Source organism: Gymnoscopelus microlampas, assembly GCF_963454915.1.
Source record: "Gymnoscopelus microlampas genome assembly, chromosome: 3".
Taxonomy (NCBI): Eukaryota; Metazoa; Chordata; class Actinopteri; order Myctophiformes; family Myctophidae; genus Gymnoscopelus; species Gymnoscopelus microlampas.
In genome coordinates this window covers 16979438-17046638 of record NC_139940.1, presented here as the reverse complement: position 1 = coordinate 17046638, position 67201 = coordinate 16979438, and the positions used below count along the sequence as shown (strand labels likewise).

Genomic DNA, 67201 nt, shown 5'->3' with positions numbered 1-67201 from the left:
GTAAGGAAATGGGGAGAGCAGAGCGAAAAGATGGAGATAAATGGAGATAAAGTGTGTGTTTGCGAGAGAGAGACAGAGGGAGAAAGAGAGAGGGAGAAAGAGCGAGGGAGAGAGAGAGAGACAGAGAGAGAGAGATGAGGGGGAGTAAGTGGGTGACCTTGGGGCAGAGGAGTAGAGGAAAGAGTCAAGACTGACGATGTGTTTAACTGGCCCACTGGTTACACACACACACGCACACGCACACGCAAAATATCAATATGTCATGGTTGGCGTTGACCTGTACCAGGGGCAGTGCAGTTTTGCTCAGGGTGCCCCATCGTTCTTTCAGCTGGTTCACTAACACAAAGGACACTCTTCTTTTTGAATAAAACACGTAACTTACCAATTTATCTAACTGTTCACTTTATTTCTTTACTTTGAGTCCTCTATTCATAGCTGTAACAATAGTTCTGAGAATGGAATGTTTATCCATTCAATTTACTCATTTACTTTAAGCCTAATTTGTTTTAAGACTGGGCTAGTCTACGGAAACAAATTCATCTATTTAACACACAACCTGAGGGAGAAGAGGCTGGCAAGAGAGAGAGTCACACACACGCACGCACACGCACACACGCACACACACACACACACACACACACACACACACACACACACACACACACACACACACACACACACACACACACACACACACACACACACACACACACACACACACACTTGGTAGAACCTTCTTAATGCCACAACCGTTTAGCCTAGGGTGAATTGAAGCAGGTGTGGATCCAGTGCCTTGCCCGGGGGCAGTGCAACAGTAGCTACTGATAGAGAGCTGATGGTTCTCGTTACAGACCACAAATAGGCTAGTTGCTTTTTAGGAGCATACCCATTAACCGCTTAACCACTTCTACTGTCCTTATTCTGGGTCAAACATTCTGCAAAAATAGGCCAGATTGTAGATCGGTTATATTTTCTGCAAATATATTTTGTCTAGAGGGGAAAAACGAGGGGGCCTAGTATAAATCCCTGGGGGACTCTGGTCAACAAACTATATACAGTAGGGTTTAACCACAAAAGGTTTTGATGTTGCATTTTGCAGTGCGTTTGATCGTGTAGATCTACTTTTTTTAATTCACTTTTCTATTTCTTTCCAATGTATTTATTCTTTCACCTAACAACATGACCAAAATTAGGCTGCCAGGGTTATGTCAATGGATAATGTTTTTAGTGCCACAGCACAATTTGGTGCAGGACATTAGAATACATGGCACATGGCAAATTATTGATCATTAGTACAGTAAATGTCATATGTCTTAATGTTTATTTATTCAGGGGAAGGTTTTGCTGAGCATACATGATCAGCATTCATGCTTCAGGGAACTGCCAAGAACAAGAAGCAGCAGCTCCACTGGATCAATTAGGGTTTAAGTGCCTTGCTCAAGGACACCTTCTCCTATAGGTCGTTGGTGGAGGGGAGAGCATTATTCATTCACTTTGCCTTCTGAAGTTATTTTGTTGACATTCTGGCAATTAGATATTTCTCAACAAGTGTGAAGGGGTTTAATGTATTACATTTATTTTTTAATAGGCTAATATTTAGGATAGACCACTGGTTCTCAACGTGGGGACCCTCAGACATCCTTGAAGGGGTTCCAGGGGTCCCCAGCTAAATGAATGATAGTTAACAAAATACAGGTCTGTCGCTCTCATAGTTAAATTAAAATCCAATTTAATATAAAGCTCTATATTTGTTTTGATCAAATGAGGGATTTCGTATGATGCCCCCCCCCCCCCTCTTTCATATCTGAGCTCACACCATAGCATTGCCCCACATCACCCCCACAACACACCTGTTGATAAACCAGCTTCATGGGAGTCCAAGGCAGCCTATAGGCAGGTCAAATGGGTTATATCATACAGTAGATGTTCTCCTATTGTCCAAGCTCTATTTGCAGCCATTAGCCCAATATAAGGAAAAACAGCAATATTCTCTGATGCAAAGCAGAGGGCTGGGTTTAATTCGTGGCTGGCCATAATACCGTCTGTATGGCAGGGTGATCTGTAACCTAAATATATGGAATCCTCAGCAAATTGTTGGATGTATTTCATCAGGTAGGCCTTGTTGGCCTCCGATTCGGTTTCAGAGTGAACGAAGGCAGTAAGGCACACATGTTGCAACTATAATATAGGCTATACAACTACGGTGTTGCACAAAGTGGCCCTAACTGCGGCGGCACAGGTTTATTTTAACACTCACACACACAGCAGTGATAAGATATACCTGAACCAGTGACTGGTGTGAAAACCGGAGCACTTGCAAATATGTGATCTTGTGTAAACTGACCAATGTTGACAGGAGAGACTATAGTGAGTGCATCTCTCGAATCTGACCAATGTTGGCAGGAATGACTTGATGTCATCCCGAGATCAAGTCATTCCTGCCAACATTGGTCAGATTCCCGGGGACATGAGGACTGCTCCAAACCAAGAGCTGCGCGCTTCAGAAGACGTACTGACTGACGCACACCTGTAACGGCTCTAGCTTATACTTACCGTTAATACGAACAATAGCCTATTCTTTGCAGCTATGCATTTTAACAAAAAAAACACATTTAAAGGAAAGAATTGCAATAGGTTGAGTCATGAGGATTATGGCTAGATGAAAACTATACCACATTATGGGGTTCGATGAACGCTATATATGCCAAATGTATTGGAAAGGAGAAAGATGCATATGACACGCATACAGATGATGCTTCAACGCAAGGCAGCTTATAGGAGGGATGGATGTATTATTATTAGCTGGATGGATGATGCTACTACATATAAAAACAACAACGATCCCAAATCCCCGAAGCAACTTAATAGCGGGGGCTTGGTAATAATATCCATCTCAGTCTACTGTATACCAGACACCTGCGTGCGATCACGCAGTCCAACCTGTATGTATTCCCGTAAACTGTCTCTCTACTACGGCGATGTTTACTGCAAGTGTAGGAATACATCGCTGCCCATAATAAAGAAAACAAAGCCTTTACCTCTTTCGTATTGACGATGCCTTTGACGTATTTCCCCAGAACAGGAGCCACACAGAGGACGCTGAACAACACGGCCAGAGAGAGGAGTCTCTCACACAGCCTGACCTCCATGTTTCTCTCCTCCGCGGATCGTCTGTTCTCCTCCTGTCCGGGCTGAGGCTCCTCTACCACAGCGCAGCGTCCAGGGATCCAACAGGATCCTCCACACGGCGAGGAGATGCAAGCAGCAGAGAGGAGACGCGCGTACCCGATCCCTCACATGCATGCATGTGGCCCCAATAGTTTAGCCTGGGCTGTCAAGCGCGCGCATTGGATACCAGGGTTGCCATGTCCGCCTGTTATAAGCCACTTTGGGCTTATTTTTCTGTTAAGTTGCTTGTAAATATTGACAGTTGCGGGTTGCAGTTTTTGTTTCTAAAGCGCGCTGGTTGCTTATTTTGGGCTTGTTTCCTAATGTTGTTTAAACCAGGGGTCTTCAACATGGGGTCCGGGACCCCTAGGGGATCCTCAGAGTTACTACAGGGGGTCCGCCAAATCTTTGAGTGATATTTATTTTTTTCCGCATTAACCACTTGAACCCTAGCTAGCATCCATTTTCTGAGGAGAACTTTAGCCAAAAATAGCAGATCTACAAGCTCACAAAGCGGGAGGCGTTGTGAACTTGTAGATCTGCTATTTTTGGCAAAGAGAGGGGAAAAAAGAGCAGACCAAGTAAAAAAAAAAAAGGTTAATCTGAAACACAATTTGATACAATATAGTGGGGTCCCTGCTTCGTCTCTCTCTCAGCTAGGGGGTCCTTGGCCTGAAAAGGTTGAAGACCCCTGGTTTAAACCAGTGGTTCTCAAACATTTTCATGCCAAGGACGGACCCCCGGGCCAAATTAATATTCATCTACCAAACTGCTAATAAAGTATTCAATCAATCAATTAATCAATCATCCCTATCTGAAAATATTTGATGACAGGGACCCACACATAGGCCTACAAGATTTGTGGTGTTAAAATGTTTGCAAAATTCCATAATTTTGTCACATTTTCTTCAAGATTTATTTGGAAAATAGCAGATCTTCAAGCTCGTGATGCGTTGAGAGCTTGTAGAGCCGCTTGACTCATGTACCCGGCTTCAGTCGCTTCTTTTGGGCTAGTTTTCATAGACCCGTTTGCTTGTTTCTTACAAAACCTGGCAACGCTGTTGGATACGCGCAACCACCATACATCTCCTCCTCCTCTTCGGTCGGAGCGCGAGGAAGAAGGAGGCACATTGCGCGTTCTTGCTTTGAGATTGCGACATGTCCAGATCAAATAAATATGGCATCAACGCCCGTTTGCATAGAAAGTTCTGATGCATGCAGTGATTCTCAGGCTTTATTATTTCATGGAACTCCAATTTCATATGCACGCCACTGACCACCTTTGATACGATTTGTATCTCTGAGACCCCCCAATGTAGACCTATTTAGCTCAGAGAGTGTAATGGAACCAATGAGCTCATTTGGTTCCATTCATAGTCATACATTCAGAAATTCCTAATATCAATCATTTTGCTGGTGACATCCTGGACCCCCCTCGAGGACCCCCGAGGGTCCCTAGACCCCATGTTGAAAGCCAGTGTTCTAACGAAGAAGTACAAGTGTCAGTGGATGTGATGAGTTATTGTAGACCAGCTCATCAGCATACATATAGCCCTACGCTGTAAAATCCTATAAGTTTAGGCCTTAATGGAACCAAATGTATTGTATTTGGTTCCATTTGTATAGAGAAATTACCACTGAGGATTTTTACTGTTTATAAGAAAAAAAGACTGCTGAAACTGACATACCAATATTTGCCTGCAAGGAAAGAAATACATAACTGAAGGGCTATTTTTAACCTTGAAGAATTTCAGATTTGAGTGACAGCTAATGCGCTTATCCAAAAGGTTAACATCTTTATTGAACTTTTGTGAAATTCTGACAGAACAAAGGTCCAGATTTGATTAAAAGTCTTGGTATTTACGCGGTTAGTCACTGGAAAGAAAAAAACAAACAAACATGAAAAGCTATCAGAGGGTTGAGTAATGTCTGAATGCTAGATGAAATTTTCATCCTTCAGTATGTTAAAGGACAACTTTGTTTTTTTACAACAAGGGTTATTTTATTAGTTTGTAATGATAATAATTAAAAGATGAGTGGTAAAAAAAAATAATGTATTGCTTTGTATCGTTATAGTGATTTTTAACTGGGGGGCGGAGGCATTCTGTCCATTGGTAAATAGTCATGAACGCATGTACTGTACGCACATCCCCAAGTAGGCCAAGGAAGAAATGCCACCCTACATTTTTCAAATCAGCCTCATGGTGGCGCTGTAACAGGCAGATTCACGTTTTGGCCTATACAGTTCAAGAGTCCAAAACGCCAAAACGTGAATCTGCCAGTTCCAGCGCCACCATGAGGCTGATTTGAAAAATGTAGGGTGGCATTTCTTCCTTGGCCTAGTGGGGATGTGCCTACAAAGTTTCACGGAAATCGGAGGCTGCGTGACTATTTACCAATGGACAGAATGTCCCCGTCCCCAGTTAAAAATCACTAAAATCACTATAACGATAGAAAGCAATACATGGGGCGGATCTGATCACGGGCAGGGCTGCAACTATCGATTATTTTCTTAGCTATTATTGTCTAGATTACTTTTTCGATTAATGGAGGCGCACTTTAAAAAATGTATTTTGTTTTATCAATGAAAAATATGTAATATTATATTATAATATATAATAATAAAACAACACTGATGATGCGTCCCAGTTGCATCCATGTGATGTATTTCTTTATTAGTTATTCTATTTATAGTGGCTCATAGGAATTTATAGACTACGTGACAACCAGGAATAGTTTGGTGACCACAGGAGAGACTGTTGACAGCCGGAATGTAGACGGCATCCCGGGAGCAGTATGGGCTAGCGCCCCATGCTGTGTCTTCCGTGAGGAAGAAGGCCAACAAACCCGCGGTGAGCCCTTTAGGAGGGCCATTCCATTCCAGCGTACCGCAAGTGGAGCTAATACCATTAGACGGCCCAATCTAGTGGTATCGGCCCAAGGAACCATCACGCCAGAAGGAAATGTTTGGATCGGGGCGGTGCATCTGATCTGGCGCAGCGCTCAGGTCCTGGACCTGGTGAGACGAAGGAGGAGCCCGGCCAGGAGACAACCCACAGAGCCTAGTCCCTCCACGTGCCAGAGCCACCCCGAGTCCCGGCAGAGTATTTCCGGAGAAGCGGACTGAGTGGCCCTGTCTTTCCCTATAGGATTGACCGTGGATGCTACTGGGACGTAAGTCGGGGCTTGATCAACCCTGGCTGGGTCACCTGGGCGAGGGTGTATGTTGCGAGACCCGAAACACCCTATGACCCCAGGCTACAACACTGATGATGCGTCCCAGTTGCATCCATGTGATGTATTTCTTTATTAGTTATTCTATTTATAGTGGCTCATAGGAATTTATAGACTACGTGACAACCAGGAATAGTTTGGTGACCACAGGAGAGACTGTTGACAGCCGGAATGTAGACGGCATCCCGGGAGCAGTATGGGCTAGCGCCCCATGCTGTGTCTTCCGTGAGGAAGAAGCCCAACAAACCCGCGGTGAGCCCTTTAGGAGGGCCATTCCATTCCAGCGTACCGCAAGCGGAGCTAATACCATTAGACGGCCCAATCTAGTGGTATCGGCCCAAGGAACCATCACGCCAGAAGGAAATGTTTGGATCGGGGCGGTGCATCTGATCTGGCGCAGCGCTCAGGTCCTGGACCTGGTGAGACGAAGGAGGAGCCCGGCCAGGAGACAACCCACAGAGCCTAGTCCCTCCACGTGCCAGAGCCACCCCGAGTCCCGGCAGAGTATTTCCGGAGAAGCGGACTGAGTGGCCCTGTCTTTCCCTATAGGACTGACCGTGGGTGCTACTGGGACGTAAGTCGGGGCTTGATCAACCCTGGCTGGGTCACCTGGGCGAGGGTGTATGTTGCGAGACCCGAAACACCCTATGACCCCAGGCTACAACACTGATGATGCGTCCCAGTTGCATCCATGTGATGTATTTCTTTATTAATAATAGATTTTCTTAGTCATACAACGCTGTCAAAAATACGTCACAAAAATAGCTGATCTACAAGCTCACATGTAGATGTATTTTTGCTATGATAAGAAAAATATAATTTATCGCTTATTTTGATCTAAATCGAGTATCGATTATTATTTTAAATCCAGTCGTTCCAACACTACCACGAATCACAGGCACAAAAAAACCCGACTAGATCTTTTCTTTATATATATTTATATTTAAAATACACAGGGAAATTACACAGACTATTCATTGCATATATGAAGCCTGATTTATACTTCATCGTATGACAGTGTCGTTTGAGGAAAAGAGTCCATCTACAAACTAAGTCAAAACTAAGTCAAAACACGTCGTGGATCTGCACTTGTAGACTGGCTATTTTCGGTGCGCGACACCATCATACGACTGAGCATAAATTAGGCATGACAGCATTCAGTCAAACCTACAAAGAAAAGTTGCAGGGATCAGAATCATAATCAGATTTGAAAGTAAAAATCTGTACAGGAATTATGTGTCATATATATTTATATATATTTTCAATATACATTCATTCTTTATTTTTATTCACAGGTTTGCACTTGTGGTGTTTTGAATTTATAAAAACAGAGAAGCTCAAGTAAATGTCAATTATCTTTGTCTGCAGACCTACGTAGACCTTCTAAACAGCTTATTGATTTCAGAGCAGCATTTTGCAGTGCATTAAAGACTGTGTATGGAGTAGGCTACTCACTACGATGAGAATTAATGTCTGGTTTTATAAAACCTGACAGTCAACAAATGACAGTAAACAGTGATGTTTGTTTTTCCCCCTCAGAGAACTGTTGAGAGATGCTGCTGGTCATGGTCAGTTGCATCAAGGTTCAGAATATATGCAGCTTTCAACAATCCATAAAAAGCTAAAACATTAACATACAAGAAAACTCAGGGTTCGATTTGTATTAAAAAAATAGGGTGGCACATTTTCTTGACCACAAGACAAATAGTGGAAAATAGCCAATCTACAAGCTCATAACGCATCGCTAGGCATTGTGAGCTGTAGACTATAAATGCCCAAATTAGGGATGCCAGGGTTAATGTGGTTACCATGCATTTTAATAAATTGTATACGTTTAATAATATCACAATTTAACAGTCTACATTTCGAAAAGGGAAATGCATGCATTTAATTCAGTCTGCAAAAAAAAGGGATAAAACACATCCCCAACAGCGATAAAAATGAATGACCAGAGGGGGGATATCAAAAGCAGAGGCATGGTTTTCCACCCCTTCGCTCACAGCAAATTGAATCCTGAGAAAACTCATTCGTTTGAATACATTATGAACACAAATGCGAATCTAATCTTGGGGTAATTCAAACCGATTGAACAACTCTTATTACAGCTGAATCTGAAAAAGCAATGTCATCATAAAGATTCCGATATGAAAACCAAAACAGAACAAAAACTAAGATTCGATGCAGATGTCATCTGCATACCTGTGTATCTTTACATAATCCATTGAAGCAAGTAGCTGATATTTGTTTTCATATTGCACTTGTTTATGAGATCAGCCTGCGGCAGGACAAACTCTCTAATGACAAAAACTTATCCAAGAGGAAAAAACAAACGGTAATGCTGCACAACCTGCTAATTGAACATGAGAGGAAAAAAAAGAAAATAATTACACTTAAACCCCCTACACCTCGTTTGTACTCCCAAGGACGATTTGTGAAAAATGGTTTTGCGATTATAAAATTGGTCTGCGGATCATCGGCGCATATATATTCCATTAACAGGGGCTGATTAAAACGATGAATAAACATTACGGGAGATTCTTGATGCAGCGGTGGACCAGTGCACAAGTAGGATGGGGGAAGGGGCTACGACTCGATGCAACATTTGCACACGTTCTTTACAGATTAATGACAAAAGATGCAGAGCACATGGTCGGTCTAAATCACCAGATGGGCTCTCTGGACCGTCACCTACACGTACCTTAACCTCTTGCACCAAAGCACATGGAGGACAAGGGGATTATGGGGTTGGTTAAACTGGAAGCGTACGCATCCGACACAATTAAACTTTTAATGGCAGTTAAACTCTAGAGGTTATGAGGGGGCTGAGGTGGAAGTGTAGAGGTGTCTGTGCAGTAGGACCCAAGTCAATGTATCCCAATGAGATAGCAGGAGACTCAACTGCATTAAGCACCTATGAACAATAGGTGGCTGCATCAATGACCTATGATTACATCAACAATAGGTGGCTGACAACAGTGAATAGCCTCCGGCGTGAAAAGCGTACAGACGTGCCTTTATCTGAACACACGCAGGTTAGATCATGTTTCTCACCTCTATGTGGTTTTCAAATGCTCACAGACACCACCAACTCAATGACCAGTCAGTGCCACATTTCAGGGTCATCACGGACACACGTACACAGTAAAATCCCAGAGTTAATTTAACTCTGAAGAGTGTACCAATGGAAACAACAGTCAATTTGCTTCCATATGTACTCTCTTCGGAATTAGGTTAACACTCAGGATTTTGATGTGATCTACCCTCATGCAGACTCCACTTCAACAATACGTACAGGCACCAAATGAGCAACGATTGACACTCGCAAGTGCAAACACAAGGCTAATGACACGTGGACTACAGAAAAGAAAAATGCAAAGCAAAATGCAAAGAAAGAGTGAGCATGAGCCGAAAACATGTACCACCAAAGTACAAGTTTCAACACAGCATCTCTTTGGGGTGACCGTAGCTGAGAGGGTAGGGGGGCCATCTGGGAATGTGAAGGACGCTGGTTCGTCCCTCGGTTCGCCCAGCCTACGTGTCGAGGTGTCCCTGAGCAAGACACAAAACCCATAACAGCTCACCTGAGCAGCCTTCTGCTGGGTGAAGCAGTCCATGCACTTCAACATTACTTCCCTTTCATTGTCCCGTTTCTCACTATCAATCCAACTAAAAATAGTGCCATTAAGCATTCCAAATTGACATAAACAGAGCAGTGTATAATCCCGTAGCCTGACTTTTCTGCATGAAAATCCCACTCTTGTGGAGGACTCAAGAGCTTCAGCTAAACCCTATTCATCACACAGCATTCCTCTCTACAGACCTGGCAACCCCGTCACTAGACAAGGGCAGGACAGAGCCAGAAACAGTTGGCATCTATATTTAGTCTGGACTTTGATAAAAGGACTAACCCTCCAAAAAGGACATCACCCCCACTACATTTCAGAGTGGTCCAATCACGACACGCCTAGGTGGAAAGTCATCTATGTTGGATGGCATCGGGGTAGAAGAGTGCTTAATTCTAAACAGTTAGCCGCCATGGAATGTAATCACTGAATACAAATTCAGTGGTTGTGAATTTGTTCTTCAATTTTGCAAGGAAAAAAAACAACCTCTGAGGTTTTTAAAGGGTATCATTTTTGTGTACAAATGAGCTGTCAATTGCACTATCACCATGAAGCGCTAGTTGCAATGCCACTCACACTACTGCATCTTTAAATTAATGACTCGGTAACCATTAGCCAACAGCAACATATCTCTGCCGAGTCCCTGTGGACAGTGACACAGACAGCCTGAGTGAGTGCTCCGGGGTTTGGGTGGTAGGTACTTATTGATACGTCTGGTGACATCTAAATTCAGTGTAGACTAGAGGCTAAAACTGAGTGGAAACGATTCAGAAATTGAAAAAAACATTCACAGAACCAATGCGAAGACTCTTCATATTGGGATGGTATCAGGATTAGTTTTCAACGCAGTAGGCACAGGTTTGTTAGCGTTGCTTTTCTCTGTTGTTCTAGCCTATATATTGAATTTAAATGTCCCCAAACGTATCAGTAGGCAGAGATTTCTGATAGTCTGGCTACGCGAGACTAGGCGGTAAAAAGAAGATCCTTAGAATAAAGAGTCATCAGGCTGGAGGTCTAGTGTCTGTGAAGCAAAGCTTTTGACGCACTGCATTCTGGGTAAGGAGGTTGTATAGTGGAATGGGATTTTTGGGGCGAGGGTGGTTGCCTGGTTGCCTCCCCATTGCTGTTACTTGGGAATCGGTCATATAGCTTTATCATCCAGAATTGGAGGCCAGTCGTATGGCTTTATCATCCAGAATTGGCGGCCAGGTGAATAGTTTTCTTTTAAACCCAATGTATAGCATATTTGAAGGTATTATTATGTTTGTATGGATGTCTGTAGTACAAAGGAGGTGGGTAAAATGCTATTCTGCTGTGATAAAATCAGTTGTTTTTTTACGGCCTGTGCAGAATTTAACACAGAAGGCATTTCTGAACTGCCGCTAATAGAGTCCCAAGCTACAGTGATGGGGAGGTAGGTAACAGGCGGGGTTAGGGGGCTGCCAGAGAAGCATCAGTGCAGTGAAGTTAGAAACGCATAGTAATATCTATGGGGCTGTGGCTGTGCATCTCTATGTCCCTCTCTCTTTGTGTCCTCTGCAGTATAACAAGTAATTTGTTTCCTGTCCTTAATAGAACAACACTTTTCCACTTCCAACGGCAGTCTCAACAGCTGTTTTGTTTTTGTTCTGAAAAAAGTACATTTGAGTTGCATTTAATTTTCTCCCCCCAAATGCAAAGTTGTATTCATAAACAATGCATCACTGGCAAAGTCTTTTTCGATAGTGATCAATAAAATGAAATCTTGCATTAGTGATTTCAATAGTACAAAAAGCATGAGGCAGCATCTGAACAGGGCACGGAGTCCCTGGGTATTATTCAAGGCTATCTACTATATGCACAATGGAGTAGCATAATGCTTCATTGAATAGACCAGCAATGTGCTTCTATAGTCACAGCAACTACAGAAGCAGTTAAACTAAGAAGTACACATTCAGAAATGAGCAGCATAAGATTAAACATATACATAAAAAACATATTGCAACCATCTGTTTCAGCCTAAGAACAATTGCATAAAAAAAGATTAAAGTAATGATTATCATAAAATACAGCATTAGAAAACAGCACTGTAAATGACATACAAGGAATACTATGGCATAACATAATACGACTAACATTTGTTACTGTGGAATCGTGAGGAATGCAGCAAATCCATTAATCCAGTTTGAAGTCTTTAAGTCTGCTGTGTTTTTTAGCACTGTGTGATTGTATTTGGGATCGAGACAACAGAGTTGCTATTCACAAAGTGAGCTGTGTTGCCTGCCAAACAGACACAATGTGGAGTTATTAAACATGATTTAGAGTGGTTCCCTAAAGGACAAGTGGCTATTTAGATTGGGATAGCTCTGTAGAGAAGCATATAGTGTGCCCAACGCTATCTGATTAGGGACCCAAATGGCTGCTTTGGCTGAGATAAATCACGCATTCAGGCCTCGTCTCAAGAGCTTTCCGTACTGCTTTATGTCTGACTCTCGCCCCCGACGGCATGGCTGCCCAAAGGCAAAGCTGTTAACTGTGCGTGCTCTCTGTGCATGTGTGTCTCTCTGTGCATGTGTATGTATGTATGTATGTATGTATGTATGTATGTATGTATGTATGTATGTATGTATGTATGTATGTACTGTATGTATGTATGTATGTATGCATGCATGCATGTATGTGGGTGTCAAGCACAGGGATTTGATTATAAGAGCTGCTAAATTACCATTCTGTTTTGAAACATGACTGCATTTGGTGTGTTTCGGTTTGTTTTCACTGACAGCCTGTGGTTTTGTGACTGGTGCATCGGGGAGGAGGAGGGTGAGATAATTCTTTAGCCGAGGAAAGAAGTCGTGTTTCAGTGCTCCTCCACTATTTTGTTCTGTCACTCAGAAATGGCCGGGCAATTTCCCAGCTCCCTCAGTGCTGTCTTTTATTTTCAAACTCTCCTCAGTGTCATTCTCTTTTAGGCTTTTGTATTTATTTTTGCATCGCCTCAATCTGGCTGCCTGACCTTCCTCTCACTCTTTCCCTCTCTTCCCTCCTCAGATGAAGAGTGGCAGTCATCTTTATCTAACACAACCCTCTTCCCCCCGTCTAAGCCCTGATAACACCGACGTCGGTGTTATTCTGGGCTGCCACACTAACCAGTCCGTCCCCATCTGTGCCATTAGCACCCATGGCCATAGGGGGCTCTTCCTCTACGTCCATGGCGAAGAAGGAGGCGTCCTCCGCGGAGGCGGCTCCGCGGTCAGTGCGCTCCAGCTTGCGGTGCTTGCGTGGCTCTGAGGGCGGCGTGTCGTCCTTCTCGGTAAAGACGGCACGGATCCTCCCCACACAGATATCGGCCGCCTCCCGTGTCTCACGGGAGAGCTGTGACAGACTGAGGAAGCCGTGCGGAAGATCGTCCACCACGCATAGCGTGACGGGCTGCCCGACGCGCCGCAGGCGCTTGGCGAACATGACGGAGTCGTCCAGCATGGGGTCCAGTGCGCATGCCTGAGGAAGGGGGGGGGGAGGGAGAACAAAGGAGGAATGAGCGAATTAGGGCTCCGCTAAGTCACGTCAAGAATCTTAATTACTGGTCGAAGACAAGGAACCCAAGCGTCTGCTCTACAGCCCCCACCCCCCTCTCCATACTTTGTATTCTTGCTGACTCATTCCAGGCTCTTTTAAACCTGCACTAGTTTGCTGAGTGTTTTCTTATCAACTCACTTTGTACACCTTGTGTAAGGATAAGCAGGACTCCGTTTCATCAATCTTTCCCTGTATCACTCAACCGTAATGTTCTGGATCCCCTGCATCTCTATAACTCTCACAACAGTTTTATGAACCCCAATGCTTCTCCTCTTCTTTATCTCCCGTTTTTCTTTTTTGTTTTCTTTAAAGAGGACTAAACGACCCATTTTATCTTGACGCTTCACTTTGAAAAATATGCATGTGATGTGAATTCGCCCGCACTCACATTGGATGTGCTGGTTTAAGGACACCCAGTACTGTCACATGATGGGTGGAGAACAGCAAAGGCGGAGTATTGTAATAATCAAGCATATATAGAGTCAAAACAAACCTGACTCCATTTAGCCAATTAATTTGTGCTCTGCCATATGGCCTTTTGTTTTGACTGAGAAAGCAGCTTCTCACCAGAGCGTCTGCCGCCGGGGAGTCTCATTTTATATCAAGTGCAAACTCCACCCAGGCGATATGTCACTGCCCACTCGGGATCCCTTAAATGAGGCCACCCATTAATGGTCAAGACGGTATGACATCACGCTGTTTTGCAACCCATAAAGAGATTTGCACTGGAAAGAGGAGGCCGTATTTCTTAATGTCAGGCATCCTGGGTATTTACCAACAAAAAAAATAGGGTTAAGTTGCCTTTATAGTGTTAAGTTGCCTGTTAGCAATTGGTGTGTTCCCAGCACACATCAAAGAAATCCTATGTCCTCTATAGTTTGAAAAGGTTTCTTTAATGTAGGATTGTACACCTCTGGAGTTAAGTCCTACGCCTTAGTGCACTAGCGGGTAGTCATTTTTGTACCGGTTTGGTATAGTTCTCAAAATAAAACAATCCTTCCCAGCAGCAGAGGCACTGAATCAGCGGCCTTTTCTATCCCAAACTGGCATAAGACCAATCATAAACAGAGGTGAGCTCGTTTTGCCTGCGCAACAAACTCTTTACACTTGACTAAATTATTGCAACACACTCCTTTGCCATACTGCTCTAATCATGTGATTGGGAGGGCACCTGCCATCCATAAATGACACACCCAAGGTGAGTGTGGGTATAGAGGCCTGTAACTTCCTCAAATGTATTTCTTGAAGGCATGTTCAAGGTAAAACGGGCTGTTAAGTTGCTATTTTTGATTTTATTTATCTATTTTTTTGCCATTTTTCTCCCAATTTATCCATTATACCAATTCCCCTCACACTTGTGTGTAGTCTCGTCACTGCTGACCCATACTGGCTTGTCTGGGGACTGGTTGGTCCTCGTGATGGTATTGAAACCACATGCCTCCTCTGATAAACATGAAATCCCCTGTCACATCATTTCACCAGTCACTGTGAGGAGCCTCACCGGGAGGACATAGTGGCCCTCATTTATCAACGCGGTGCAGCCCGAATAATGAGCGTACGGCGTAATCACCGCACTTTTCGGCATTTATCAATATATCCTGACGTGGGCTTTATCCTACGGTACGCTGAGATCTCACGTCTGGTCGAGACCAGTTGTTGACGTTGGCTGCACCCGTTTATTCCATTCTAGACCTGTGGAGCACCATTGTCTGACTGTCTGACAGGCATCTAGACACATAATCCACTCCTAAATGTGTATATCTACACTAATAAATAATCGCTGTGAAAATATATCATTTTATAAAGTGATTTAAACAAACTGCTTTAACAGTCATTCAGATAAGATTGTAGTCTGTCTGTATTGAAAATAGCAGATCTACAAGCTCACAAGCCGCATTGTGAGCTTGTAGATCTGCTATTTTCAAAACGAGCGCTTTTGCGCCGGGAGTCCCGCGGTCGGGACGGCACCTTTTCATGGACAGTGAGGTCTACAAACTTACAGTAGCTTGTCCTATGTTATGGAGTTATGTCATAGAGAGTTATGTAGGCTACACAACCTGGCTGGGTTAAGGATATAAACCTGACGCTCCAATATTAACGTGGCGGCACGGAATCACTGCATTCCGCCCAAGTCTCATGTACCGCTACGCTACGGAAAGACGGAGTTGGGCGGGCGCGCGTGTGTGTGTGTGTGTGTGTGTGTGTGTGTGTGTGTGTGTGTGTGTGTGTGTGTGTGTGTGTGTGTGTGTGTGAGAGAGCGAGAGCGAGAGAAAGAGAGAGAGAGAGAGAGAGAGGGGGGGGGCGTGTGCGTGTGCGGCGAGGCGAAACTATTTCTTATTGGCTTTTCATGTCTTTGGCCGTATTCTGGTTCGTCTTCATGTCGTAAAATCGGGGCGTTTTGAGAATATTTTAAGGGCGTGTTATTTAAATGACGCTCGTTTCAGCCGTGACATTTATCAACGCTGGGACCAAGTGTACGCTCGGATCAGCTGTGTAGGATGTGTTGATAAATGTGACTTCGACGTTGGTGTACGGCCGAATATATGGAAAAATATACGCCGGTTTATACGCTGCATTGATAAATGAGGGCCAGTGTGTGCAGAGGAACACACTATTCCTCAAAGTTCAACACCCCTGCTGACATGACACCCTTGAACAACAAGTAGGAGTCGCTGGTGAAGCAACAAAGATAGACAGTCACCCCCCGCAAAGTGTTTGAATTTGCCTAAAATAGGCAATCAAATTAGCTAGTTATAAAAGTTATATAAATTGGATAAATGAATACATTTTCCCTGATTGAACACTTGTCCACGATCCAGCAACCATCTGGACTGATTCAGTTTACTCCGCTTTAACTTTAAGTAGTAAAACAAAAAGCTATTGCTGAATGATTAAGAAATGCTATTTGTCTGAAGTCTGCCATGGGTGCAGCACTGCACCACTCTCCTTCTCATCTTCTTTCCCTCTAGCCTAATTTCATTAAACCCTGTTCTCCTATTAGTTTACCTCATTCTCATATTCTATCTTCCGTCTCCCTCCTAAACCTCCCTCATTGGGAAGTGTTTTCTAACCCAATACTTGTTTCCTGTCCCTCTGTCCTAAAGTGGGAAAAATGTGTTTGTGCTGTTCCCACATCCCATGACTCTTATTTGGAGACAGTGAATACGCTTTTTCTACGCATGTAGTCCGAATTTTAGCTTTTATCCCCCATGATCAGGCCTGTTTTACATATTTGGCCGTCTGCAGATCGCAAAGGAAGTAATGAATTAGCAATTAGCTGGCATAAGAAGAGACAAGTAGCAAAGCCATTCACAAGTAAACTCATGGTCTATTTGTTATGTGTGCCACTGCCTACGGTTGACTTCCCCTCTTTCCATCGCCTCTCCTTCCATTCTCTAAACCAGTGGTGCCCAAACGGTGTGCAGGGCCACACTGCTTTGCGCCCTGAGAGTCCAATGGGATTTTGTGATAACCACAGATTATTAGACTAGGATCTATTGGCTTTGCAGGTTGCTGATCCGGCCTGAGTCTCAAGCAGATACAGTAGGCAGGCTCTAGACCGGATCTGATCTGTGTGTTGGCTGTCTGTCTGTTTGGAGCTAATCTCGCAAACTGCTGGACCGATCAGTGCCACATTTCTAGTGAACGTTTTAAGTAGGCCACAGAAGTGCATCCACTTTTCAAATATGTTTTATACTTTTTGAAATATCCAACTGTAATTACATTTTTATTTTATTTAATACTACTGATGCCATAGATGAATTATGCCAATCATTGTGCCTTTAGTTCAATCAATGTGCCTTTAGTTTTGACTTGCTAGGCTCCGTCCCTCACTCTCCGATTCTGTGGCTGAGACCCTCATTCATGCATTTGTAACCTCCCGTCTGGACTACTGCAATGGAGTCCTGTTTGGGCTCCCAAACAAATACCTGGACAGGCTCCAGTATGTCCAAAATTCAGCTGCCAGAGTTCTCACCCGCACCAAGCCTTGGCAGCACATCACCCCTACCCGTAAACAACTGCACAGGCTTCCTGTTCAATTCCTCATCCATTACAAACTCCTCCTTCTCACCTACAAATGTCAAAACGCCCTCGCTCCACAGTACCTCTCAAGCCTACTCCATAAACCGAGCCGGTCACGGACCCTGCGGTCCACAGACATGGACCTCCTGGCTGTCCCCAAAACAAACATGCGAACCTTCGGGGACAGAGCCTTCAGTGTGGCAGCCCCCACTCTGTGGCACTCCATCCCAATAGGGATTCGCCATGCTCCAACACTGGACTCTTTTAAAGCTGCCTTGAAAAGACACCTATTCTCTCAGGCTTATGGCATATAATTGTTTGTTGTTTGTTTGTTCATTTGTCTGTTAGTTGTTCATTGTTCTGATGTAAAGCGTCCTTGGGTTTATGAAAGGCGCCATATAAATTCAAGCTATTATTATTATTATTTCTCATTGGTGTGTCCTTGGATATAAACAGTGTCCTTGGGTATAAACAGTTGGAAAACTTCTGCTTTATTCCCCCCATCTGTATAGGTGGCACAGGCTAACTAATGTTAGCAAGCGTAGCACACGCTGTATAGTGCACTTCATTTGACAACCCTTCTAGGCATGGAAGTGTTCCCTCCCCTCCTCCTTACCACTAGGTGTACAGGTGGCAGGCCTTTGAGCATGCTATCGGGGGCCAGCAGTGGGGAGCAGTAGGGGTCCCTGACCACCGGCGAGGTCTGCACCGTCATGTCAGCCAGCTGCTTGCTGCGCAGTGGCTCAAAGCCCAGGGGAAACTCCCTGGGGTGCTCCCGCTCCTCCTCGCCAGCAGGGGGTGGTATGGCGACTGAAGACATAGCGCTGGACAGAAGGGGGTCCTCCGCTTCATTGGAGAGGAAGAAACAAGCTTCTGCTGGCTACATACAGGAAGACAGTGTAAAAAGGATGCTTAACTTTCACATCAACCCTTAAGTGGTTATTTTCATGCCATGTTCTTTTTACGGAGTGGAGTGATTCATGTGAGGATTTTGCCAAGGACAAAGAGACTCTAAAGTAAAGTAAAATGAGAGTAAAATAAGTACCGTAAATACCTTATAAAAACAAGGTTGGTCGTGTACATAACACCTAACCTTGGCTGAACGTCTAATAGTCTAAGGCTGAACGATCCACATTTTGAGGGGAGTTGAGAGAGAGACACAAAGACAAAGAGAACAGCAGCGCTTCACTAATCCAGTCGTGCCTGTGTGAAATCACACGGCGGGGATAATCTCTGACACCTTGCTGCTACCCACTGAACCAGAAGGTTATGTATTCAGTCAGCATCCTTTAACTGAGGCTCTTTATGAAGCAAGGGTGTCATGAGCTCCACGGTGTTCGGTGAGGTGAAACGTTGTGCAAGTTGGAGTTTTGACACATGTGCATATCAGAATTACAATGAGCATTTTTTTTAGATGGATCTGTACAGTATAGGCCTGGCCTATATGTTCTCATGCTGCATTATGTGTTCAGCCTATCACATTACAAGCTAATGACCAGAACTCAGTCTGTACCCACAATTGTCTTTCATTCCTTATGACAAGTGATGATGATTGGAATCAAGATAAGAGGTCATTGTAGCTGGAACTTGTGCCGTGATTGGATGGTGCCGTACTTAAATTAAATTTCTACTGCTATGGTTGCACTACCCTCCCTTTGAAGTGGGCATTACAACATGGGTACGCAGTTTGCTTAGATTAGGTTGGTTATTATGGTATACTCATACTGTAAGGAAACACTGCCCCTTGCTGGACAGGGTAGTTAATAAAAGGCAGGTGCAGTGAGTAACGGTGCTGCATATTAGTACACCGCTTCTGCCTTGGATACCATTTGCTTGTGAGTGTAATTTTCTGTTAAATTTCACGTGTGGCCAATGAAGTACCAGAGCAAACTGCAACTGCTGTCTATTGTGCTGAGAACCCCATATTGCTTTGCTACACGGCCCATGGGATTATTCCAAGATCAGGGTTTTAGGTACCTGTCTAGCTTTGAAAAGGAACGCAAAGGTCACAATAACAGTGGCAGAATGGTAGCCGTAAGATGGCCTTCTGTAAAGGTCACAGGTTTGTCTCCCCGCAAAATTAAACAGTGTCCATCAATGTGTGTCAATATACAGTAGTCTCGTCAAAGTCTCTTTTCGCGCGACACAGAACTTTATCCCCATCCCTGCTTGCTCATTCAAACTCAAGTGAAGTCGCCCCAGGAAATGACAAGCGTCAGTACAAAATGAAAAAAAAAAAAAAAAAGATACATGTGAAAATGTAAATGATGTATATATAATCAATAAACAGATGTAAATTTGCACGCGTGAAAAATACAAAGAGCAAACGCTGCCTCTGTGCGACGTACAGTGTGTGGTGGATCGTTGGCACAGGAGGGGGTGGAGGTATGGTGCTGAGCTCCGCCCACTCCGCCCACAACCCCCAGGTCCTGGAAAGTCTTGCTCTTCAGGGACTCTCTCCTGGTGGAGAACTGGCTGAGCTCCAGGGCCACTGGAGGGTCAGAGTGAGGAGAGGTGATGGATGCCTCTGAAATGCTCTTCCTTACCGCGTCTGAGAGAGGAGGAGGTAGGAGGAGGAGAAGAGGTGAAGGATGGATACAGAGTCCGGAGAGAAAGCAAGAGATAGAACCGAGCCAAACTGATACTACGTAAAATGAACAAATACATGGGGATGAGAGGGCACGAGAGAGATGGTGTGAGGCAAACAGAAAGCCAAGAGTGAGGACTGTTTGAGAGGGACAAACAGTGTGAGAGAGGTTCATTCAAAGAAAAAAAAACAAAAGGCAACCTGACGCACAGAATAGTTTAGGAAGGATGAAGTGGCCACTCGTATTCACTTGAGCCCAACGAGAACTCAAGTATTCAGAAAAGAATAATGTTTATTGCTAGGCTACTAGACAGAAATGACAGAAATGCACGGAAGAGAGCACGCTCAATGTACTGTTGCCATTTGTTGTGTGTCATCAGCTCTTTACCGGGGAGGGCGGGTGGGTTGCGGAGGAGGGGGTTAGAAAATGGAAAAACAGAAGAAAAGGAGAGAGACAAGCGGGGGGGCATCTCTGATCAGCGCTGTCATGGCGATAACATCGGTCCCGCCCCCAGCTGTCAAAACACAGCGGTAACCAGTCGTCACGGCTGGTCTCCTCACAAAGAGTGTCTCTCATAATTAACTGTCTCGGAGGCCGTGATGAACCTTTTAGTAATGGAACCCCCCCCCCCCAACCCTCTCTCCAATGACACACTCATTACTCCCTGGCTTGGGGGAGGGGGGGAGGGGGGTTACAATTAGCTGCCATGATTTACAGTGGCTGCAATTAACAATTACCGTCAATGTCCCATTCGGGCTGAGACTGGGGGAAAGTGTATTGAAATAAATGAGGTAGGGGGGCACACTACAGGGTGGGATGAAATAATTGGTTTGGTAAATGTTGAATAAAGGAGAGGGCGGGGGGTCCGTTTCAATTGTCTCTCCATATGGGGTGTAAACGAAGTTTGGGGTAATTACTGCGTGCGGATAATAAAAACATTGGATGAAAGTGGTGGCATAATGAACACTCCGAAACAGCAGGCGAGAGATACGCTCATCCGCAAAACCCAACAAGGGCAACATTTGGCAGGTAACGAAGACACGTGCAGGACAAAGAGCACATTGCTCACAGAGAAAATGTTGTCCGCCCCCGCAAACAAAACTTTAAACAATATACATGCAGTTCAGACCCCACCCACTCGCTTCACCTAGTCCTATGGTTCTCACACACACACTTACAGTACACCAACCCACATATCTACCCACAACCACATAATCAAAAAGCCACCACTCCACCTAAATATCTACCCCGCCCCTTAAAAACCCCACCTGCATCCGCCCACCCACACACACACACATACCGGCAGAAGCTCCAGTCGGGAGGGGCTCTGCAGTGGCGGTGTTGTTGTTGCTGTTGGAGGAGGGCGTTGATGAAGCTCCTTTGGAGTCCAGTAGGGAATGGATCCAGTTGGAGGCTCCCTGTTTGAAGTCTCTCAGCATCAGGGCAGTGTCTCTCCTCACCAGGCTCAGCGTGCTCGCCTTCTCCACCTGCTTCTCCACATGAGGACTGCCTGAAGAGGAGGGTGGATGGATGCAGGTAGAAAGCAGAGGAATAGAGGGTGGAGGTAGAAGACAAGGGAATGGAGGGTGGAGGTAGAAGACAAGGGCATGGAGGGTGGAGGTAGAAGACAAGGGAATGGAGGGTGGAGGTAGAAGACAGAGGAATGGAGGGTGAAGGTAGAAGACAAGGGAATGGAGGGTGAAGGTAGAAGACAAGGGAATGGAGGGTGGAGGTAGAAGACAGAGGAATGGAGGGTGAAGGTAGAAGACAAGGGAATGGAGGGTGGAGGTAGAAGACAAGGGAATGGAGGGTGAAGGTAGAAGACAAGGGAATGGAGGGTGGAGGTAGAAGACAGAGGAATGGAGGATGGAGGTAGAAGACAAAGGAAATATTAATGTGGTGAAAGGTGAAGGCTGATTGTACAACCTACAGTTCAAGAGTTATAGGCCAAAACACGAAGATCACGTGACTATAGAGATAATGACAAAATCTGTGGGAGTGGAGAAAGAAATTGGGTGGAGATTCTTCCTTGGCCCACTGGGAGTGTGCGTGCAAAGTTTCCTGCCTATCGGTCCAGCAGTGCTTGTAGCATGTTGTGCAAAACGGGCCCCTCCAACAAACTGTGAAAGCCAATCGGAATAGAATGCGAAAAATCTGACAGATACATCTTGATCACATGACTACAGAGATAATGTGTACCAATTTGGGTGAGGTTTGGACAAAGTCATAGTAGCAAAAACTGTTTTGCAAAGAAAACGCAACATGGCGGAAAACTTGAAATGGGCATGGCTTATTTGGGGATTTCCGTGATGATCCAAGGAATCCAAGGGAAAAGGAATTTTGATTGTATGACCTACTGTTCAAGAGATATACTGTAGATCAAAACTTGAATCGGCATGCTGCCGATTTAAAAAAATGGCCTAGTGGGGATGTGCATGCAAAGTTTTACAGCAATCGGACCCTGCGTTCATGATTTGAGGCATTTTTTACAAAATAGGCCACTCCTGTAAACTTTGGATGCCAATCTTAGCCAAGTATGATGGAATATGAAAAATCCAACAGATCCTTCTTGATCACATGACTATAGAGATGATGTGTAGCGACTTGAGTGATGTTTGGACAAAATCTGTAGGAGTAATATAAAAAAAGATGTGTGTAGCAAAATTTGGCCTCCTGGTGGCGCTATAACAAGCCGATGTGAAAAATCTGGGGCAGAGGTTCTGCTCTGGCCTCCAGGGAGTTTCACGCCGATCAGTCCAACGGTGCCGGAGATTAGCTGTCCACAGACAGACTGAAGCACACACACACACACACACACACACACACACACACACACACACACACACACACACACGGACGGACGGACGGACGGAGGCGAAAACTGTCTCGGCCACGCCTTCAGCCTTGGACCAGTCTCAATAAAATGTATCAAATACATAAAAATATAAGATACAACACACTCCCTCATGTTGACATTTACAGCTAAAGATAACCGCCTTCACATGCAGTGCATAAAATAAAACTTCAGATCCCATCCTTGAGGAGACTCTGTTGTTACGGCAACCAGTAGCACAGTAAAGATGGCAGATAGCCCACAAAAGAAGGGACATTGTCACCCTTATAAAAGTAAACAAAAAAACTCTCCAAAGAATGAGTGGGAACAAAGGAGAAGGACAGGGGGCAGACAGAGAGAAAAAAACTACAAAAAGAGAGTGAGTGGAGGGGGCTCTGAATGGAGACGTGTGAAGGGCATAGGATAAAAATTGATTTCCTATGGGCCTATCAGTCTCTTTTGTTGCAGAGAGAGAAGAGGGACAGAGGGATCTATAACTTTTCCAAACTTCTCCTGATAAGAAAAACTTCCATGGCTCGATCTTTTAATTATGTCACGCACAAACGGACAAGCACGCACGCACACACACACACACACACAATCTTCAGACACACGCACATACCTGCGTAGGCACTGAGACACCTGGTCAGTACACTCAGGGGCAGCAGGGGGTCCATGAGTGTCAGCAGGCGGGAGGGCGAGGCGTAGGCTGTGAGCATGATTGCAGGGTAGACCGCCACGATGCCGTCCGGCTTGCGTACGCCGTGGGCCACCGCTCGCATTGAAGTGGTTAAAGACAGATTGCCCCCCGCGCTGTCGCCGGCCAGACACACACACTCCCCTGTCCAGCCTGGAGGAGGACAGCGGGAGGAAGACAAGAGTTACACAGACGGGACGGAATGAGACGACGAGACGTGGGGAGAATGAAAAAGACGAGAGAGGTGACAAGAAAAATGGAAGAGAGATGAAGCGTTGAAAGATTTGAGGAGAAACAGACAAGATAGGGAGGAGGAGACAACGGGAGAGAGAGGAGACTGAAGGTATGGAGAGGAGTTTTTCCGTTGCTTGCGACACAATAACATCTGTATTAACTCATTGAGTGCCCAAATTATTATTATCTATTTCTGGCCATTATGATTTTTATTTTTTTATTTTTTCAAAGTAAAAAAAAAGTGCTTAGGAAGCGAGATACAGCCTTTTTAAGTTATAAGTTAAACAAGGAGTGGATGGAGCTGCAAATCTTCAGATGATGATATCTTGGGTTAAAAAAAGAAAAAGTATTTTTCATTTTTTTTCAAAAACACGTGAAACACGTTAATGGCACGTTGCACCATGGCACTCAATGAGTTAATCAGAAAAAATACAATTTTAGTTTTTTTACCCTAGTGATTTTTCCAATCATTTGTACACTCTTGAATTGTTGAATTAATGCTATGGATTTGACTGTGTATGTGAAATTCACCAGGGGGCCAAAACACAGCAGTGGGTGACTCATTCTGCCACTAACAAACATACAGCTCACATGTGGGTACTGTGAGGGGGTGCTTATCCGTTCTGTGTGGCTCGTACCCACACTGCCATCTTGTTCCATACCACCGGCACACTGCACCAGAGATACTGCTCATCTGACACAGTGGGCTTCAGTGGAGAGACTTACACAAGACTAAGCAGCTGTCTTGTGTTTATCGCCAAAACATTGGATGAAATGACGCCAAAGGAGTCTGCATAATCTACGGCAATGTTGCAGAACAATGACCACACTGTGGGACAATGTGTTGCACTCTATCAGGGAAGATTACTTTCAAAGTGATGAATGAATCCTCTCTAAGCGGACTAGGACCCGGAGTGGATTTGCAGAAATAGTCTACTACACAATTTCGCCTTGAGAAAAGTGCATTTTTCCTCTTTTGCTGTGGCTACACTCTGGCGTCAGCTAATTTGGACTTTGTTGCACGACCGTGTTGTATGATAAAATGCTGTTATTTTCAATTGAAAAGTGAATGTGCATAAATGACTTTTTCTTAAACCACCTAACGCAAGTGCACCCTCTAATTAATGTACTTTTCCCATGATCTTGAGAAGAAAACAGAAAGCACACAGTGGCAATAGTAAACAACAATGCAGTATGAGGTCCGGATGCTGTAGCCTGTACAACACAGTCAGCGTTTGCCAGACTAATTGCCCCCCAAACCCAAACAAAAGATTATAACAAGTTTAATGCTAAACACTACAACATCAATAAAAAATCTAGTGTGTGTGTACCTAGTAAGCGATGGTTCTTGAGGGCCCAGCAGTAGGCATAGAAGCACTCCTCCAGGGCCCTGGGGAATGGGGCCTCAGGAGCCAGAGAGTAGTCCACTGACAGGATGGGGGCCCCAAGGTCCTGAGACCAACTCTTCAGGTAAGGCTGGACAGAAAAAAAAGGGAGAGGACAATTTATATGACGATACAGTTGAAAATTGCCAAAGTGCTCCTTAAGTGCCACCAACTATAGTAACTAATAACTATAGCAGACAGTCTTCAAATCTAGCTTCCATCTACTGTATATAACATACCAAGCACAGAAAAAAGAACAGAATGATAATTGAGAACTGGTAAAAATAACCTTGTCCTGCTTTGACAATGCATGGAAACGGTGTGGAATGTAAACAATGTATGGGAACTCTGTCATATAAATAAAGCATTGTTTACAGTACATCACCTTGAACTGAATAGAGAAAAGCGAAAGACGGAAAAAGAGAGAGACAGAGAGAAATGTTCAATTTCCAGTCCGAAAAAAAAAACTGTTTTGTTCTTCCAAAGTGAGCACTGAGCATTAATACATTAAGACCTGGAACGCATCTGTGTCACTTTAGATTTCTTTGGCTATTCAAAAATACTTTTGAAAAATCTTGATTTTTTTTTTTTTTTTTTTTTTAACTGTTAGGATTTACAAAACGTTTTTAAGAATCGCCTCAGGTCTTAAAGGGTTAATACATGCTGTGGTGTAAAGGAAGCAGGCAGGTAGAGAAAACAGAGAGATGGAACCAGTGAAGGAGGGAGATGAGAAAGCACTAAGAAGGGGGAATAAACCAGAATTAGTTATGAAAATTGTGCTCCTCTCTCTGCCGTCTGCTTTCTGCCTAGAAGCCGCCAGATGGACTGCTAGCACAGTCACCTCATCTCAATTTCCTCTCATATGGTAAATTACCACAGTACACAGTCATCGTACGTAACTGCGTATGCAAGCAACAGCCAAGCCTTGGTACACAAGTCTAGGATTTGCAGAGTATTCGGAGAAGACACAGTTATGGAAATTACGTTTTTCACCCTGCTGTTGCTCAAAGTATGAAGACGTGCTTGTTCGACCATTTGTACTGCCGCATTTATTCTTGTTACAATGCCCTCTAGCCTATAGTTTTACTTATCCATTCCGAACTTCTTAACCTCAATCAGCTATTTTGACACACGGCAACAGGGCTGGCAGTGAAGGGTCTCCTTATTCAACACTCTGTGTTGGTTTGTTTGTGTGTGTGTGTGTGTGTGTGTGTGTGTGTGTGTGTGTTTGTGCGCGCTCGCACACACGTGTGCGTGCGCGTGTCACCTCAGCGGTGGCTGATGCAATGTGAAAATCTAACTCAACAACACCAGTTCTGAGAGTGTGCAGGTCTCTCTTAAAAGTAAACTTCCATCTGTCACAGCAGATACAACAACTAGACGGCTGACACATGAATGTTTATGTGTCTTGAAGTACCGTTTATGCGAAGCTGTGAGTGTGCATGTGCAAATCTGGTGAGATATGCCATGGATGTGTGTGCGCCCCCACATTTCAGGAAATTCAGGTGGGATTTATATGAGGGAGACTGCATGTTTGCATATCGTCGCTGTTGGGCAAACATCTACAAGCTCAACGTGTCACGATGCGACGTGCTGTGAGCTTGCAGATCTGCTATTTTTGCTATAACAGATGATTTTTTTCCATATCCTGAAAAGTAACCATTTTGGATATACAATGTTTCCACCCGACAGCAACAATATATAATGCAAAGATTAAAGATGATATGCATGTGTCAATGTATGTATGTGCTTTTCTGTGTATCCACGCCACTGTTGAGAGTTCATGCAGTTAGTCAACAGTGTCAGTGCTAAGGACCAACTATGACACATAACATAACATAAAATATCATGTATCATCTTCTTGCACAGAGAAAGAGAGCTGAGGAATGGCAGACACAGACACACACACACACACACACACACACACACACACACACACACATTCATAAGTGACCAGATCAGTTGTCAGAGGGGTTAAAGGGACTTGCAGTTCCATTCACCTTCAGACTGACACCAAAGTTAATCTCTCTCTCTCTCTCTGCGGGCTGCCCCCTCTGCTACACAAACACACTGGATGGATGTGTATCGAGATAAGTGTGTGTGGGTTAGTGAGGTATTGGCTATGAGCCATAGTGTAAGAGTTTCCATGTGCATGCAATGCATGGTTCCATATATTTGTATGTATGTGTATATACAGTATGTCACAGTACGATTGGAAGACCAGTCAGATTGAAAAAGTTGCACTCGGTTTCACCGACGGAGCCACGAGAGAGACCGCCAAGCAGGCTTATGCGAGCGAGGCGCGGTGCCAAGCGTTGCGAAGTCACCTTCAGCCGACTCAGCGCCGATAAGCATATCATCGTATATCATCGTCCCCCCCAGTCTCTGTACCTCCGAGACGTCATTCCTTTGTTAGACCGCGGGGGAGCGCAGGAGGTGAACTCGAAGAAAACGTGCACTCCTTTTTCAATCTGACTGTTTTTTCAATCATACTGTAAAATATACACACTAGGGGTGTCACAATACTAATACACAATACTAATACTACATACTAATTCCACTTTCCCGATACTATATGATATTATTTCGTTGTTTTTTTTCTCCCAATTATCATTAACATTGCCCATCATCTTTACATTTAATAAACTTTATTTATAAAGCACTTCTCAAACAAAGGTATCAAGTGCTTTACACACAAAAAGTGACAATTGAAGCAGTGTTAGCATGTAGCATGTATATGACCTGGTGATCTGAATTGATCGAACGTTGACGCAATAAAAATACAACAGAGCTTTTTCAGCATTACCAGTGTGCAGACTATGCAGAGCCCTATGTGTACCACAGGGCTCTGGCCTTTGTTGAAGCCCAGCTATCCATCACTCTCCTCAACTCTCCTGACCACGACTGGTCATCAGGAGGAGAGCAGAGGAGATGACAGGATGGATGGATAGATGTACACTAGGTTGTGAAGGAGAGAGTTGAGGAGAGCAGGGCATACACTGCCTTGGTGTGACAGCTCAGAGCGGCGGTCATTTGGCTGATAAAATCGAATGATAAATGAAAAGACAAAAAGGACAGCGTCAAGCAGGGGCGGACAAATTGGACACTTGTCAGTTGTCATCGCGTGCATCTCGACAGTTTGACAACAGCCCAATTTGTCCGACACCTTCGTGCCATGACGTTATCGTCTCGCTTTGATTTGTAGGCAAAAACTGAGCATTGTTCTGTGCATGGAAAACGAAAGGACAGCGGGTCCATTTTTGCGTTCTCAAACTTAAGTCAACAATACAGATTTTACTGTGTACAGAATATTTAGTCGTCGTAATCATGACTGTGTTGTACATATGTCACATAATACACCAAACCGGCAATGCATCACCACCAAAGCGGGTGTGCCCTTTTTGGGGGAATCATCGCCATTGTAATGTGACCTAGATTAGCTCAAATCATTCGACATCTCTATCCAATATTTGTTTTGATTATATTTCAAACCACCTGGAAATATTTGAAGCATTTCCATACCAAGCTGATATTCTTTTCTATTAGTAGATTTTAAGAATGAGAGCTTTGTTTAGTTTCTCCAATCTGCCAAGAATACGGAAGTTTTATGACATGGCATCGGCAGGTCGGAGAAGAAACACACTGTAGTTTAAACTAAGCTCTCGTTCTTAAAATCTACTTATCGAAATTCCAGGTTGTCGGTATCATAATGAAAACAAATATTGGATAGAGATGTCAAATTATAGCTAATTTAGGTCACCGCGGCTATGGCGGTGACGCACTTGTGTCATATGACAAACACCAAAAATAGCAGATCTACATGCTCACAATGAGTCACAATGCTACAGGTTGTGGGCATGTAGATGCGCTATTTTACCTTTTTTATCTTGAACTTTTTTAAAGTTATTAAGACGGGAGTGTCAATGAGGGGTACAAAACAGACAGGGCATTAGAGTTGGACTCACTGTGCAAAGGCATGACAGCAAAAGCGAGGAAAGGTGAACAGAGGACGTGAAGTGCAAAGAAAAGGAAATTGTTATGTTAATAGAAAGAGAAAAAAATAAAAACTATGGACATGTGTGCACGGATGGACGGAGGAAGAGAGAGAGAGAAACTAGGTAACGAGAGCCTTTCTTCCATTACTGTAGTGCTTGGAGTAATCTCTCTCCACTGGGCTTGTAACGGCTTTCTGTTAATACAACATGACAACCCCCAACCCACACACACACATTTTAAGATCCCTCTCCCCACCCCTCCTCTCTTCACTCCCCCCCATTCTCTTCATCTTCTCCTATCCCCATCTCTTTCCCTCTGTCAGTCTTTCTCCCTATCGCTCACATATTCTGGTTGCTATGCAGCCACAGATTTAAGGCGGCCCGCGTCTCTGGTGATTTCACAGAGCCTAGTCTTACACTGGCTTTTACCATCCCACTGCCACACGCACACTTCACACGCTAGGGCGGATGAACGCGCCTGTGTAGGAGGAGGCGGTGGTAGTGGGGGGGGAGCGAGGGAGGCAGGGAGGACTTTAAATAATCCCGTCGCTGTCGTACAGATAGAGAGGGCAGAAGTTTGATCGCCGACTCCAGCAACTGCTTTTGTGTGCCATCGCCTCTCGTCACACCAGTCAGTTCAAAGTCCATGAAACGGGCCACAAAGTGATTTACAGATTAGAGGGGCCAATGTATGCCTTTCAAATTTGTGTGTGTATATAGTGTCGCTGTCAGACAGAAACCTTGTATGTACAAAACAGCTCACAACGCACCAAATCGTTGTGAGCTTATAGATTGGCTACTTACGCTACATTTGCATGACACGGTCATACGATGAAGTATAAAATTATTACATGAAAAGAAATGAACTGAAATATGGAGATACAAGGTTTCTTCCCAAGAGCAACCATACAGTACATACACATAGATACATACATACACAGATGTATTGAACTCATGTTTGTGTATGTGGGCATAAGTGTGTGTATACGCGGTGGTGTATCCATTACACGGATTCAGCTCAGTGGAGCGACAACAGTGTGACAGGAAGCGAGGGGATTAAACTGAAAAGCGAAGAGGAGAGGGCTCCGAAGGACGACAGAGGGTTGGCCCTCAGCCTCCAGCTCACTAGTAGTTAAGGGCGGGGTTCTCAAAGGGGTCAGAGTCTGTCAATCACGTTTGCGAGGATTAATTACACAGTAATTAGCGTAGTGGCTCATTATGAGCCGCACTATTGACTGAGCGAGAACCCCCCCCCCCCCCCCCCCCGACAACAAGTGTCTGTCTTGTCAACACTTTAATTAGCCGCAGTTCAATTTCAATCAGCTTGAGAAAACACGGTCGGAGTTGAAGCGTCGATGAGTTCACAGAGGAAGTGAGTCTGCTGTGTGTGTATTCGAGGCTGTTGGCTGACGTCACAGTGCGTTAAATTCCCGGCAGAATGAGACCAGAGTCTGGTGGCGCCAGGTAGGGTGGAATAGCAGTTATGAAGGTCAACAGCGGAAGCCTTTTCTCTTGGCTAATGAGTGAATCACACCGCTGCTGCTTGCATTTTAATGGACTGTTCCGCCAAGTCGGTATTATTTCTGATTCTTGGTCATGGAACAAACAGGAAAAAAGGGATTAAGAGGAGGCTTAGATGTGCCCATCAGAGATGTAGTGGGTAAAACATTTCCTCTGGAACGCTTGTTGGCCTCGGATCAAATCCTGCCTCTGCCTCTTTGTTCATCCACACTGTCCCTCTCTTGGCTTTATACCTACCTAACATATACAACAACAAAAAAAAGGCTAAATGTAAGCCAACTGCCCAGATTCTTTTCAAATAATAAAGCAGGTGGTGTTTAGACACTGTAAAATGCAGACCTGTGCTGAATTACTTCAATATTGATTTGACCGCACTCACAGGATTGGTTCACCTTACCTTGCTTGCCAAATGAAACCGAATGGATGGCCAAAATTAAAAAGAGAAGGGGGGAGGAGAGAAAGAGCGAGAGAGAGAGAGAGAGAAAGCAAAGTGAGTGAGTGAGTGAGTGAGTGAGTGAGGAGTCTTACCTCATGAGACTTCGAGGTTTGGGCTACAAAGCCTCCACCATGGAAATGGACCACGAGGTAGGGAGACGGGGGGCTGCGCTTGGTCTTCATTCCCAGAGACAGAGAGATAGAGCCACCCTCAGCACGGGACAGAGACAGCAGAGCTTCACTGTCCTGGAGACAGACAGAGAGAGAGACAGAGAGGGACAAAAGAGAGAAAGAACAGATGCTATGACTTTGTGCACAACCCAACAGAAGTTATTTCTACTGATTTAAACTGCCTACCGGCTCAGAGGATCAGCAAACACTGAATCAGTGTTTGTTTGCTAAACTCTATTGAAGGTCTGCAGTCTGTGCAGACACTGCAAACAAAGGCCCCCGTTTCCAATGTCCAACTGTCTGCTAGTGTATTCTTGTGTTTGCAATGGGGCTCCCTTCGAGAGTGGGGGCATAAGCTACACTGTGCTGTAGCAACTTGCTACTAGCCAGAACCACCACAGAGAAACACTAATAACCATTTATTAACAAAAACAAGGTGGGATGGAGGTAGGGAGAGGAAGAGAAGAGGAGAAGAAGGGAAGAAGGGAGGGAGGGGTAAGTAGGAATGTTCAGGGACTAAAATGGCATTTAGATGGAGATCAAGGGAGAGAGGGAAAAAGGAATGAAGTGTGGGAGGGATTTTGTGGGGGAGACAGTGAGGTGAGAGGAGGCAGCAAGGGAGGCCAGGGGGGGATGGAGGGAGAAATGGAAGGGTGTCAGGGGAAATGCAGGCTTGTATTTTGCAACAATAAAAAAGGATGCCGTTGTTTAGTTGGAGCGAGATCAGTGACTCAAAGTTTTTGCTGATAGCATGTCTGGTTGGATGCCAGGATACAGAGAAAGAGGGAGGAAGTGGAGAGAGAGACAAAATAGTAGGGAGGTATAAAGAGAGTTGAGAGAGATCTCCCTCCCTAGGGAATGGTGTTATAGATGCTTAACTGAGAAAAAAAGAGAAAGAGAGAGTTCATAGAGAAGCAGAGGCACATAAAGACAGCGAGTAGATTAAATGTAAAACGGATGAGGAGGGTTTGTCATTGATAAGCAGACAGAGGCAGTCAGCCAGGGAAAACCTTAAGATTATTAATTAGGAAAACAATTATCTTTAAGAGGACATTGTCTTTGTGACTGCTATGTGTGGTGGGTCGTAAAGAGCCTAATGAGGAAAGCTATCGTAAACTTAGGGCAGGTCAGACGCCAGGCATTTAAACGCAAAGCTACAGAAAGGATTCTTAAAATGGTGACCTTGGCTCAAGTCCCATCAGTATCTTCCCCATGTAGCTACTATAAACTCTGAAAAGAAAACCCCATAGACTGCCTCTTGCTTGTTGATTAGAACATTTAACCACTTAAACCCTATATCATTGACCAGGGTCCCCCGGGGTTCTGTACTTGGCCCCTTCCTTTTTCCCCCTCTACACCAAATCTCGTTGGCCAAAAAAAGCGGATCTAGAAGCTCTGCTATTTTTCGCTGAATGTCAAATGACATAGAATACCAGAATAGGGATGCTAGGGTTCATGTGGTTAAAATAACAGAGGGAGATCCTGTGACTGAAACACACAATTTTTGGAAATGTGTGAAAACTGAAACCGAGAAAAGGTCTTTTGAAGTTCAGTAACCTACTCCTCTCCTATGCACAAGTGGTGCCTCATTATATATAGCGTGCCTGATATGCAAGACTTATTTAAATCTAAATAAAGCTGAAAATAAATAAATAAAAGACTCAACTCACTTTAAATAATGAAGCCTGCTGTGAAATTCAACCAGTCTCCTGTCAGATTAAACAACGTGGAATTGTATGGTATTTAAACGGAATATGCAGGTTCCAGGTTACCTGTCCTTCACGCAAGTCATAGGAGATGAGCCTCATCTGGACGGGGGCGGGACCAATGTGTGCCGTTGGCGGTTCTATGGTTACATACATGGTGGGGTTGGTCACCATTGGCAGGTCAAATGGCATGGCGGGGACGGAAAGGGCCCGGTTCACTTTGACCTGGGTGGACGTCATACTGGCCAGACCCTGGAGAGAGGAGGGAGAGACAGAAATCGAGAGATAGATTAAAGGATAAAGAAAGAGAGTGCATAGCTGAGAGACACAATGTGTGTGTGTGTGTGTGTGTGTGTAGTAACATGAACATATATGGTTAGTGTGTGTGTATGCAAGATAATATATTCATGTATGGGTGTCCATAGATTGACAGAACACTGGGTATGTGTAGGTAAATACATATGCCTACCTACGTGTGCGTGGTGTGTGTGGTGTGTGGTGTGTGGTGTGTGGTGTGTGGTGTGTGTGTGTGTGTGTGTGTGTGTGTGTGTGTGTGTGTGTGTGTGTGTGTGCGTGTGCGTCAGTCATTCAAGTCCGACTCACCGACAGGACCTCAGTCTCTGTGATGTTCCAGAAAGTCTTCCAGAAATGCACGTCCAGGTTCTGGGTGATGCGTTCGAACTCTGCGCCCCTCAGCTCAGGGTCGATGGCGTACTTACCAGAGTTGAAGAACGAACTCGCTGCTACGCCTGCGAGAGGAGGGCGAACACAGAGAGGGCAGGGGACAGATGGAGGATGAGGGACGGTGGGTCAGAGGAGGGTAGAGGAACGGTATGGGTGGAAGAAGAGTTGAGGAGAAGAGGAGAGTTTGTAAAAAGGGAAAGGAATGAGAAAATGGCATCCGCAATGGGAAACCACGTGCGGGGAGCAGTGGTGAGGAAAATAAATTGGCAAGGTCAAATTAGCAGAGGGGATTAGATAAACGGGAGGAGAGAGTAATGAATTGTCAAAGACAAGGGATAAGAAACAAAAGAGGACATTGGAAGGTCGATTAGAGGGAGAGAAAGTTGGGAGTGAATGACAGAAGTGCAGGCACATTCAACTTAGAACATCACAACACATCAACTCACTGAGACAGAAATGGAAAGAGGGATAAAGAATAGAGAGATGAAGAGAACCAGAGTGTGATTAAAAGTGACCACCTTTGGTTTATTTAACTTCTGAGAGCATTTTAGCTCAGAAGCCTGTGCAGTTTAATTGGCTTTTAGTTTCTTTCACAGCAACTTAAATGTTTTGTTGACTCTTCAGTTTCAAATATGAGGTCAGCAAGCGGCCAGCTATGTCGAATAGCGCCACAAAAAAACGATCATTTTGCCAGTCACTGTATACCGAAGCAATTTCTTCCACTAGGCTATATGGTAAACAACACACATTTTCCAAATTGATTCTATTAAAAGAGTAAAGAGTAAAGCAATGCCAACCTATTCGTCCATTAGATAAGTTCTATGGGAATTAAACGTCCCATTCTACTGCGGTAGGTGCTGTGTTGAAACAAAAAAGCTTTTGTAAGATTTGTGTGTGCACACACACACACACACACACACAAGTGAGATCAAGGCTGACTTCACACACTATGCAACTTCCGTTCCCATGACTTCTCTTACACAAGATGCTGTGTGAATCGGAATCTACGGAAGTGGAGAAAATCTGCCCTTTTTCCTTCCTCAATATGAACGCAGCCATGTGACCACTGTGCTCCAAAGCAACGTCCAATGCAGAAGATAAGGACATCTAGTGACACCTTTAACCACTTAAGCCCTATTTCAAAAATGGTGTAAATAGAAGATTTACAAGCTCACAATGATGTTGTGAGGTTGTAGACCAGCTATTTGCGCTATTTTGGAAATTCTTCACCTATAATGACATGCCCAAAATAGTGACGCCAGGTTTAAAGTGGTTAATGTGCCTCGTATGTGGAACTAGCTAGAACTATCAGGGACCATAGACCAAAACATCTTCCCTTTGACATAGTGCCTAGACAAGAAGACTATGAAAGCAAAGGGTGGGTGAGGGTCATTATAGTACTCACCGGGTGCAATTTCTCCTGCCTCCACTGTGGCGCAGCAGAGAGCACAAGACACAGTAAGAGCAGGGAGGGACCATTTCTCAAGGCTGTTTAGATTGCTCTCTACATGTTGGATTGCGTGTTCAAATATTTGTTAGTGTGCGTATGTTGCACTTGCGAGCGTGCATGCACGCGTGTATGTGTCTGTGTGATTGTCCTTGTTCTTAATATTCCTGCCTTGTGCGTATCTGTGTCTGTGTGTGGATGTGCGTGCGCTGCGTGTTTAAAACACTCTGGAGTCCCTGGGCTAACTGGTGTACCTCATATATATTTCAGAGCATGAAAGAACATCGGCGATCTGAACACACACAAAACATCAAAAAGTTACACGCTGTCAAGGGCCGGGGAGTCATATTGCAGCGGAACGGAGCGAGAGAATGATCAGTGAATGAGAATGAGGTAGCTAGACGGTGGTGTGTGTGTGTGTGGGTGTGTGTGTCTGTGTGTGTTGTTGTTGACCAGACACAAACCTATTCCTGACTGGTGGCGTTTGTAGTTGTCTCCGAAGGCCACCAGGCCGATGGCAATGGTCTGCAGACAGGGCCGAATGCCTGGGGTGAACTGGAGCAGAGGAGGAAAAGAAATGGGATTACAGAGAATAAGAGAATGGGGTCATAGGGAGGAGAGAGGATGGGATGGTTGGGGGGGGGGGGGGGGGGGGGTGTTAGCTGGGTAGAGGAGGGAGGACATGATGGGAGCCCTTTAAACCCCCTCCTTCCCCCCTTTTTTACACAACATGCCAAATCTCCCATTTAGTCACTGCTGACCCCTAGGTTTGGTCTTGGGGAGGGTGTATACAACCATGTGTGTCCTCCGATATATGTGACGTCTTCATCAGGGCGACAATGTGATACAAAGTGCTTATACAATTAAAAGAACATAAAATAAAATAAGACAGTAATGCAAAACCAGAAGGATAAGGGAATCAAATAAAACCTAAAAAAGTTACTTTGAGAGCTGTTTTACCAAACAATGTAAGTCAATGAGGAGCATATTTTGAATCATCAATTTCTAATCAATGGAGCAATTATTGAAATAATGATTTCTGGTCAACCTTTGGAGTTACATCATGGCAAGGTAACTACACAACCCAAACCTCTACCAAAGTGGTCTTGCACTTTAAGCTCCGTTCAGACCAAGAATGAAGTAAAAACAAAACGACACAAACATCTATAATTGGGCATGCACATTAGCTTCAGGGTTTGTGAGGTTTGAAGCACGCTGAAATGCGGTCCAGCTGCACTGTATCCATTCACAAGTAGGAGTGCTTCCTTCTTTTTTTTGTTGCTTTATACCCATTTTTCTAGTTATTAATGCTGTTGTATCCTACTGGCTCACCTGCCAGTGAGGAGCCCCCACCGGAAGGATGTAGAGCCTCCGTCCTACTCCTCCCGGCCAACACTCCCCACTGACAGGTGCTGCTCCATTCCGTCGGGAGTACGTGTAGTGACTATATCACCCTCCCCGCCCGGCTTCCCTCCCCCGAACACGGGCCAATTGTGTACGATCGTCAAAGCCGGGATACAAACCCCCCAGACTCCCTTTCCCCATTCCATCCCCATCCTCCTCACCTGAAAGCCCAGGCAGCGGCCATAGAAGCAGCCCTTGTGCATGGAGCAATACTCGCGGACGAAACTCTGGCTGAGACCGCTCTCCTCCTGGAAGAAGAGGTTCCCGTGGCTGTTGTCGTGCAGGAGGCGCTGGGCCAGGTAAAGGAGGGCGCGGAGCTGGCACAGTGCACTGCAGTACGCCTCCATCTCCCCGGCGTTGTGCGCTGCCCGAAAGAAGATGCTGCGGCGGTTGGCAGTGATGTAGCGCCCCTTGTGGATGATGTGGAGGATGCAGCATCGTACCACCTGGGGAGACGTGCAAAAAAACAAGAACAAATATTTATAATTTATACCAGTTTGCAAGCTAAACTAAATCACAATAATCTCATTTTGGGGGATTTAGGGCAAAAAGTACTGTTGAATGTGCAAATTATGAATTTGTTTTATCTGGCTTGACTGACTGCTGCAGACAGTAGACTGAATCTATAGCCATTTCCTTTTATTAGAGTAGCAAATAAAACTTTGGGAAAAACATTTCCCAAAACCTATCAAATATGAAATTGAATACGAAATTGAGTTTTTAGCTAACCCTAAGCAGACAAAAAATGAAAATTGTATTTGCATTTTTTTGGCTGCACTCTATAATTTATTATGATTTAAACTAAGTATTCTCCCACTCTGTGTCCTCTGCCTGAGAGCTGAGAGGGGGCAGCACCCTGCAAATAGATGCTGTCAATCAAACTGCCACACTCTGTAACCTGACGCCCCCAGTCAGAGCAACGGTTAGATCCTTTTTTACAGGCACGCACAAGATGATATGGTAGCACACTAGCATTGCATCACTTGCCAATATCTACTGTATATGCTAAAGGTATACAAGAAAAGCCCTTTTTTCAAATAAAAGGTGAAACACCCTCATTTAGAAAAACCTGTTTTTCATGAAGAAACAGCCTTTTTTGCCAGCTAAATGTAGGACTGGTTACCCCAGTCAAAAATAGATCTGGTATTTTTGAAAATAGGGCATAAGTGATTAAAACCAACGACATTAAAAACTTTGCCATATCATGATATTACGATATCGAAAATTCCAGACGATACCTAGTCTCATATCTCATGATCGATATAACATCAATATTATTGCCCAGCCCTACAGTAAGTGCAAAGATACTTGACATGTTTTGCAAGTATATTATATTAAGTAACAAGGGAGTCTGTTCCCATTACAATGCGCTAGACCACTGGGAGATGGATTGCAGAGGTGCAGCGCCAAATCTACCATCAGCTCCCACGACTTGCTGCACCTCATGCGGCGATTTGGCAGCGCCAGGATCGAACCCATGACCTTGAGGTCCAAAGGCGAGAGCTCTACCAACTGAGCTACTCGGACACAAATATTATATTGATTCTTTGAAAATGGATTCCGATGGCATCAAAGTACAGAGCTGACCCCGGTCAACTAAGTATTATTTCATTAAGTACAGAGGGTTTAAGTGGTTAATGAATAAAGCATGATTTCAACCAATGGTAAAACATGTTAATACAGTATAAGAAGCACATGTGCAGTGATCGTAAGTGGTCTCCCTGCTCTTCCATTGATACCATGGGGGTCAGGTGGGGAATGTCGCTCGGTTGAGCGGTAGAAATTTGGTCTCATGGACTCTCCCGTACTCCCTTTATGTAAAGCACTCGTACAAGCATTTCTACAAACGTAGTCTCATTCATCATTTTTGTTCTGAAATTGTTCCTTGGTATGAACAAATCAAGTATGCTTTTTTTTCACTTTGCTTTTAGACATACTTTTGGGAAACAACAAGACGGCACTTAGAATGCTTATTATTCTTTATGTATAATTCAATAACAGTAGTGCCAAACTTCACTAACAAAAAATGTTTTAGTTCCCAAAAGAAAAGAAAAGAAAATAAAAAAGACCTGTTCAAACAATTGCTTGGTTTTGAAGTAAGGATGCATAACTGGGTGTATAGACATGAGGCAAATTCAACCAGATTTCTTTTAGTTTTTTTTTTGTTTAAGCATTCAGAACTGAACATAATGATGTCCCTCGGTGTGTTTGAGGATAGCGGCAGACACTACGTCCCCCCGTGGTGGAGCAGATAGTGGGCCAGATATCCCCCTTTTAATTGCAGCCCTTGAAGCAGGAGGCTCTCCTGGGCTGTTTGAGTCATTTAGCCCATTAAAAACAGGAAAGCATCTGTGTCAGTGCCGCACTATGAGCTTGTATATCTGCTATTATTGAATAGCCAAATAAATCTAAAAATGACACTGACGCTTTCCCGGTCTGAATGGGTAAAGATTAGTGCGTTGGGCTCGTTGGGAAGGGGTTCAATTAAGAGAGGGGTATGTTTTTAATCACTGGCTGGACACGAGCATGTGGAAATCTCACCGCTTCACACAGGGTGTTACGCATTAGACCAACCAGCACTATGGGGACAAAGAGGGATTAAAAGAAGGAGAAAAAAAGAGCGGGGAAGAGGGACGAGAAGAGGGGAAACAGACGAGTACTCATTTTCTTCGTCCGCTAGATTTGTTCGATAGCGGTGGGCGGCGGCATGGGAAGTATAGTGATGTTTCATCAATAACAGTGGGGAGAAAGAACAGTACAGTACGTACAGTGGCGGTGAGGGGTGATACTGCACAGCTGAAGGAATTTATCTATCCTGATACTCCGACATAAAATCAATCTGTAAAACAAATGGGCTGACCTTGAGACAAAGGGAGATATCAAGGCAGAGAATGGATGGTTGGGCAGCTCCTCGTGGGAAGGGGAGAATACCAATAAGATTAGCGTATCTTGTGGGCTTGATCAGTCTCCGGGAAGGTGGTGGGGTGGGGATGGTGGGTTCACGTCCACAGACAGACATGTCTGAGGAGCGATTGCTAAAACGTTGCACCCCCTCCGCATGCAACAGATGAACAAAATAGTTTATGATATCCACCTTCCAACACCTTCCAAGAAGTGAGTGTAGAAGCACATGCACACATACTGTAACCGTAGACACAAGTAAGAAGTGATGGTAAGACGTATAGCACACAGACGACCCTAACATACCCTACCTTGGCAAGTAAGCAGTTGCTGTGGGCAGGTACACAGTACTGTAGTACATGGGGGCGGCAGTGGCTCAGGGGTAGAGTGGCCGGGTAGAGTGAACTGGAAAACCGCAAGGTTCCCAGTTTGATCCCGGGCTGGGGCGCTCCACTAGAGTTAGTGTCGAAGTGTCCTTGAGCAAGACGCTGAACGCCTAATTGCTCCCGATGAGCAGGTTGGTACCTTGCATGTTTTCCTCCACCATCGGTGTATGAATGTGTGTGTGAATGGGTTAATGGCACAATCAATGTAAAGCGCTTCGGATAGAAACGCTATATAAATGCACCATTTACCATTTACTGTATATGGGTTAAAGTTATGGTTAAAGTTATTTTGTTTAATAGTGTAATCACAGTTATTAATCATGATAATTGGTAATGATTTTTTGGGGAAAATTATATATTTTTTTATTATTTTCTAAGTGGCTTTTTTTGTTAATTGTGCTCATCGGTGCCATGTCTTTGATCAAATGCTCTGTAATGACCTCTTTGACTATATTGCTCCTCTGTCAGCATGATGGATGTGGAGATGGGATGAACAAGGTTCTGGTTATTAAACCCTGTGTAATGATCAATCAGCTGTTGGTCCTTCACGACCAACAGCTGACCAAATGAGTTTGAATTCAATGCAAAGTTTCACGATGATATACAGTAATTGTGAAACATAAAATCAATATTTTAGATTATTAGCAATTAATTGTGCAGCCCAAGTCGAATGTACACTCACTGATAGGATTTCCTCCCCTGTTTAACCATCTCCTCTTTACAACATGTTAAGTGTGTTAAGTGTATTTGCTAAATGTTAGGGGTCACATAAAGTCATCAGTATCAGTAGTTATTTAACGACGAAGATATTAAGTTTGAACTAGCGCTGTCACAATTTGTGCATTAACTTGGGATAATTAACTTACGTAATTAATGCAATGAAATGTTGGAATGTATTTTAATCAACTTCTTGTGTCAGGTACAACTCTTCTAGAATGTGAGTGTATTGATAACAGAGCAGCTCCGTTACTAACTGCAGACAATGTGAGACACACATACTCAACATCCACTGCTCTCTTCCATTCTCAAAACTGTAAGTAGGCTTGTAAATAAACCTTGCCATTATCACCCCTTCCTTCAGTAGCACAACCAAGGGTGCACACTTGGTTTTCATTTGTCATGATGACAAAACAAATGTAAAATGCATATATGTGCCACAATTTATCTTTCCATTCCCACAAAAATATACAGAGAAAATGGGAATATTTTGGGCAGATTTACAAATGGTGATGAATCATAATTAATCACAGCTAAACTGTGATTAATCCGTTTTAAATGTTTAATCTTTTGACAGCCCTAATCTGAACTAGAAAATTAAAGCTATTCTAACAGAAAACATGAAGGGATCCATTGGCTTGGACGTAACTTTGATGTTATTAAGCCCCCCAGCGCGGTAACAGTCAGCGACAGATCCCGTACCTTGACCATAGAACGGTAGCCATTGGCAGGTATGTGCGGGTCGAAGTCGAAGTGGTGGTAGATGGCGGCGAAACCAGTGATGACGGGCTCCAGGCTATGTCCGTGCTCCTGGATCAACGTCATGGAGTCCACCAGACGACGAGCCGGTTCACCCTGGGAGCCCTTGGCACCCCCCGAGAAGAACGCCACATTCTCCTCGCACACACCATAGAGGGCCGCAAACACCGCCTTGGTGTCCATCACTTGGAAAAAAGGAATGGGGAAGAGGGGGGGTTGTGAGAGACATAAATTAGTCTTGGGTCTGTGTGCGTGTGTGTGCACACGCCCCATAGTGAGCATCTTGAAAAAGTACAAAAAGGAAAATCGACTTTGAACCTAAATCGCATTATTCTAATGCGAGATCATACAGTAGTGTGGCAAAAAACAGCAATCTTAAGAACGTGTTTTTAGAGCTTGCAAAATGTGGAAATATCCATGCCATGAAGTCATATGGTGCATTTGATATAATTGTGTTTTTTGTTTTGTTTGTTTCTTGCCACAATATACACAATTTCCAAACAATGGGAGTTGGGTACAAAAAAGGGCAAAGTGTACCAGTGTCCCTTTAAGTCCATGGGTAGAAAAATAAAATGTGCACCCAGGTCATTGTTATTCCTTCTTAATGGTATAATGGTCATTCACACTCATTTTCCCTGTGCAGCTAAAAATTATAATCTTATGTGAATTTTGGGATCCACGTACGGTGTGGCTTCAATGTGGATTTGCGGACTTCATGTGACCAGACTGTGATGTCAGTGATTTGTGATATACGACTCCCAAATTGGTCAAGGTTTCAGGCCGATCATAGCCTCATTGACTTCCATTATTAAAAAAAAGAAAAGTATAAAATAATGTATATGTGTTCGCATACTTTATGTAAGAGGTACTTCTGTGGCCTACTGGCAGTGTGCACAAGAAATTTGGCGCTGATCGGTCCAGCGTTTGCAAGATTAGCTCCGGGCACACAGGCAGACACACAGAGAGACCCTCATAGACAGCAACATTCCTGCAGAGCCACGCCATAAAAAGAACATCTTTAAAAAGCTTGCCTCCCACCAGTTACCTCCAACCAGCAAGCAAGCACAACAGACAGCTGGGGGGAGTTGATACCCATGACCAGCAGTAGACACTGTGGGGTGCATGGATTGCTGGCCATGTCTTACACATTATGCTCCCTTACGTCTAATAACTAATCCCCTCATAGCCCGGGCTCACGTAGGCTCATTGGTTGCAATGTGTTGGAGCGAGACCCGCAATTAACCAATGTAAATCCAGGCTAATCAGACCCAAATCCGCCAAGATCTACACATGAAACAGGAAGGGGGAGAAGCACAGGGGCTTCGCTTACATCACACTGCTGGGGAAACACGCTCACCCCACACACACAGTCTTGCACTCACTCAACACATGACTACCAAGAATTCCACAAGTAGGTATACTGCTGGTGAACAACTGAACAACCTGGGATGCAATTTCTTTAGCATTAATTACCTATATTGCGTTGCAATTCTTGCATATTGTAATAAAGTATGAAAGAAATAACTACCTCAACTACTGCCCGTGTTTATAGCTGGTGTGTTTTATCAATGGTGGAAGTTAATAACAAAATTACAAAGCATACACAACTAACTGCGTGCGTGCGTCCTGCGTGCATGTGTCCGTGCGCGCGCGCGTGCGTCCGTGCGATACAAATTGCACCCCTCCGTCCCTCTGTCCTTACAAAACAACACAGCAAGCGCCTCTTGGCTCGCAACAGGTAGATTGTGTTTTTCTACCGAGTCACCTGAGATGGCTGTTTACAAGACACTGGACACTAGCCCCCTGGGCCAGGCTGGTACTTACTGTATAAGGTAACTTGGGTGCTGAGGGACACAGGACAAGAAGATTTATTTATGTTTTATGCTCCGTTTTCCCTGTCTAATGTACACCACTCTCTGCCTGTTTTTGTTTTTATGTTTCTTTTGGGGACTGCGGATGTAAATTGGCATATTTGCTAAATCTGATGTATTTACGTTGCATTGATATGTTAAAGTTCATTAATATGCGGTGTCCCGTTGTAAATAAACAAATAAGGTAGAAAAGAGTGGAAACGCAACAGTGAGGAGAGGGACTAGAGATAGCAGTGCCCGCCGACCTCCCCATCAGAGACAAGGGGGAGAAAAGCAGGAATAAATAAGCCATTAGTGTCATCATTATCAGACGAGTATAAAGTGGATGAGTCTGCTTGACTTTAGGAGTCAGCGTTCCTATCATTAAGGAAAGAAAATTAGACCGTTTTCCATTAAAGAAATATTTCACTTATGTAGGAAAGATCCAGGATATGGTCAGCAGAGCAGACACCAGCTATTAACAGTCAGCCTCCACACTCACTCACACACTCCAATCAATACTTGGGGAGTGTACTTACAAAAAAAAGACAAAGTGGACAATGATACACTTGCCACACACAAAAGAAAGTTAGCTCTGCCTAACTTTCTTTACTGGTCATCCAATTTACAATAAGCATCCTTGAGCTCTGGAGATGCTCAATATAGTATACAAATTGCCACTATTGTTTGGAATTATAATGTCTTCTAGGGAAACGATAAGAGGGTGATAAGAAGGCTTGTTAGCTCTCATGCAACCGAAGGAGGCATGAGCTTGGCTCTGGGCTCTCCCTAGGCTGGCAGAGGGAGTGTAGCGCCCAGGATTACTTAGACAATCGGCAATGGGTGGGGGGAAAAAATGGGTTTTTCGTCGAATTCTGCTATGGCTCAGCCTGCCAACAACAAGTTTGGACAAGTTTTGAAAAAGAAAATATATATATATTTGTTTCTTTTTTTCACACAGAACCAGGAGATAACGTGATCCGAAGATTTACTGCTCCATTCACTTCCTGGTTAACGTATTACTTAAAAAGGCTGTATCTCGGCTCCTGTGTACTTCTTTTTTTTACTATGTATTTTTGGTCGAGACATGCTATTTTCAAAGGCGTATAAAAGCAAACGAGAGGTCGCGATGACATTATTTATTTTTCCGCGGAAGCACAGTGAAACCCTCTGTGATTAGCAACCATCAGGGGATCGATCATACTGGAGATAAATATTTTGTGAATACTTAAGGTAAAAGGTAAGAAAATCGAAAAATCGCTGGCAGTGGGTGAGTTTTTCAATGTATACACTCTGGCAGTTAAAGAGCTAATGAAGACGACCAGGAGGACTAGTAGAATGGGTATGTGTATAGGATGGAGGAAGCTTATGCGTGCTAGAAGATGGAAAGGGAGCGAAAGAAAAGGGGAAAAATGGTGAGAACCGCTTCAAGGGTCACAGAGCTAATGGAGTCCCCGTTCACACATTATTCTGCTCCAGTCTGTCATCGAGCAGGAGTAATGGGAGATGTCATCTCACTTTGCTGGGAGGGAATCACAACCCCCTGAAAACTGGTGAAGAGACATTTGTCACAGAGATGACTCCCAATGTGTGCACGTTCTCACACTCACACGCACTTCAACCTTTTATTTTAGTAAAATTAATGCTGTACTTCGTCAAGAGTGTCGCACAAAAGGTAGTGAAAATAGCAGATCTACCATCAACGTGTTAGATCGGCAATTTTTCACATTTTTTAAATAATAAAAAAAGGACCGGTTTTGAACATTCAAGGTTTCCACCCTACAGCAACAATAAAAAAAGAATGAATGGCAGCCTATATGATCCAACGTGGTGTTGTGTGTTGCATCAGGCCCTGACTGCACAGCTGTTGTTGTGTTTCATCATCCGATCTCATCCCTGCTCTTTGCCCTACATTATAGGCCTGGTACCAACAACGCTACACCCATCTCTCTCTTCATCCACTGTTCTGCTATTCCCAAACTTTTTACACTGTCAAATCATCAGTGTTAATTTAACTCTGAGTGTACCAGATCTTATTTTAACCGCTTGAACCCTAGCATCCATATTCTCACGTGTCACAACATGGGGCGTTGTGAGCTTGTAAATATTATTTACTATTGTCACCATAGAGATTTAGTGTAGAGGGGGAAAAAAGAGTGGACCAAGTGCAGAGCCGACCCAGGTCAACCAAGTATTAGTTTACTTGTATAGAGGGTTAAGTGGTTAATGAGTGAGACCCGAAATTAACCAATGTAAATCCAGGCTAATCAGACCCAAATCTGCCAAGATCTACGCATGAAACAGGAAGTGGGAGAAGCACAGGGGCTTCGCTTACATCACAATGCTGGGGAAACACACACACACACACACACACACACACACACACACACAGGATAGCGCCCACCCCCCACACACAAACTCTTGCACGCACTCAACACATGACTATCTACAATTCCTAGAAGTAGGTATACTGCTGGTGAACAACTGAGCAACCTGGGGTGTTTGCAATGTTTTTGTATTCATTACCTATATTACATTGCAAAGAAAGTGATATCATAGGGCTGAGCAATATATCAATATTATCAAAATTGTTATGAGGCTAGATATCGTCTGGGATTTTGGATATCATAATATCATGACATGGCGCAAGTGTCGTCTTCTCCTGGCTTTATTCACTTAAGGAGCACGTCACCCATAATGCTCATCTATGCTTGATTATGTGACAAAATCAATAGAATAATCGATAAGAAAATAATTTACAGTTGCAGCCCTATACACAACAATCACACATATCTATACAGACATCAATCACGGCATCAGACATACTGTACACACACACAGTAAGGGCCCAGGGACATAAATACTGGCTTGGGACACAATTACCGTCTCATTGTGGGGTTTGTTTGGACAGTTCAGAAACCTGCCTACCAATGACATCATCAATGGGGATTCCAAGCTAATAGAAACTACAGAAACTTTCTTTCTAGAGCGTTTGAAATATTGGTTGTAATGACCAAACCTGCCTACCGCTGATGTCACTGGTAGGCAGCTTTCTGAACTGTCTACAGCCCTCCTCTGAGACAGAGAGATATTATATTTGATATTTGATTCTGTCCACATCACCCATCACTAGTTGGTGGTGTTGGGTCAAGGAGCACAGCGGCAAATCCGTAGTGAGTGAGGTGCACTCTCACACAGTATAGCAGCATAAATAACTTTTTAAGACAAGCAAGGGCTTCATCATCACAGTATACGTATAGGCCTCTAACCAGCTATAACAATGGGACCATATAGGGTCAAAGAAAGCAGATATTTGTTGAATAAATGAACGCCTCTTTAAAAAAAACTTAAACTTGACCTAAGGGCGTACTTCCACAGTGGCTCAACTGTCTTGGGATTTAGACTCCCTGCATAGGCAATACCCCATGACTCCAAACGCATGGCCTTAGACAGCGAGAGAGGGAGAGCGAAACGGAGAGAGAGAGAGAGAAGAGAGAGAGGCAGAGAATGAAATCAGCAGAGCCACATTGTATCACTTTACGGTAATGCAGACAGCAGGCAGCTATATCAGGATATTTTGATAACCATAAATTCCAGACAATGTAGTCTCATATCGGGAGGTCAATATTAATTATGTCGATAAGCTGCCCAGTTCCACCCTGGTGCGGACATTTAAAATGACATTAAAAGCTGCTAGCTATATGCGTCATGCTAGCACACAAAAAGACTAAAAAAAACACAGCAATGCCGTATCTTGCACCACCTGAGGCAGAGGTTTTGGCTGAGAATTAATGCATTAGCCAGTGCTTGGGAATGCATTAAACCTGAAAAGACATAGGAACACACACACACTAATTGTGCAACACATGGCAACATGAGCCAGTACAGAGCTAGATCATGATGCTTGCTTAGTCACTAAGCCGTTTATGTCAGGGTAACACTGGAAACACAGGACAGACACAACCATACCCTGAAGGACTTAAATAGTAATCATATACACTAGGGGTGCAACAGTTAACTTAAGTGGTTAATCAGATCAATCAATTTAGTCGATTATAAAAAAAATCTATTAGAATTGTGTGTGTGTATATACGCACACACGCGCGCACACACACACACACACACACACACACACACACACACACACACGGACGATATGGGTATCTCACGATACGATATCTGTGGCGATATTAGGCCCTCGATAATAATATCACGATATTCGATATATTGCGATATCACAATATATTGTATGAAATTTCACCAACGATATATCACGATAGTCCTTGTATTCAATTCATGAACACATAAAATAGCACCAAACAGTTCAAAATCATCATCACACAAATACAGAGTCGGGGGAAAAAAATATATATATTTTATCGCGGGAGGAAGTATCGCGATATAGATATATCGTCCCACCCTATCTATCTATCTATATCTATATATATACATACATACACACACACACACACACACACACACACACACACACACACACACACACACACACACAAACACACACACAAATACACACACACACACACAAAACACTTGATTAATTGACAAATTAATCAATCAATCAGTAAATAGAATAATCGCTAAGAAAATAATTGACAGTTGCAGCCCTATAGACAATAATCACACATATCTATACAGACATCAATCACGGCATCACACATACTGTGTGCACACACACACAGTCACACACCCTAAGGGCCCATGCAGGGACATAAATACTGGCTTGGGACTGGAGCCGCCAGTTCACAATGTTTCAGCAACAGCTAAGCCAGGCCAAACTAGTTTTGGGCCCATGGCCAACAGTAAAATTAGACCGCTTAATTAGAGTGTGGAGGGGCAATAATTCAACAGGACAAGGCAATAGGCGTTATTATGCTAATAGAATAAACTATGGATGAACCTTATGAACCGACTGCATCAGCATACTGTAAGCTGCTCTAAAACGTGTTTAATGATGAGGAGACCTAGGCGCATTATGTCCCCTGATGCATACCACATTCAGCAAATGTATGTAAATGAGAACAGTTGGGCAAAATGCTCATCGAATGATTACAGGCATCACGTGTGGCACGTCCGCCAACTCTGCATGGCGCACAGTTTCTATGTGCCAACAAACCACTTTAGGGCTGCAACAGTTAATCAATTGAATTGATTACAAAACATTGATAATTCATCAATAATTGATATTTTGGGCATGTCATTACAGGCGAATTGTGTAAAAAAAAATCGAAATGACTCAAAATAGACATTCTACAAGTTCACAACAGATCTATTTTCACTGTTTTTGCACGACACTGTTGTGTATAAAATAACTATTAAGTGGTTAATCAATTTGTTGATATACTGTAGTATACAATGTTTTTTCAAAAAGTAATGGACAAAACGATAAAACAATAATTGATATTTGCAGCCCTAAACCACTTGGTGACGACAACCACAAGAGCCGTGCCCTACACTGAGAAGAGACACTATTGACTGTAAAAGTGTAAATGGGATGTCACACATTAGGACCACAATGGAAACAAGTCCCCAGGACTTTGTGTTATCCTTTTAGCTTAAATGTCTGCCTGTGCGGTTTACATTTCTGTGTAATAAAGTATTCAATCAAACAGTTTGTTCAAATCTGTTAAGTACTTGTTCAAAGCATGTGATTAGGGCCTCCTCTGACTATGTCAACACGAAGCATTGAGAGTTTATTCAAAGCGTGTTCAAACTGTGATTAGGGCCTCCTCTGAAATGTGTCAACACAATGCATTGGGTGTTTATTTAAAGCATTATGGCATCTGTGGGACCAAAAATGGTCCACACCAGACCACACAACCCTTAACCTGGTCTCTACACATTAAACATAGATGAAGGCGGGTACATCAATAAATCATGCACTACAACTGCCACTGGCAGCATAACGGACATTATGACTCCTGCTGGGGCCTGTAATATTGTGTGTGTGTGTGTGTGTGTGTGTGTGTGTGTGTGTGTGTGTGTGTGTGTGTGTGTGTGTGTGTGTGTGTGTGTGTGTGTGTTACAAAAACTGTGTTGGCAAGAATCTGGTGAGATGACACACATCCCGATGCACAGGTTACAACTCAATATTATTGCAATACTGAACGCAAGGCAATATGAATGTATTGTGATTTATTTTAAATCAAGGCCTGGTTTTAGGTAAACTGTCAGTATTCACAACACCACATGCATACATTCAGAACATGGGGATCAGCATGTTTTGTATTCATCACAGTCCCTGTAAGATCCATCATCATAGCACTATTTTTTGTGCAATCTGAAAAAAATAATGATTTACTTAAAAGAAGAAAAAGAAAAGAAAAAACTACATAAAGAGATCAATACAGTATCACAAAACATAATATTGTGATACTCAAGTTTATTGATATTTTCTTACACTCCTGTTATCTACAGGAGTGTAAAAAAAAAAAGAGTACAGAAAAGGTAGCATTTTACCAGCGTCTGAGTTCATGGCTCTGTCCTCATCTGTCTCCTCTCTTCCCAGACAGCAATGAAAGCATGGAGAAAAAGAGACACAGAGAATGAGAGATAGAGAGAGCGAGGGGGGAAATAGGGAGGGAGGAGAAGAGAGGAACGGAGTGTTGCAAATGTGTCCTCTTGCTTGCTGTGGCTCCCTCGTCTTTCACATGGAAACTCCCTCGTTGTGTTGTGGCTTTGGTCGGCCTTGTTGTCATACCATGTCCCACTCAGAGGCAAAGTGTTCCTCTGCTTGTTTGCCCTCTACTCTTCCTTTCGAAAGGCCATTGGAGCCTTTGGGCCACATACCAGCACCATATAACAATTCCTCACCCACACAGGGGAACACAAAAACATCTAACTGGCCAAGAGGACACTGGACAGTGCACATGCGTACCGTGTGTTTGAGGCAAACAGTATTAGACCAACTGGAACCCAGTTACCTTTCACCCTCTGACACTAAGTAACCTTGGCCATCATTGGCTGCGTAGCCAGCAACTCCCATCACCTTCAGACAGTGCTCATCCAGAGAGGCAACAGCCAAGACACAACCATGATTATGACGACATTCTATTTTTTGTTTTAAACAGCAGCAGACAAACATCTTATGTTTAATTCCAGTTTGCTCCTTTTCCCTTTACAAGGGGCTCAAAACTCATGGCCTGGAAGCCAATGCACATATTTTACATTGTTAAAATAATAGTAAATATAAATATATAGATATAGACATAGACATAGACATAGATATAGATATATAGATATATATAGATATACAATGGGTAAATTAAGTATTCAACGCATCAACTCTTTTCCAAGTAAGTATATTTCCAATGATGCTATTCATATGACATTTTTACCAGACATTGGTATTAACTCTAGAAATCCACACATGTAAAAAAAATACAAAAGTAAAGTCCATAAATAATTGTATGTGGTATGAAGTGGAATAGCACAGGAAAAAAGTATTGAACACACCACGAAAAAGCTGTATACTTAGGCAAGGAAAGGCAAGGAACCATCTGAAATCCGTTAGTAATCAGTATTTCTACCTCCTATCTGTGCAAACCAACATCAGCTGGGTTAGTGCAAATGATGGGCTATAAAAAGGTGTTTTGTTTTACCAAGCAGTCAAACAAGAAACATCTCATGATGGGTAAAAGCAAAGAGCTCTCTCAAGACATTCGCAACCTGATTGTTGCTCAGCATCAGAATGGAACTGGTTACAGACTTATTTCAAAGCTTCTGAATATTCCAGTAAGCACCGTTGGGGCCATCATCCGCAAGTGGAAGAAGCATCACTACACCATCAATAGGCCACGCACAGGAGCTCCTCGCAAGATTTCTGACCAGGGAGTCAGAAGGATGGTCAGAACAGTACTCAAAGAGCCAAGGACCACTCGGAAAGCGCTCCAGAAAGACTTGGCGGCAGCAGGTACAAGTGTTACAGAGACAACTATAGGCAATGCACTCCACCGCCAAGGCCTCTATGGACGCTCAGCCCGCAAGACTCCATTCCTCAAGAAAAGGCATGTCGAAGCTCGTTTAAAGTTTGCCAAACAGCATTTGGACAAGCCTGTGGAATACTGGGAGAATGTTGTCTGGTCAGACGAGACCAAAATTGAACTTTTTGGCTGTCATACTACACACCATGTTTGGAGGAGAAATGGTACTGCACATCACCCAAATCACACTATACCAACAGTGAAGTTTGGAGGTGGAAACATCATGGCATGGGGTTGTTTCTCATCTCGTGGTACTGGCAGACTTCATATAATTGAAGGAGCAATGAATGGAGCCATGTATCGGGATATTCTGGAGATGAATCTGCTGCCATCCACCAGGATGATGAGGATGAGACGTGGCTGGACCTTCCAGCAGGACAACGATCCAAAGCACACAGCAAAGTTGACTCTCAAATGGTTTCAGAGAAAGAAAATCAAGGTGTTAGAATGGCCCAGTCAATCACCTGACTTAAATCCGATTGAACATTTGTGGAAAGAACTAAAGAAAAGGGTTCACCAGAGGGCACCAAAGAATCTTCGAGATTTAAAGACTATCTGTGCGGAGGAATGGGCCAAAATCACACCTGAGCAGTGTGGGCGATTAGTTAATACATACAAGAAGCGTCTGGAAGCTGTCATTACAAACAAAGGCTTCTCCACTAAGTATTGAATGCATTTCAGTTAGCGTGTTCAATACTTTTTTCCTGTGTTATTGCACTTATTTACACATATTTATTATTTATGGACTTAAATGTCATGATTTCTTTTCATGTGTGGATTACTTGAGTTAATACCAATGTCTGGTAGAAATTTCCTATGAATAGCATCTTTGGAAATATATGTACTGAGAAAAAAGTTGATGCGTTCAATACTTATTTCTCCCATATAGATATAGATATATATAGATATATATGCTACAGTATGATTGGAAAACCAGTCAGAATGAAAAAAGTAGGGATGTCCGATATTATCGGCCTCCCGATATTATCGGCCGATATTAGCATAAAAATTGATATCGGGAAAATATCGGTATCGGTTTTTGAAAAAAAATATTTATTATTATTATTTTTTTGCTATATAAATAAGTTACAGGAGTTCTTACTGTATATGGTGTGTGTGATATGAAATTTGAGCTTACCATAATCACAATAATCCCCGCATATATCGGTATCGGTAGATATCGGTATCGGTAATTAAGAGTTGGACAATATCGGTATATCGGTTATCGGTAAAAAAGCCAATATCGGACAACCCTAGAAAAAAGTGCATTCGTTTTCACCGACGGAGGCGCGCCATCTGAAGGGGACTTGAGCCACGAGAGGCAATGCCGAGCGAGCTTAGGCGAGCAAGTCGCTGTGCCGAACGTTGCGAAGTCACTTTCAGCCGACTCAGTGCCGACCGAGTTATGTCACGACAAGGACAGAATCGTAAATCATCGCCCCCCCTACTCTCGGTACCTCGGAGACGTCAACACCGCCTCACATACGGTCATGCCCCCCCCCCCCCGGGTGATGATTTAAAAATTCATTACCCATCATTGTTGCTGATTGTGCTTATCGGCACCATATCAAATGGTACGTAATGGTGAGAAGACAAGTACAAGGTGCAACAGCTGAGCAAATAAGATCCAGGAATGCCAAGATTAACGGTGACATAATTGTTGAACATAAAATCAGGAATTATTTGGAAGCACATGCTATATCCGTAACTGCTGATTTAGTAGACTGGATCAGTAAACTGTTTAACGCCTAGTGCAGCCGTAAAGGAAATACTTTAACGATGTGCTGCAACTCCCTATTGGCCGCGTTGGTCAACATGCAGAGAGAAAAATATTACTTCAGAAAAGGTACAACATGCCCATTAAGACAGACATGTGAGCTCACGTCTTAACTAGCTTTACTGCAGAATCTTGGAACATTTATTTGTGGACATTTAAGCGGCTGAGCCAAATGTTGGGAAATGCTAGTGTTAGCGGGCTCTAGTGCGGTTCGCTCGCGGTGCTTAGACTAACAGCAGCGTGGATGGCCCATACTTCCCCTGACCCTAACCAGTGTTAACTGGGACAACGGGAAAAGATTACCATGTCTCATACAATGTAAAATCTCTTTATTTATCCATTTTTAACAAATTGACAAATTAACATCGAGGATTTTACTATAGCTACAACTAAGATTGGTGAGCTCTCTGAAATACCCACCCCAGAGTCAGAGAAAGGGGGTATTTCAGAAAGGCTCACTTGCACACACACAAATATTGGACAAAGGGATTATGTGAGATTACTCATTCTCGTTATATAGCCTACAGAAAGCCAAAGCTTTATGTTAGATAGGATATTATGAAGCTTTACCATTTGCAGTTGATGTTTTAATGCCAAATAAAATTGGATCCAGGAAAACACTTCAACTGTTATGATTTAAGTGTATTTATTGCCAAGTGCATTAAACAAAAAGTAAACTCAATCGATCCCTGGCTCCTCCTGGCTTCATGTCCAAGTGTCCTTGAGCAAGACACTTAATGAATAACCATTGCCGATGAGGAGCTTGGAGCCGTGCATGGTTGCCTCATCCATCGGTGTGTGTGAATGTAAAGCACACTGTAAAGCAAGATAAGGTGCTATATAAACGCACCATTTACTATCCATTTACACATATACCGAGCATTATTCCTCTGTATTTTACCCATCCGATCTATTAAAAGCCCAGGGCAAACACTATTTAGCACCCAGGGACCTGAATCCTTTAATAATAATAAAAACTGGCTCGCAACTCACTTTTTCCTGCTCCGTAGTCCGTACAAAACGCTACAGTATGTAAGCTTTTCGTGATTTGTGATATACTGACTATACTACATACTGACTCCCTTATGGACTACTCAGTTATTCGATTAACCTACACGAGAAGATTAAGTTGGTTATCGGTTCTAAATATAGGTTTAGATATATTTTTGGTTAATTACCCAGCCCTACAATGTACTATGGCTGAAACTTAATTTAAAAGACAGTGGAAGGGAATATTTTGATGGACAGTTTTACTGTGCTTCTGCTGATTAGGAGGTACAAAGACAGCACAGAATCAGGAAAACGTGGCTGAATCTGTAGAAAAAGTGGCCAATTTAAATGTACTGTAAATGCCACTGAATTTATTCTACCGTTTCTTCTCCCTTTTTATAATTTTAGAGTAGTCAATTATTTGTTTCACCTTTTTTCTCCCAACTTAGTCGATATGCCAATTAATCCTCCCCACCCACTGAAAGCTCTGAAAGCCAGGTGCACCGCGGTGGATTTGAACCCCTTGACTCCATGATGGTGGACAGGTACTTTACTCCTATGCCACCTGAGCACAAAACAAATTAACATAAAAAAAATATTCTGCCAATATACTGTATAGCGCAATTTACCAAATAGTTGGTTGGTACATTCGTTTTTTTTCCTACTGTTGGCAGCAGTGCTCTTGTTACACCAATATTGATGACCCTTTTTTTTGTAGCGAATTATAACATTACAAAAAAAGAAATGTAACTTTACAAAATGTAAATACTAGGACTTGTTTTGTTATATATTGATAGAATCCACTTTGCTTGGATTAATGTATGTGCTAAAAGCTAGATTCTGAGACCCGTCTCAGAAAGAAGGAGTAATCTGAATCGCTACTTACGGTTCCTCGATCATAGAGCACAGATAGATGACTGACAATATTTGGACTTCTACCGTGACCAGACATTATGTAACCCAATGTTCACTTTAACATATATGAATTCCACACACAACAGAGCATGTCAGTATCAGTGACAGAGATAAACAGAATCGTAAACCTTTAGACACAGTATGGTATGGCGACTACAGTAAGTGACAGAACGGAGATTCAATCGTTTTCTGCCACAAAAACCAAGGCTCCCAGGATCTCCTGGCAGTCTATACATAGGGTATACTATAAATAGCAGCCTATATAATAAACTGCCAACAGAATTCCCACCCCTACATTTAATATTGATATGACTTATTGATACACCTCCCTAGTGGTTCCCATATGAAATGCAAACAGACTCATTTGGAAAGGAAACACAAGGTCAAGGCTGTCAACCCACACTGGCTATTCAGGTAGTAGCTCACACTACTCTCCGTTTTCAGGACAAACTTTCTGCAAAGTACAAAGGCTCGAGACCTGGGGTGTGCTCCAAACTCCAGAGCACTCTGTTATATCAATGGAAAAGTGGCATGACTGAAGATCACATGAATGCTGGCGCTAGTTGAGGGTGTTGATAGACCTGGCACAATTATTACATAAATAATTACCTAATTGCAATTATTTTAGATTTCAAAACACTAATTTTGCATAATTGTTTCGATGTGTATAGATTAATCTGTTGAAAAATAGTGAAAATAGCTGACCTATAAGCTCACAAGGCATCGTGAGTTTATAGATCGGCTATTTTCACTATTTTTGAAAAAGTATAAAATTAAATGCATGGCCTGTTTCGGCCCTTGTACATTATTCACTTTGATTAAAGCCTAAAAAGTTTAACTTTTATTCATATTCCAATTTTCCATGCCAAAAAAATACGAATGTATTAATCTGTTAATCGCAATTAACGTATGGCAATTAAACGTCAAGTAAAATGTGATGATGGTGACAGGCCTAGGTGTTGAGTGGTTTACATCCCAACCAGTCTTAGCATCATCAGTTGTGCTTGTAACAATGTGCTGGTCTGGGATCAAAACTCCCAATGAAGACTATGACACTATAGCTTTCCCCATTATCTGTCTCAGTAAACTCACACGATCTGTCACAGCATATATACTGTAAATTCCTGAGTGTTAATCAATGTAACTCTGAGAGTGTACACATGTAAGCATTACATGGACCTCCATTTTGGTTACATTTGTACAAGCTCTGATGAAAATAAATAAACAAACTGCATAGTTGTCGTTGGCCCACTTAGCTCACATGGTCTACACCGCACCAACTTGCCATAGCTGTGGGAAGCAGCCTTTAAAAATAGCATCTTCTGTGTTATTATTGAACATGTTGGTGGACGTGTCAGCAGTAGGGGGTCCAATGGTGTCGCAGTTAGTCAGGGGGCCAGAGGCTGTGACTCTTGTGCCAGACAGATGCCCCGTCATTCACACCAGGGCCACACTCAACAACAGGAAGTCAGCAACAATGAGCAGCCCCAGCCCCTCTCTCTTATGTAGGACACCACAAGGCTTCCCCTTCCCTGGATTCCAGTCACAGCAGTGCCTTGGCTGAAGTAGTAAACCAGGTGTAAGCACAGAGAGCTTAAGAAAAAGAAAAACGACCTAACACAGCTAATGTGGCATCGACTCCACACAGCACATCGGAGATCAGATAACTTTGCTAGCTCAGTGTGGGAGTAACAGAGCTCTTCTAATCCTATTAATCCTACACAGCGAGTCTCCATATAAGACACAGAGCCTTTCTAAAAACAAGCAGCATGCTAGAGGCGGTCCAAGGTGCAGCTTATAATTAGGTCTATCTATGACAAGTGTGAGGGATTGTCTGAAACTGGTGGTTGCTAAACTCTTATTTAAGATAAATTGTTCCATTCGGTAGTGAGCGTGGCAGTGGCTTAATTAAAGAAGAGGAGTTAAACAGTGGGAGTCTGTTTCACTCGCAAGTTCACAACACAATGGGAGATTCATGGTGTTTCCAGCACACCTCCTTTCCCCATGGAAGCCAATTTGTCACAATATGCCAGACAGAGCTCTCTCATCTCATGCAGTCTATCTGCACTAATGTGACCATCGTTACTATCCATTCTCTTGGCTCAATGAGTTCATATTCCTAATGACATAGTGCCTGGGATAGGAATGACAAAGCAAACTTCTCCTCAACACCACCTGCTAGATGTAATTAACCCAGCCCCCTCAACCCCATCATCACCCTGTTAATCTGTTTTTGAGTACCTGTGCTGGTGGATAGTAATGTCCGTGTCAGCAACTGAGGCATGGAATACACAAGGAGAGAATGCATGTTATCAAAGAAACAAAACTTAAATGAACACATATGAGAAAAGGTACACAAGAAGCAAGTCCTTGTACTACAGCCACACTATAAAAGTAAACTGGGTTGGTGATGGCAAGCTGCTGGGAAGCTGGGAGAGGAGGATACTCGAAAATAATAAATGTCAAGCAAAGCATTGAAAAATGAACTATAACATTAATGTGTGTACAGTATCTCATTCTCCACCGTCTCTGTGTTGAACTGTAATTTCCAAATTGCGAATACAAGACTAGACTACACGTTGGCACTTAAGAGGGACGGAGCGAATACCAAAACGCTCGCCCCAAAACAGTCGCCCGGGGCAAATCCGGCGACCTCGGAACGGTCGCCACCAGGCATTCCTAAACGTAACCTCGGGAAACTATGCCTAAAACCTAACCTTGTTCCTAAACGTAACCTCAGTAAAACGGTGCGAAAACCTAACCTGATTTCTAAACTTAACCTCAGTAAAACAAATTCAAGAATACAAGAACCACTGGGGGCGAGCGTGTTTTGGGGCGAGTCTTCCGGTTATCGACGGAGCGGCTTAAATCCCTGCTGCTGAACTTGGGTGTTGCAGGCGGCTAGAGTAGCTGCTAACATTAGCTAGTATAGCGGACTCAGTGACAGTTTAACTGCTATCGCTGACAAAGCCACGTGGCCGCAATAAATGTCGCGGCTCAATCGGACACAGTAAACTCACCCACAGGCCCTTCTTTGTGTTTCGTCGAGCGTCTCCCATTCACGCCTTTTTCGACTCTACTGCCGCTTCCAGGCTTCTTAGCGGACGCCATCTTCGCCCACACACTGTTTACGCACCGCCTCCGACCGAGTCCTCAGACCACCGAGCATACATGCCGGGATGGCGGCCACGCCCACGAACGAACGACAGCTAATACGCATGGGGTTTACATTCAGCTGGCCAATCGCGAAGCTTGAAAATCCGCATGTACCGCCCCGTTGCCCTTGGTTGCACAAAAAGGCGTCCTCTCTCTCTGTACTGTCTTCTAGTTTTCAGTTTTCACCATGCATGGTTGTCAGTCAGAGTGAAACTATTAGTAAGTGCAGAGGTGGAAATACTACTCACATTCTTTACTTAAGTAAAAGTATCAACACTGCAATGTAGAAATACTCTGTTACAAGTAAAAGTACGGAATTCAAAATGTACTTGAGTAAAAGTACAAAAGTAAAAAGCATCACAATATACTTTAAGTACCAAAAGTAGAAGTACTACTCATTGTGCAGAATGTCCATTTCAAGTTCAAAACGTATAACAAAATATTTTCAAAATAGCAGATCTACAAGCTCACAATTTAAACTCTGTGAAACTAAGTGTAAGTGAAATACCATGCTGCATCCATTTACTTATACAAATACAAGATATTCATGGGGTAGGGTTTCATTATGTTTATTAATAAAGTGTCTTGGCAAATATAAACCAATTGTTACAAAGGATGACTGCTGGGGTAAACAAAAATCACTGGACAGAATAAAACGGCACTGAAAGGAGAGCGAGAAACTGATTGAAACAAATTATTGTTTTAAAAGGCTACAAGTTGAATAAAAGATAAAGATAAAGGAAAAAAATGACATAACATTTGGCACATTGGCAGCTAGTATACAACGATAAAAAACATCATTAATACACAGAATACACAAATGCATTAAAAATATAGCATAAACATGTATTCCCATAACACAGCAACAGTGATCCTTCAAGGGTTTTCCAATTGGATCTCTTCTTCCTCCTCGATGACGTTGCTTACGTCCTCGTAGGGACCATGTCCCTCGGAGCGTTGGATCTGGTCATATGCAGCACTGCAGTCCTCCAGATTCAGCCCCTGGATTGGTAATGGAATAAAATGCAATCAAAAAAATAAATAGACCATCAAAAACACTAGAAGAAAGACACTGTCATGGATGGACATCACAACAGACATTTTCACATCTAGGCCTATTCCTGTTCAAAAATGCAGTGAGAAATAGCTGAATGTGGATTAACATTAAGAATTCAATAATATGGGAAATCAACATTCTGAATACACATAAGAGAGGAGATAGATAAATATTGATCAGTGATGATGACACACCCACTCACACCCACATTAGTGAAACACAGCCATGTGGAATTGATCCACATTCCACAGAACAAGATAACATGTTCATACATTATATTTCCATACAGTGTTGCTTTCAGTGAGATTATAATTGCCTAGCACTTTCCCCTGAGTCATTATGCTCTCCTTGCGTAGACATAGCAATAAAACATCCCCCGTGCATGACCTGTGATTTGGCAGGAGAAATAATGAATATGATAATGAATGAGTCAGCACAGCAAAATCGGGAGTGTTCAAGTCTGAGATTGTAAAAATTGACCAGTGGGTCAATTGCAAGTTGCAACACTCTCAGAGTTATGGACATGTGTGTCCATTTTTGCACTCTCATAGTCAAATGAACACTCCAGATTTTGCTTGAGGGAATGGTTGATTTAATATGCACCTGACCTCATATATGTTCTCCTCCTCTTTTATCTTCTTCTTCTTGTTCATTTCCTTCACTTTCTTTGCCTAAAAAAGAGAGAGAGAAGAGGAAGTCGGTGATGTTGTGAAATGAAACCTGCTTTCCATGGGGTGGCACAGTGAATCATGTGTATTGCATCTGTTAAGCAATTCAGGAAGAAAAAAAAAATGACGGTGTGGTATTTCAATAATAGCACTAACTTTCAACGGTAGTTCCCTGTAGCCTTATTTACAGTATGCTTTGGCATGTGACATGACACTCGACAAATACAGCTTATTTTATGTTACACATTGTTTTTATTACATGGTGCATTCTGAAAGTATAAAATAATAAAATTCTGCACAACAGCTTTGCTCCAATCCTCAGTGTTTTAGTTTACTTAAAACACAAACATTACAGGGGACACTACGTTTCGGCAACAGTTGGCCTTCATCAGGTCACCTGATGAAGGCCAACTGTGGCCGAAACGTTGTGGGGGAGCCTGCATGGGATTGAACTGGGAACCTTCCGGTACCTTGTAGAGCAGTTTGGTCCCAGGTAGAAGCACACACAGTAAAAGCAAGATTCCTTCGACGGTCAGAATCTTGTTCTTGGCATTTTCACTGATGTTCAGAGTCTTCTCCATTGGCCCTGGGGCAGGGAGATGGAAAGCAATTAGATTTTTATGGCAGAATAATTGTTATTATTCTGCCAAATCCGAAACCCTACTCATGACTACTTAAAAAACAAACACCGAAACACAAAAAAATGCTTTTGTGTGGCAGAAAGATTTCAAAGGAGTACAATGAGCCATTTTCATTGAGATTAAACCATGGCTCCTTCACGGTAGAGGGACTTCATCAGTGAAAGTGCACTGAAGCACTGAGTTATTCTCTTTCAGTGCACTTTTGTTTTAGGCGCTCCATTTAAACCATACAACTTTGGAATTTCACTTCATGTCATAACCTTCAATGTTAATGAATACTAAAGAGACATTCCAACTGTAGTCTGTAAATATTTAAATGTTATGCCTTGCTTTGAATTAAATTCTTAAAAATGCCAAGTCACTGTCACTGTACTAAACATGAAGGACTCACTTTTGAAACCTACATTTTTCTCACAGAATAATTCAGTGAGTGTGTAAGATAATGTGAACACTTTAACCAGTTATGTTGTTGGTGAATTGCCCCTCCAAATAACTGTATTTTCTATTAAATTAAAAGAACAAATACTATTGTTGTTAGGGTGAGGTTTACATTGCAACATTAGGGTGGAGATCATGGAGCAATGTGGCTGTTAAATATGCCACTATTGGCATACTAGGCTTTATTGTAGATCATTATCACATGGTAATTTGTTCATATTTTTGTTTCTTTTTTTAGGCATCAGTCCACCTGTACACCCAGGGATAACACCCTCCCTGCCTGCCTCTATATCACCATAAAAGTATCACACACACACAAACTCACTGTAGACCTGCAGGAAGGTGCCGTGGGTGAACACGTAGTCCTGCAGGGCACTGTGGTTGAGAAAACACTGGTACAGTCCGCTGTCATTGAACTGCACCTCCGTGAGGGTGAGGGAACGACACTGGCACCCAGAAGCTGATCTCTGCTTCTGCTCCATGGTCACCCGGTGGTCTGACGGAACCACTTTCTGTGGACCCATAGTGCCGTTGGCCGTGTGGATCCTCCTGATCCAACTGTAGTCCACATCACCCCCGGTGACCGTGTAGCAGCACTGCAGGACGGCAGTGTGTCTGAGCTCCACCCTCAGAGAGGGCCTGTCAGCCTCCAGGATCACCTGGATGCGGTTGCCACAGGCAACCACTGGGGAGAGAGCAAGGATCATGATGATGATGATGATGATTTGACAGTGTGGGGCTTTTGTGTCTATTTTAGATCCAAACGGCGGTGGACAAAGTACTCAACACCAGTACTTTGTTGTCCAATATTACTCAACTATAAGTGCATGTTGCTGTCAGATTTGTACTTGAGTTACTGTAGAATGCTGGAGTACTTGCTTTTAAAAATATTTAATATCATTAATAGTGAAAATAGCCGATCTACATCGTGATGTGTTGTGACAGGGCTAGATCTAGACTTCTTTGATTGGGGGGGGCAGTAAGAAATGTTGATGGGTCACTCTTGTCCAACCCGGACATTAGTGTGGTTGTGGTTCCATCGCCAAATTCTATTTTTCTTTGGGTTATCTGATCATTGCTATAGAGCGTTTATTCAGTAACAGGAGTCTCCCTGTCTCTCCAGCTCTTTAACAAACAGAACATTTTCAGCCAATCAGGAGAGATTACCCATTTATCCGCTTCATTTTTATAATGTTCTAGTTCCAATTTTGCCTTCGTGGTGCCCGGTGCTCGGACCGGTTTCGTGCCCCCGGGACCGTTTTTCCAGCGGGGTGGGGGGCTGACTGAGTTATCTATCCTGATTGGATCAAATTGGTATCCCAACCTGAAAATGCATTTTCTGTTTAATAGAGCTGGAGAGACATAGAGACACATGTTACTGAACAAACACTCTATAGCAGGAGTTTTCAACTGATGGTCCGTGGAGGTATTGCATGTGGTCCCCGATCATGCATTCAGTAATGTAGGAAAGTGAAGTTCTGGATGAGTTGTCAGGCAAATGTATTTTACCTTTTATAACTAAGTATCTATGTGACAGTAGTATTTTCATGCTGGCATTCCTGAAGAATATGTACCGGGCAAGGTTTGAGCCAGAAAATGACATGAGACATGAGACTCCACTATAGCCAAGAAGAGATGGACATGGTCATGAGAAACAGTTCACTCAATGACCTGGTGACCTAAGATGACGCATCGATGTAGTTGCAGTTTACAGAAAAGGGAGGGGAAGGGGAAGTGTACCGGATTGCCTTAGTTGTCATTATTAGGAAATGTGCCCATGTAATAGGGTGTGTCTGCTCACTCATACATAAGTTACAAATCAGTGTATCAGTTAATATGACTTTAATATAGAAGGCTGGACAAAGTAAGAGACATTCTCAAAAACACTCAATCACTCAAATACGCTCTGCTCACTAGCATAATATTTCAGTCATTATTTAAGAACATGTGTCCATGGACAATTGGCTGAGAAACAGTCTTATAAAGGGTTAGTAGTAGTAGTAGTAGTAGTAGTAGTAGACCTGGGATTCTCAAATCCTGTATTGATCATAAGAAAATGATGCACTATTGCAACAAAACCAATGATTTCTTTTGGATTTTGTAGGACATGGTGGTCACATTATCTTTATGAGTAATGCAGATTAGGTATTATATACACAGTTCGCACACTCAAATCCAGCATCTCTCTATGGATACAGGATAGGTCGGCACTAGGGACATCTGGGCACCTCGATGAAATGTATTTCCCCAAACTGTTAAAAAAGTAAATATTTGAAGTAATGTAAAGCATACATGATGTGCACATGCACAGTACTTCATTATCAGACTTAATTGTATCCTTCAACGTCTTGTTTATGCCCCAAAATGACTGGATATATATGGTTTTGTAGCAATTGTAGAAATATGATATGTCCTAGAAATGTAGTGGAGTCAAAAGTACAATATTTGTCTTTGAAATGTCGTGGAGTGCAAATACTCAAGTAAAGTACAGATACTACATTTGTTTTTACTTAAGTACAGTACAGTAGTAAATGTGCTTTGTTACGGTCCACCACTGGACCCAAACACACTATCAGATTATTTGGAGAAGTCCCACAGATGGAGGAATAGATAACAAGCCCATCTGCTCCAACAGGAGATCAGCTTCACTGAAGCTGAGCTCTAAATGAAGCTAAATATAGATACTGAAGGGTGTTTTTGCACACAGACAAGTATAAATGACTAACTTACAAAGACAAACTGCAAAAGATAAACTATGTTTTGCAGTTTGTCTTTGTACGTTCAGAGATTCCAAACAAATTCAAAGTCTAGTTACAGCTCCAGCCTATTTTCCCTGAAGGGGCGGTGAAAAGTATCCAATACCTTGAAAATATATTGTCAAACTCACCAACAAAGCTCCATAGGACAAAGACTGTAACTGCCACCATTTCCTTCGCCAATCCAAAATAAATTGCAAAAACAAGTTCTTGAAACGGTGCCAATGTTGTTCCATACAGGGTTGTCAAGACTCGACTGTTGTTTCACTGATAAGCCCAATAGTGTCTTCTGTTTTAGTTTTCTCTGTCAGGATGTATGCTTCAATTACTTTCAGCAGTCACTTATTTGCATACGACTGAAGTGGAAATACTGTACAGAGCTGCAGCTGATAAGAGCAGGTGGAGTAACTTCATACTCCAGTCCATATAGACGGGTGTATATGAACTCTAATCTTGTAAACCAATTTATAATTCTGGGTCACTCAATGTACACTTACTAATTTTATGATACGTTTTACTTTTTGTTCGATTTGAAGTGGGAATAATCTTTTTCTTATCTCATCTACATACACATGATTAATTTGTTTCTTATCTGTCAGTTATTACTCTCTCAGTGCATTTTAATCACCTCGCTCACATGGTTCATCATTATGCAAATAAACTGAAGACTAACATCTGAATACAGCCCGAATCCCTCTTCAACCAATCAATTAGCATGTTAATGACTACACAAAATTACAAGACAGAAATTTGTTTACCCCATTTATTAAAAATAAAAAAATGAAAATAAAAAAAAGAACGTACCACCATCCTTCTGAAGTATACATAATTAAAAACCCTCTAGCACAAAAAAAAAAAATCAAAGCCCAAATACACAGTATAGTTCTTGCATAATTATGTTTATAGATAAACAAGTTGACAGAATGCCTGCGTAACATCGACCAGAGCCTTGTCTATACAAAGCGTTGGGTGGGAGCGAGGTTTGTACGGCGCGGTTGAGGGTTCAAATACCGTTGCAGGTACAGAGGTGGACACGAACGCTGAGAGAGTACAGGCTACCCCTGAGTTTCTCCACAGGGCCGGTAAAGAGTTAAGTCAAACTGCGATAGACCCCTTCCCTCCCCTATACCTGAATCAAACCAATCTGAATCCTGACATTATCTCTCAGTGTGCATTGGTCAGTCATTCGTTCATTGTCTCTCTCTCCTGGGTCAATTTCATGGTCCCCATGCATGTGAAAAGCAACCCCCCCAAAAAACAGTGTTTTCGTTTGTCGACTCGAGAGCACTTTGGGAAGACAACAAACAAAAACAGCTTGATCGTCGGAACAAGGCACCACTCTATAAATACATTTTCTATACATCTATGTATTTTGTTATTAGGATACATGAGGAAAAGCCAGAGAAGGATATGCAGGCAAGGGGATGGAGGGGAGAGAGAGCGAGAGAGAGATAAGTGTCTGTAGTAGTCATTCGCCCCAGTAATGTAGTTGATGAGTGGAGGTATTATTGCAAGCTGCTGTTAACAAGATTTTACTCGTGATCACTCCAGTTCACTAACCGTATCCCATTTACAGGCTGGGTGGCCAACTGCTTTAGGAAAAACAAGTTGCCACTGAAATAATGCACCAGATATAGTCAGACTATACATTAATTATGTGTAATTGTGACAAGTCTTTTCTCTCCCCATTATTGGTGAATGCATAGGACAGAATTACAATGTTCAGAAAGAGATAACAAAAATCTCCCCAACCCATTCAAGCAAATCAAACATACATTAACATACAGTAAAATTGTGCGACATGAAAACGTGATCAGACCTGGCGTAGGAGAGGCTGTGAACAGGATGTGCGTGCAGCTAAGACATTTATTAAGCACACTCGCCATGTCCTTTTTCCTACAATGCAACATTTATATACTTTTGTTAAAAAAAGAGGAAGACAGGATAATACAAAAGTGATTGATATCTGAGAAGGGGGACGAAAGTTTAAATATAGACTAGACAGCAAGATCAAGGCAGTGATGCTCAAACACAACTTGTAACTTTCCACCAGTAACTTCTCTCACTTGGATGACTGCCAGCAACTCAATATGCATAATTTTATACTGAGGTTTAAGAGGGTGTACTGTAGATGGATGGTGGTAGTGGGGTCTGTGCTGCTGTTGCCAAGGCAGCAGTGATGAGAATGCATATCGTCACTGTCGGGTGGAAACATTGCATATCCAAAACCGTTCCTTTTTTATTATTCATATTTCTGTAAATTAAAATGGCTGATCTACAAGCTCGCAAAGCGTACAAGGTTTCTGCCTGACAGCGATGATATATTTTTTCAAAGCAATCGCGTTATTACAGTACTGGAGAGTACAAGAGTGGCGAGTAGTTTGCCGTTTCACCACCACCAAATTCCCCCAAAAAACGTTGAACTCTATATCCTTATCTGACTCCAGGACAATGAGATGCACTTAGTTCCCATTTCCATGCATCTCTCTTCCTGGAACTGGAGCAGTGTGTTTATCTCAATACCAGAGGTGTTATGCGCGAACAGTGTGCACACAAAACCCTCGACACAGTGTGCACTGGCCTACCGTCTAGTTCTGTACAGTACAGCGTGTTGCAGTCAAACTGGCCTGGCCGGACATAATATGTAGATTATATGCTTATTTTATTTCTGCATTTATTATTGCTGGAGACCTTTTTTGTTATTACTGGGGACCAACTTTTGCAGCTCTAATCTTTGCTGAAATACAAAATGTGCTTTTGTGTAATGACAGGCAAAGTTTTGGAATTGTAGTAGTCTGCAATTTCCTTTTGGGGCCTGGGTAGTTGGTAATATGGCAAGTGCCGTGACAGTGCTAGACGATATCTAATTATTAACCTTCATGTTTACCTACTTTGGCACAATTCTGAAAACATTTAAGTTTCGATGATAAGCTACTGTAACCTTCTGACTGTTTGTGTAGTTGGCAATACACTCAATAACACAGTCAGATATTGGAATTTAGAGAGAGGAAATGTTAAAGCCACAAACTGGAGGTTTGGCTACTGCTTATACAGTCAGTAATATTGAGTAACCACTCTCAAATCAGCATCAAGTAACGTGAAACGCTAACATCGAACAATGCTAATGTGAGCTGTGAGTCCTAACAACATTAACCACTTAAGCTCTATGTACTTCTTATACAAATAGCAAAAATATCCCATCTACAAGCTCATAACTCATCATATCATCACACGTGAGCTTGTACATCGGCTATTTTCAAACTTTTTGAAAATAAAAAAGGAACAATTCTCATTGTTTTGAAAAGTTGCCCAAAATAGGGACAACATAGTTAATGTGATTTAAAATCTGGTATGAGGCTCAAATGGTAAATGTCTTTGGTCCTGTGTGCGTGGCTACGGTTCAATGCCACCACTCAGAAATCATAGTCATAATCAACAGAACTACAATCAACGCCTGAACAATACAATGCAAATACAAAGATGGAAC

The 67201-nt window shown here is 43.0% G+C and overlaps 3 protein-coding genes across 4 annotated transcripts in view; all 3 read right to left on the bottom strand.

The window, feature by feature from the left end:
- tmem145 (transmembrane protein 145) overlaps window positions 1-3208 on the bottom strand; it is a 56196-nt gene extending 52988 nt beyond the window's left edge. Inside the window, exon 1 of the mRNA XM_084052456.1 lies at window positions 3039-3208. Coding sequence (XP_083908582.1) covers window positions 3039-3149 — 111 coding nt within the window. The 5' untranslated portion in view covers window positions 3150-3208. The remainder of the gene's footprint in view (window positions 1-3038) is intronic.
- Window positions 3209-8107: 4899 nt separating this feature from the next.
- Window positions 8108-58137, bottom strand: lipeb (lipase, hormone-sensitive b; the record flags this gene model as incomplete). Of its 2 annotated transcripts, XM_084049839.1 has the most annotated exons (15): window positions 8108-13502; window positions 18220-18483; window positions 19952-20154; window positions 21492-21701; window positions 23647-23874; window positions 25287-25431; window positions 31385-31537; window positions 33235-33420; window positions 33772-33917; window positions 35764-35854; window positions 36865-37149; window positions 41410-41651; window positions 49794-49834; window positions 57240-57273; window positions 58019-58109. In XM_084049839.1, 15 exons carry the CDS (start codon window positions 58107-58109, stop codon window positions 13101-13103), a joined length of 2721 nt encoding a protein of 906 aa, XP_083905965.1. In that variant the 3' UTR covers window positions 8108-13100. The 2 variants fall into 2 exon arrangements, with proteins under 2 accessions (XP_083905965.1, XP_083905966.1); XM_084049840.1 differs by lacking the exons at window positions 49794-49834; window positions 57240-57273 and having other exon boundaries at window positions 58019-58137.
- A 655-nt stretch (window positions 58138-58792) lies between these two features.
- On the bottom strand, window positions 58793-63993 carry cd79a (CD79a molecule, immunoglobulin-associated alpha). Its single transcript, XM_084052478.1, has 5 exons — window positions 63846-63993; window positions 61284-61643; window positions 60350-60465; window positions 59820-59882; window positions 58793-59156 (listed from the first exon to the last, which is right to left on the bottom strand). The coding sequence occupies exons 1-5, from the start codon at window positions 63883-63885 to the stop codon at window positions 59031-59033; spliced, it is 705 nt and encodes a 234-aa protein (XP_083908604.1). The 5' UTR covers window positions 63886-63993; the 3' UTR covers window positions 58793-59030.
- Window positions 63994-67201: the final 3208 nt, after the last annotated feature.

Bases quoted from the DNA above. Each gene is read 5' to 3' on its own strand.
- cd79a (XM_084052478.1), bottom strand. From the start codon at position 63,885: ATGGTGGCAGTTACAGTCTTTGTCCTATGGAGCTTTGTTG. The intron at 59,883-60,349 runs GTACCGGAAGGT...TCTCTTTTTTAG, and splicing joins GGACCAAACTGCTCTACAAG to GCAAAGAAAGTGAAGGAAAT. The intron at 59,157-59,819 runs GTCAGGTGCATA...TTACCAATCCAG, and splicing joins AGGAGGAGAACATATATGAG to GGGCTGAATCTGGAGGACTG.